At 37.0% G+C, this 72,089-nt stretch overlaps 4 protein-coding genes across 5 annotated transcripts; 1 reads left to right on the top strand and 3 right to left on the bottom strand.

Annotated features, from left to right (window-relative positions):
• Positions 1-1,498: 1,498 nt before the first annotated feature.
• On the bottom strand, positions 1,499-2,418 carry LOC142177568 (uncharacterized). The gene is made up of 3 exons (XM_075246717.1): positions 2,311-2,418; positions 2,123-2,232; positions 1,499-1,814 (listed from the first exon to the last, which is right to left on the bottom strand). The coding sequence occupies exons 1-3, from the start codon at positions 2,416-2,418 to the stop codon at positions 1,499-1,501; spliced, it is 534 nt and encodes a 177-aa protein (XP_075102818.1).
• A 7,722-nt stretch (positions 2,419-10,140) lies between these two features.
• Positions 10,141-11,861, bottom strand: LOC107821507 (methyl jasmonate esterase 1-like). The gene is made up of 3 exons (XM_016647942.2): positions 11,511-11,861; positions 11,004-11,135; positions 10,141-10,437 (listed from the first exon to the last, which is right to left on the bottom strand). Exons 1-3 carry the CDS (start codon positions 11,619-11,621, stop codon positions 10,243-10,245), a joined length of 438 nt encoding a protein of 145 aa, XP_016503428.1. The 5' UTR covers positions 11,622-11,861; the 3' UTR covers positions 10,141-10,242.
• An 828-nt stretch (positions 11,862-12,689) lies between these two features.
• On the top strand, positions 12,690-20,104 carry LOC107821508 (phosphatase IMPL1, chloroplastic-like). Of its 2 annotated transcripts, XR_012707981.1 has the most exons (11): positions 12,691-13,090; positions 14,412-14,479; positions 15,113-15,246; positions 16,896-16,984; positions 17,671-17,728; positions 17,815-17,867; positions 18,203-18,301; positions 18,408-18,521; positions 19,411-19,512; positions 19,794-19,956; positions 20,056-20,104. XR_012707981.1 is itself a non-coding variant. In XM_016647943.2 (10 exons), the coding sequence occupies exons 1-10, from the start codon at positions 12,827-12,829 to the stop codon at positions 19,890-19,892; spliced, it is 1,080 nt and encodes a 359-aa protein (XP_016503429.1). In that variant the 5' UTR covers positions 12,690-12,826; the 3' UTR covers positions 19,893-20,104. The 2 variants fall into 2 exon arrangements, 1 of the variants encoding a protein (XP_016503429.1); XM_016647943.2 differs by having other exon boundaries at positions 12,690-13,090; positions 19,794-20,104.
• Positions 20,105-21,696: 1,592 nt separating this feature from the next.
• Positions 21,697-24,297, bottom strand: LOC107821511 (lectin-like). Its single transcript, XM_016647944.2, has 3 exons — positions 23,919-24,297; positions 22,970-23,088; positions 21,697-22,280 (listed from the first exon to the last, which is right to left on the bottom strand). The coding sequence occupies exons 1-3, from the start codon at positions 24,213-24,215 to the stop codon at positions 21,908-21,910; spliced, it is 789 nt and encodes a 262-aa protein (XP_016503430.1). The 5' UTR covers positions 24,216-24,297; the 3' UTR covers positions 21,697-21,907.
• Positions 24,298-72,089: the final 47,792 nt, after the last annotated feature.

Below are 72,089 nucleotides of genomic sequence, written 5' to 3' on the forward strand. Positions count from 1 at the left end.
ACGTTGTTAAAGCTATAGATAAAATTTTGATAAGTAAATATATATTTAGTAAAAATTTAAAAAAAACTAAACATATGATATATTAAAATATTCTTATGGAACTTTTTTTAGTAACATATGATAGTTATTTTCTTAATCGTCTAACAATAGTTTTTTGGTGATTTACGCTTTCAAAGTTAACCAAGTTTAATAATGAAATACAAAAATCCATATAAAACCTAAATAATGATGTGTTCTATTTAATTTTAAAATTATCGATGTAAGACCATTTCAAATCTGAAAAGATATAAAAGTTTAATAGATCTCGACCTGTGAATATGGAAGCACAAAGAGATTGACGTATTTCAATAACACTTGATATAGTTCTATTAAATATTATATTCCATGAGAGAATCACAAATATTTCGAGATATTTTTTTCAAGAAAATTACATATAAAGTCTAAAAAGTGTATATAAAAATTATATATTTATATATCGTTTTAGTTCGATTTTTTTCTACTCAATACCAAACCAAATTTAATTGGATTTTTTAATTGGTCTGGTATGACTTTTCGATTTTGTGTGATTTTTCAATTCGATTTGAACCATCCTAATCTTGAGTTGATAAATTCACATCTTATATCATTGATTTCAAAAAATTAATTAATAACCTGATATGATTAGATTGGATTTACTAAATCTTATTAATTTCTTTCAACCTTATCAAGTTCTATTTAGAGAACTTTTGCTTTTTATTCTTTAAATTTTTGAACGAGATTCAGCCGTAACGAGAGCTAGGCGAACCCCTATATAATGTTGCGTATTTTAACAATGGAGGTTGAAATTGAAAGTGAATCTAAGAGATTATGAAGAAGAATAATCTCTGAACAAAACATTCCAATGCTTGTAGATAATTGAGACTAAGAAGAAGAGAGAAGTTTATTGATTCAACATAACAAGCCTTTTACAATCTATATGTATTTATAGCTCATCTTCTACTATTGAGCTTCACTAACAGATTCTGACGGACTAACCACCACTGACCTCTCTAACCGTATAACTGCTTTAGTGTGAAATGTCCATACTACCTATTCTAACTATTTAGCATATAACAACTACCCCTCCCCCCGGTTAAGAGTCCTTGTCCTCAAGGACAAAGTGAGGAAAATGATGTTTGAAAGTAGTAGCATCCATCCAAATGCTATCCTCAGAAGGGCAGTTGAACCATTTCACCAAATATTGTTGACATTGTCTGTTGTGCTTGGTAACCAATCTGGTTTCAAGTATCCTTTCAGGATCCAAAACAATATGACTATAAGAAGAAAGTGAAACTGGTAAATCAGATACCACTGGGTGGGAACCAACATATTTTTTAACTGAAAACATGGAATGTGGAATGTATTTTAGCATGAGGTGGGAGCTGGAGCTGGTATGCAACAGAGCCAATCTTCTTGAGCCCTTGAAAAGGACCAAAATATTTGGGCTGAGCTTGTGGTAGGAGTGACCTTTTAGGGACATTTATCTGTAAGGTTGCAGCCTTATAAAAACCACGTCTCCCACTGCAAATTCCCTGAATGATCTCTTCTTATTTGCCAAAGCCTTTATTCTAGATTGAGCTAGTGCAAGATGGTGCTTCAGTAGCCTGATTGTTGCTTCTCTAGCTTGTAAGCTTCTATCAACTTCACCCACCATGGAACTATATGGAATATAAGGCATGTGTAGGGGAGGTTTTTGACCATAGAGTACCTCAAAAGGAGTCAACTTAGTGGCAGAGTGATATGTTGTGTTATACCACCATTCTGCTAAAGGCAGCCAATGAGCCCAATATTTGGGCCTATATGTACACATACATCTAAGGTAACCCTCCAAACACTTGTTGACAGCTTCAGTTTGACCATATGACTATGGGTGATAGGCTGTGGAATGATGTAATTGGACCCCTTGGAAATCAAAAAGAGACTGCCAAAACTTGCTCAAGAACACAACATCCCTGTCACTCACTATAGTTTGGGGCATGCCATGAAGTTTGTAAATGTGATCTAGAAAAGCTTGGGCAACTGAGGGCAGTATAGGGATGTTCCAGGCTTATGAAGTGAGCATATTTGCTCAGCCTATTTATTACTACCATTATCACAGATTTACTGTGATTGTGGTAGTCCTTCAATGAAATCAATGCTAATATCCTGCCATACCTTATCTGGAATAGGCAAAGGCTGCATTAGTCCTAGGCTCTTTACACTCTCCGCCTTACACTTTTGTCATACTTCACAACTTTTGATATATTAAAAAATGTATGTTTTCATCTTTCTCTAGTAATACAACTAGCTTACCCTTTGCAGTGTAGCAATCATACCTAAGTGACCTCCTGTAGCCCTATCATGTAGGAATTGTAAAATCTGCTTCCTTAGATCTTTGTAAGGGCCAACAACTATCTTCATTTTCCTGTATAACACACAATCCTTTAGCATATATATGGGCTTAGCTAAAGGGTCCTGCTGGAGCTACTGAAGAAGCTGCTGTAGATGAGGATCAGTTGCATAAGAACCTTTGATCTGCTCTATAAGGTCTAAGGATACAGAAGAGAATGTCAACAGTTCTGCATCAAACTTGTCATCAACCTTGGGTATTCTAGATAGAGCATCAGCTACTAAGTTGTCTTGACCCTTTTTGTAGGTGATTGTATAGTCATATCCCATTAATTTAGCCAGCCATTTCTGCTGACTGGGAGTAGAGATTCTCTGCTCTATTAGGTATTTCAAGCTCTGATGGTCTGTCTTGATTGTAAAATGCCTACCAATAAGGTAAGGCCTCTTACTCATATATGCTAAGGGGTGGCCTCCCTGCATCAAAACAACTCTAATATTCACCCCACAAACATCAGTCTCAATAACAAATTCCAAGAAAAAATCAGGAAGTGCAAGAACAGGAGTTGTACTCATTGCTACTTTGAGTTGTTCCAAATCTGTATTTGCCTTATCATTCCATTCAAATATATCCTTCCTTAACAATGCAGTCAAGGGCCTTGCCAACACTCCATACCCTTTAATAAATATTCTATAGTACCCTGTCAATCCCAAGAATCCCCTTAATTCTTTCACTATTTTTGGTGCTGGCCATTCTACCATGACTTTAATCTTCCCTGGTTCAGCTGTTACCCCATCTTTTGTGATGATATGACCTAAGTATTCTACCTCAGATTGACCAAATTGGCATTTACTCATCTTAACAAATAAAGAGTTTTCCTTCAACACATCAAAAGCTTTCTGTAAATGTATCAAGTGGTCTGACCATGAGGAACTGTATACTAGTATATCATCAAAGAATACCAAAATAAACTTTCTTAAGTATGGTTGGAAGACTTTGTTTATTAAACTCTGAAATATGGACGGGGCATTGGTCAGTCCAAATGGCATGACCACAAATTCGTAGTGACCATGATGGGATCTAACTGCAGTCTTTTCTATATCTTTCTCATGCATCCTAATTTGATGGTAACCAGATCTTAGGTCCAATTTTGAAAAATATTTAGCCCCTACCAATTCATCTAGTAGCTCTTCAGTCACAAGTATAGGAAATTTATCTTTTACTGTATGATTATTTAGTTGTCTATAGTCTATGCATAGCCTCCAAGTACCATTTTTTAAACTATGACTATAGGGGAAGAATAGAGACTTACACTTGGTCGAACAACCCCTGCATCTAGCATTTCTTGAATCATTCTTTCAATCTCATCCTTTTGATTTGCTGGATATCTGTAAGGTCTCACATTCACTAGTGGTGTTCCTCCTTCAAAATGATCTTATGGTCATGATCTCTATGAGGAGGTAAGCTCTTAGGGGTTGCAAACAACCCTGAATACTGGTCCAACAATGTCTATAATTCCCCAGGTACTTCTTTCACTTGGTTAGAGCTGAAGCATTCTACTCCTCTATCAACTGGTTGTACATCTGCTACTAGCATCATGCTCAAGCTTCCAATCTTATTCAGTAGCTTCTCCATTTGATGATCTCCAATTACTTTGGATGTGCCTGGTCGACTGCCTCTCAATGAAACCTTTTTGCCTCCTATTTGAAATTCCATCTTCAGTTGTCTAAAATTCCACTTGATATCCCCTAGAGTAATGAGTCATTGAATGCCCAATACCACATCAGCACCTCCTAGTGGCATGACTAACATGTCAGCCTTGAATAACACCCCTTGCATCCTCCATGCTACTCCTTTACTCATGAAAGAGCTGTGCACCTTACTTTCATTGGCTATTGACACTGAGAAGGTAGGAATAGTGTCCAGTTTGCATCCGAGTTTCTTTGCAATGTCAATGTCCATGAAATTATATGTTGAACCAGAATCTATCAACACATGGACTATTTTTCCTCTTATCCCTCCTTTCACTCTGATAGTTCTGTAGTCTACAGTTCCTTCAAGAGCATGAATTGATATTTGAGGACTAAGGTTTGAATCCTCACAAGCTTCCTCTTCCACCACATACTCATCAACCCCCCCTTCATCACCACCTTCCCCTACCTCTATAATGAACAATTGCTTTTTGTTTCTTGCACACATGGCCATGTGTGTATTTTTTATCACACCAAAAGCATAGCCCCTTTGCCTTTTTCTCATCCATTTCTGCACTTGTAAGCCTCCTTGATGACTTCACTGCTGGTCGTCCATACGCATTAGGAGGTTTGCTTAACTCTGTCCCCTTCCCATTACCAGAGTATTGGTCCTGAGAGTAGCTTCTCGAACCTAGGTTCCAAGAAGTGTTAGGAGTTGGGAGTATAGGTTTAGAAGCTCTCATGGTCATATGATTCTGGTTTCTCTGTAGTTACAGAGAATGTTCAGCTAGTTTAGCCAAACTATAGGCCTTCATCAATGTTCTTGGGGCTAACATCCTCACCTAAACTTCAATTTCTGGTTTTAATCCTTTCAAGAAACAACTGATGGAATACTCCTCCGACAACTCTACTTGATTAAGCAGTCCATCAAATTGATCTAAAAATTCTTGAACCCCACCAGTTTTCTTTAATCCCAGTAATTTAGACAGGGAATCCTCATACAAATTATGCCCAAATCTCAAATACAAATATCTCATATAATCTCCCCAATTAGGTAACCCCTTTCCTACTCTAGATTTCATCATCAATTGATGTCACTTAAAGCCCATCCTTCTAAATTGATAGAAGCAAGCCTAACCTTCTGTTCTCCAGAGGTATTGTCATACTCAAAGAATTATTCACACCTATACACCCACCCTTTTAAATCCTCCCCATTAAATTTTGGGAATTTAATACGAGCATATCTATTACCTTCATTAAACCCGTTGCCTATTGTATGTAATCCACCACTATCGACTGGAGCTGGTGCGACTGGTGTTGTTGAGGTCGCCGGAGCTGAATCATATCGTCATGGCGTTCACCCAGTACCCGGACCTGCTCCCTAACTTCGTCTACATCTCGTCGTAATTCAGTGTTTCTGGTTGTTTCCGGCATGGTTTATGGCCAAGGTTCGCTAGCTCTGATACCAATGTTGCGTATTTTAACCATGGAGGTTGAAATTGGAAGTGAATCTAAGAGATTAGGAAGAAGAATAATCTCTGAACAATACACTTCAATGCTTGTAGATAATTGAGACTAAGAAGAAAAGAGAGAAGTTTATTGATTCAACATAACCAGCCTTTTACAATCTATATGTATTTATAGCTCATCTTCTACCGGTGAGCTTCACTAACAGATTCTAACAGACTAACCACCACTGACCTCCCTAACCGTTTATAACTGCTTTAGTGTGAAATATCCATACTACCCCTTCTAACTATTTAGCATATAACATATAATCATACATTTTACCATCCAAAAGCTCAATATGTTAAGGAAGATGACGTAATATCAATGTCAAAATGAATGAAGAGCTTGCATATATTAGTATTTAAAGATCTAAGATATTTAATTTTGGGATGCCACCTTACGGCGTTTAAATTTGAACGAGTGAAGTTGCATTTATGAATAATGTGATTTGCGCGCTTGACTGATTAATTGGCCACTACATGTTTTTAATAAGATATTGATACAATTTGTTATATATCCTCTATATATAGTCATCGCAATAGTTTGGGGTTGAGACATTATTGAATAACTGGTTGACATAGATTTAGAAATTTGTTTTGGTGTCTATATGTAATTTAGCTTCAGAAGCTGGCTATTTAGATGTTAATCGTTGATACGAGTAATGATGCTATGTAATGTTTTCATCGATCTTATTGTCTTTTTTTATCTTATAGGTTGATTATTAGATTTAGGGGTGTATATAGGTCGGGTTGGTTCTGATTTTGCAATTATCAAACCAAACTAATTGTGTCGAGTTATTAAATCTAAAGACCAAACCAATAAAACTCGGGTTTTTCAATCTCGGTTTTTCTTGGGTTTTTGGGTTATTCGGGGTTTTCGGATTTTTTTCCCGTAAAATTTTCTTAGAATAAAACATATAACTTGTGCTTAAAATATTTCTTTAACCCTAGTAAGATACAACTATATAAGGTATTTTTCAAGAAAATAATATTCCGTACAAAATATGAGATGTGTCATGGCGTTATCCTAAAATATTCAACAACAAAGACAATAAAAGTATGTAATATAAATATTACTAATTAAAAAGCCATAATAAAAATAGACATAATCTAAAAGTACTAAGTCATGCTAAAATAAGTAGACTAATTAGGGAGTATTAATTACATGACTAAACGCTAAAGAAAAAATAAAAATAGGTTATGCATTTTTATCTGAATTATTGTAAAACAAAATATTCAATACATTGCCGTTCGTAGTATTGAATTGAATGTTTTTTGTTAGCATTAATATTGATTTGATTTTGGTTTGGGCTTTTGTTAACATTATTTAAGTTACTAATATTAATGGCTATAAAACTTATTGGAACATTCAAAAGTTCTAAGTCCAACATTGAAATAATACCTTAAAAGATAAAATTATGAAAAAATTTAAGAAATATTTATAAATTACATCACAATAAGTATATTTATATATTTAAATTCTAAAATTCTATATATGTAATGTCGGGTTGGTTTGGTTTCAGTTTGATTTTCTTTAGTTAAAACCAAACCAAACCAATTATGGTCGGATTTTTTTTTCCAACACCAAACCATAGTTAGATTTTTTTTCTCAGTTTGACTCGAATTATCGGGTTGGTAAAATTTATTGGTTTACTTTGTACACCCCTAATTAGATTGTTGTAAAATATGGATTCCCAGCCAACTTTCTTCCCTCCTCCTCCTCCTTTCGCTAGCCTTCTCAGTGCCAAACTAATGAAATCTAATTCAAAATTCAGTCAACTCGCTAAAAAGAGCAAGTAACACATTACTCTTTTGTCCCCAATATAAAACTAAAAAAAAAAAAAAAAAAAACTAAACGAGGAAGAACGATAGTAAGAGTAGCTAGTAATTAGTGGATCAACATTTTTGACAAATTAAAGTACTTGATACAGACTGCAAGATAAAATAAAAAACTTGACATGTTTTCCATAGATTGTTAACACCACCCATAACATTCGACACAAAAAGAAAATAAAAAGGACAACAGAAGCAATACTAAAACAACAAAAGGACTCAAAACATAAACCCTAAACCAAAGCAAAATGTCAACAAAGATAAGACAACAACAACGAAACAGCAAAGCCTCCAACCATGACATGGGCCCTCAAAACCTAAAGCCTAAGCTCTAAGTCAAGCTCCTCAACCTTCTCTTCAACCTTCTTCTTCCCATTAGTCTTATCAACAGTAATAGTATTGGTACTCCCAGTGGATGAATGTGTTGATTCTTCACGCCTAGCAGCCACACCTTTAAAATAATTCAAACGATTCTGAAATAAAGCCAGTTGATTTTCAAGGCGGGCAATAGGGTCCGGGCCCTGAACAAGCAAAGGAGTCGCAGGTGCAGGTGCAGCAGCAAGAGGCACTTGCACCATCGGCTGTGATCGAATAATTGACCGTGGCCTGCCACGAGGGCGGGCGACAGGGGCCGGGGCTGGGGCCTGAACGAGCAAAGGAGTGGCGGGTGTAGGTGCAGCAGCAAGAGGTGCCTCCGCCATTGGCTGCGGTCGAATAATTGACCGTGGCCTGCCACGACAACGGGCGACAGGGGCCTGAGCAAGCAAAGGAGTGGCGGGCGCAGGTGCAGCAGCAAGAAGCAGGGCGGGGGCCGAGGCCTGAGCAAGCAAAGGAGTGGAGGGTGCAGGTGCAACAGCAAGCTGCAAGGCCGGGGCCGGGACCTGAGCAAGCAATGGAGTGGCAGGTGCAGGCGCAGCAGCAAGAGGTAGAGCTGGGGCCTGATCAAGCAAAGAAGTGGCAGGCGCAGGTACAGGTGCAGCAAGAGGCACCTGCACCGTCGGCTGCGGTTGAATAACTGGCCTACCACGATGGGGGACGACAGGGGTCGGGGCCGGCACGAGGGCCTGAGCAAGCAAAGGAGTGGCGACTGCAGGTGCAGGTGCAACAGCAAGAGGCTCCTGCACCATCGGCTGCGGTTCAAAGAACGTTCGCGGCTTGCCCCGACCACGGTTGCGTACGGTGATAGACTTGTTGTTACGAGCAATGAAACGGTTAAGGTCGGGGAGATAATGAGGTGGCAAGAGAAACTTGTGGTGGTGACTTTTTACCCAAGTCCCTTGAACCTTATGGAGGTGTTGGTGTCCCGCTAAGGCCTGGCTTGACGAGAAGAGTTTACGGCAATTATCGCAGCGGTAAACTACTATCGGCCCTTGGCTGGTTGTGTTGTAGTTATTGGTTTCATCAGCCATTATGCTTATCAGTGACTTTAATTTCTTGGGAGATAAAACAGAAGTGTTTTTTAGAACAAGAAATTTTTTCTTTGTTTTGATGATTTAGTGAGGAAGAACTGAAGAAATGCAAATGAAATATAAAGGGTAAGATGCATGATAAGATGGTAACAATATTTGCATATTCTGAAACATGGTAAGTAGTTAGATGTATTAATAAGGTTAAGGGAACAATATTGGAATTTTCTTTCAAAAACGACTCACATCTTACATGTTTTAGATTATGTAAACCTGTTAGGCAATGATTTTCTTCTTCTTTTGCTATTAGGCTCGTAAACTTAAGCAAAAAAGAATCTGAAAGAAAGAATAAAATTCAAAAACATGAAAATTTTAATATTGATATCAGATTTCTGTGAAAATTTTAATATTGATATCAGATTTCTTACTTTCTTCACATACTTTTCACGTTTGACCATTATTCTTATTCTTTTTCTGACGAGAAGGTGACGTGTATCATATCTGTAATAGGTCAGCTAGTAACGGTCCTCATTTTTTTTTCTTTCGTTAAAGAAAATAGCATTCAATTTCATTTTCTTATATTCAACCCTTAGAGTGTGAATTTAAATGGAACTATATATAGAACAACCAATGCTAGATAAGCACGGCATGCAGGATGCAATAGGAGTTATAACATTTAAAAGTTAAAATGGTTGATCTGGTTGTATGAGTGAATTCTTAAGATTGCACAATCTCAATTTTGGAGTTTGGATCAATTTATGTGTAATTATTCGTCTATAAATATGTTAGTATCTATTTAAAAAGGAGTGTTCACAGTTCAGTTAACTCAAATTTGATTTTTACCTGAAAAAGTCAAATCAACTATATATATCAATTAGTTAAAATAGAAACCAAAAGGAATTAAGTGAAAGTAACATAATGAACTGAGATGAAAGTAAGAAAGTTAAGTTTGTGAACGCACATTTTGGTTTACATGTAATATTGTTACGAACAATGAGAAATGACACAATTATTCTAGTTGAAAATTCATGAATTAAATATATGATATATATAACATACGTTCTTGCAATCTAATATATTCTAATTTAGGAATGAAACAACAATAGGAAAGATACACATGAACAATACTAGGCTCACATAGTAGAAAATGTAAATACAAAAAAAGAAAAAAAAAAGAAAAAAAAGAAGGTGAATAATACATACACTCATACGGTAGACAATGTAAAATCAAATAAAGTCGAAAGTCTTTGCGTAACAACTCAAAAGTATTTAAAATTGTCAAAGCTAATCAAATAAAGTCGAAAGTCTTTGCGTAGCAACTCAAAAAAGTATTTAAAATTGCCAAAGCTAAACTCCTATACAAATCTTGTTCATACAATTTCAATGGTATTTTTCAGCAATTTCCATCAAACGAGAGCAGAATTCTTGAGTTTTAGAGAACATGACCATATGATATGAACCTAGACATATTGGGGTGGATTTTTATCAATCATCCATCGTTGAACATCTGCCTTCATTGACAGATCTTGACTGCACATAATGTAGACTCTTGGAATCGAACCATACTTTTCTTTAGTGAGTTCTACTTCTTTTAACACTTCAGGATCATGGAACATTGGAGTGTGTCGCATCAACAACGAAGCAAGGATCATATCCTGTTCCAATAGAGAAGAATGCAACTGCTGATAATTAATTATTAAATGCATTCTTTTATAATATGATTTATTTACTTCTATTGACTCGTCCAACGTACTAGAGAGTAATGACATGATGATAATATTTGTTGAATTATATGGCCCTGTCATCTAAAATTTTATACGTTTATTTACATTTGATTATATTTTTAATAAACTTCCTCATGTGTTGTCCTAATTCTTTGAACGGACCAACCATGTGAACTGATGACAGGGTGACGATAAAATTAAATTAGTGACATCTTTAAATATGTCATGTTATAATTTGCAGTCATTTCTCATTTACAAGTTTAAATTGTTAGAAAGAATAAATTTATATTTGTTTAGTTAAATCTTTTTATGTGACAAGAATAGCGGCAACACAACACCAACAACAAGTATAATGATAATATTATTTTTATTCTAAAAGTATTTTTATTTTGACCTGCATAAAACATATTTATATGGCACATAGATTGTTTTTCTAAAAGTATTAGATGATAATTCGAAGAATTATGATAAACTATAAATGTGTAAAGTGCACTAACCTCAGCTCTCGAGTATTGGTACATCTTTGATGACAGAAAATTAGAGCCGAAGTATACAGCGGTTGGGGGCTTATCAGTACCATTATCATATTTGTATTTGTTGTCCTTGAGAAAATCTGACCCTTGATTTGACTGCAAATTGAGCAATAAAAGGAAAACATTTAGGAAAAATAAAATCAGAAGAAGATAATTTTTTTCCAAAATTTAATTCTCAATAAACGTTTACCATCTTGAACTTCTTTGTGTCTGGCTTAGTCTATGATTATATGTATTAAATTATACTACAGTTTAAACTCAACTTAAAACAATCTTGTTTCGATGGTTTCATCAAGCTAGGCATGAGTCAACGTGGGATTGTTGAAACATTTGTACTTAAGAACTAAAACAAAGTTTAACGCAACCGACATAGAAAGTCAAGCAGCAACTAGTTCAGAGCAACCTTATATATAAAACGATTTACTAAATTTATCGAGTAGAATAAAGTAAGAAAGTCGAGAATATATGTACTTGTTGAGTGATATGTGAGAAAGGGAAATCAGGGCCAGGCATATAAGCAGCAACAAAAACAGCAGCAGCAATTTTCTTTGGGAACATTTCCATGGCAAGTCGTCCACCCATGCCATGGCCGACTAGAACAGGCGATCGTCCGACGGAAGAAGCTCGACGACGTGCATCAACGGCTCAACATAGTCGGAGAGAGACTTGACTTGTTCCGATTCCTTATAGTATAGACGCCGGAGGCAGCCAAGTCAAGAGCAGTGGCCTTGTAACCTAAGGATATCAACGTTGTTATTACCTTGTACCAACACCATGCTCCGTGTCCTAAACCATGGACAAACACGAAATTTGTCTTCATTACACGCCTTTGACCTTTTTCCATATATGTGAATTTCTCTAATTAACAGTAAAGATCCAAATGGCTATCAAAGTTTGATCAAATTTTGCAATGCTTACTGTTTATTAAGAGGACTTCCGTTATTTGAAAACTTTAGCTCTCAGTTTTTGTCTAAGTTAATGACAAACTTTAATTTCCTTCTATTTAACATAATTAAGAAAAGAAAAACGAAGACAACTGAAAAAGATTAGGCTATAAATTAGTAGTAAATAGTAATTATTTCCGGAAAGTGTTGACTAGCTGATTATTAACTCTTTCTTTAATAGTTAGTGCCTGTGATGTAGTGTTATCTATATATGTTTAAACAATTAATTATTAAACCCAAATAATATAATTAGGGTAACGTGTCAAATTAAAGATGAATTTATTAGTCAAGAAGCGCTATATATATGGCTTTATATATAAAAAAAATTGTTGATGAAAGTAGCGAGAATATAACAAAAATTATCAGAACATAATACATTATTCTATAATTGTAAGGGAAAAAAAAACCAAAATGATTCTTAAATGTACAGGGGATGGACTATTGTGGTCAACGTTGAACACAAATACTCTAATTCTTAGTAAAAGGGTTGAACCTTTTTAAGCGAGTAATATCAAGGACTATTTGTTTTCAATATTATATATTAAGGACCAAAATAGTCATATCGATATACATTAAGGACCACTTGGAATTTTTTTCTCAAAAAAGATATTATGTGCCAATTTTCATAATAGAGGGGACCAAAGAAAAATATCATGCAACAAAGGGCCGTAGATAAAAGTTTTCATATTCTTGAAATTAAAAAAATTGATTTTTAGGAAAATCAGATGCCTTCGTACAAAAATCCAAGAAAACTCAAGCAGTAACGCTTCTGTGGAAGGCAGGAGCAGTCAGCACGAATTACTTGTGTGTGTGTGTGTGAAAAGTTCGCCCCGTTTTGTGAAAATGGGAAGATGTCTTCTTTCATCCACAGTTTCAACTTTTCTTCCTTGTAATCTCCCTAAACTGGCATTCCCCAAGAGTTTTAGCGCAAATTCAGCGTTTTCTCATCACGGGTTTTGTTCGACTGGAGCCAAAACCGGTGGAGCATTTTGCACAAAGGCTGCTTTATCGAATGTGTACTCAAAGATTGGAGCCGACTCAACTGGAAGTATCCCCTCTAATGAGCTACTCCAAGTAGTTGAAGCTGCTGCCAAGACTGGTGCTCAGGTTTCCCCCTTCTTAATTCATGGTTTTATTTCTATATCCTTGGCAAATTTCTGCTTAACGATTTGATTTTTGAGTTATTCTAGTTAAAAATGTGCTGTCTTTTTCTTGCTGGTGCATTTGATAATTTATTTAATTAGGAGACCCTTCGTTCTGTTGAGCTATTGGAGACGAGGAATTGGTTATTTTTTTTGTGTGTATGTGTGTGTGCGAGCGCGCCTGTGTTGTGTATGTAATGCTTAAATGATTCTTCTGGCCGTAGCTGTGGCGGAAGCAGTATTTTCACCAAGGGGATTCAAAAAATAAGAAAAATAATAAGCTAAGAGAATTCAACATCAAATATATATATATATATATATATATATATATATATATATATATATACACATAATTTTTCTGACCTTATATACATAGTATAATTTTTCGGCAAGGGGGTTCTCCGCCTAGCTCCGCCCCTGGGTGGTAGGAGGCAGTTACCGCGAATATCGAGATCTCAACAAGCTGAGTGCACTTTGGATGATATATTCATATTTTGGGATGGGGTTAAATGCACTGCTACTTGGGTGCCACTTTTGAATTCTTGCAGCTTAGTTACCTAGAGGATAAATAGGATGCTTAAGAACATGATATTAAGCTTTATTCTGAGGAGTTAGGATGCTGGAAAAAGATAAATACAACTCCTCTACATTGAAATGTGTGTCATATTTTCACCATTCACCACTCTTTGTATTATTATTGCCTTCACTAATTTGGTTGCCAAGAAAAGGGAAAGACCTGCTTGAGGGGTTGGAGATCTAGGATGAGGTAGATGACTGGTAAGTTAGTAACCAATCAGAAGGAAAAAAATATGTCCAGAAATACATACATATGTGTTATGTTTCCATATATTAGCAGTTATCAGAAGTTTTTACGTAATAACATGTCTTGTACTCGTTATGGTCTCCTTAGACTTCCTCTAGTTCTTTGCAGCTTTCCGGTTGATTATTGATCTTTCTCTCACCATTTTCTAAAGGGATCTCTGTTCCAATTTTCTTTTACCTTCTTTGTGCTCCCTTTTCTGCTTATCTTTTATTCTGGCCTCAGCAATCATATTGCTTGTTCTCTCTGAGGTATACCTCTGTCCTCTCTTCTTGTGCATTGAGATTATACTGCTGACTATGGTCATGCAATATTGATGTTTTACCTTTCTTTCTATGGAGACAAAACAAGGGATCCTGCAATTTCTTCTTTCACTACTTCTATCTCCCATCTGCATCTAGCCTTTAAACAATCTTTCTGGCTCCTACTCTATGACTTGTTTCTCATTATTTCAATTTCATTTTAGGTTGTAATGGATGCTGTGAATAAGCCTCGGAATGTTACCTATAAAGGGCTCACTGACCTTGTGACCGAGTAAGACCTTGTATTACTTTTGCTGGTGGTTATTTGTTTGTACCAGAACTGACATATTGCTTCTGTTTCTTTTTCTTCTACACTGATGTGTCAGGTTGATTTATAACGCTGTCAAAGGCTTATCTGAGAGATTTTCCATTCTTGTTGCAGTGTTGTTTCCTAGTTTTTGGTGACAACACTGAGCCTTGTATGATTCACAGTAATTAGTGAATCTACTTTTATCATTGTCACTATGTCTAGTTTTGTCACGAAGAATATTTTCTTTCCTTTTAATTTTTTTATGTTTCCATTGAAATAATTTAGTTCTTTATTAGACCGTCCTAAATATTCTCTGACTTTCCTTTCCAACATTATGTGATCGTGGTTAACTGCTCCTTTTCTTTCTTGCTGGAAATACAGTGACCCCTTCTCTTAAGACCATTGCTTGAATTAACACTAAAATATGATATTTCCCTGTTAGTGAGTGTTTACGGCCTCACTTTATTGGTTGACCTTATGCTTTAACAATTTGATGATCTTATGTGAGCTAACTTTTAGTTGCTTCTTAGGTTGTAATATTCATTTTATTTCTTTACACGGAAATTTTCATCATGCTGTCGCAGTGGTTAATGTGTTTGTTTAAACTTATTGCAGCACAGATAAAAGTAGTGAAGTTGCTATCCTTGAAGTAGTGAGGAAGAATTTTCCGGATCATCTAATTCTTGGGGAGGAAGGAGGAATTATTGGGGATTCATCATCGGATTATCTTTGGTGCATTGATCCTTTAGGTTTGTCCTCATCTCTAACTTCCACGGCAATGAAAGTAGCAATGCATATAGCCGAACTGTCTATTAGGGTTAGACAGCTTGTGTAGGTTCCCATAAGTAGATGTGGATTATCAAGGTTCCAAGTGGTTTAACTTGTAACTGCTAGGTTGTTTAATTTAGAAAAGGTCACATTTAACTAGTTCTCCCCTCCACATTTAACTAGTTCTAGTTTAACAAATACACAAGTTCATTAACCTAAATACCAGGCAACTATACAAGCAGATTTAAGCATGCAAAAGCACGTAATTTCTCAACCAATGTATGGATGAATATTGAGCATAATCCCACGAAGACTTATGATGAAGTTGAGTTGATATTTACTTCATATTGATTGAGAATTGGAAATGGGTGGAATTAGTAAACAATGGAATGAATAGGAAAGTACTGAATACTGATTAAGAAAAAAGGAAATAAAATAACTAGGTAGCTAAAAGAAAATCTTGTGGTAGCAAGCTTGTGTTTCTGACTTCACGTAATTGCTTCTTTTGGACCTTTATTATCCTCTTGATCTTACTTAGAATGTGAGTTGCTATGTCGGAGTTCATAATTATTCAGGGTACATTCCTATGTCAAGTGAAGCTAACCTTCTTAACTAACTCTGATGGTTATTAAGGTAAGGAGGATATTCTAATTTCTGTGCCTTTGAAGTATAACCCTATTCTGCAATCAAATCGTACCAAGTTCATCTATTTGATTAGTATAGATCACAAGCATTTCAATCCTCGGTCTAAATTAAGAATCTTTCCCAATCCCCTTAAAATATGAAAAAGACTAATTTGTCAATCAATTAGCATTAGATACAAGATTGAACAACAAACTCAATCATCAGTAATAAAGGCCAAGAAAGATATTATTCCAAGCTACATGATAAGATTCAACCTAACTTGGAAAGTAAATTTTTTTTGCTAAGAGTCTAGAACATCGTAAAGAATCTCTTAAACGTCCAATGTCAAAGTGGAATTGGAAGAAAGAAACTCTATTAGGTGCTCCAGTCCCTTCAAAAGCTCCTTGTCTTGTGCCTGATCTTGCCTCGAAAAACTGATTTTTGTTACCCTTTTATGGTCTTGGAAGTTCCCTTTTTTTTCATTTTATAATCTTGAATTCCTGTAAAAGTTGAGAACACCATAAACACCCAAAAACATGGTCTAGCACTTGAGGAGTTGGAATTATAATCTTAGACTTGCAAAGCTTCAATAAAGTGGTCATAACTTTGCCAAAGAATTCCAATGAGCCATTTGAAGCATAGGGCTGCAATTTTACGAGAATCATGGCTTAACTTGAGATCTAGATTAATCCAGATTACTTCTTGCAGTTTAGTCAAAATCTGGTACGTTCACTGCACAATTCACGGCGAGGGTTCTTTTCCTAAATATGCAAAAATATTTTATATCAAGTGAGATATCCACGATATGCTTCAAAAACTTACCACATTTTGCGAGAAAATTACTTAATATTATCATCGTACAATCATCTCATCACATACAAGTAGATATATTGCATGTGTGAGTTCAACAAAAGTTCACTCCACTGGAAACAATGGCACCACATATTATCTTAAAGACAACTCAACCAATAAGGAACAAATATTAATTGGCAACTTTATCTTGCAGATGGAACAACAAACTTTGCGCATGGCTATCCTAGCTTTGCGGTCTCTGTGGGTGTTCTTTTTAGAGGGAAGCCAGCTGCAGCTACTGTGGTATATGCTGGGATAGTTTCTGATGTGCCTTTTGGATTATTTACCATTGTTCAGTGGAAGAGCACTGTCTCTTATCCAGTGAGCTTGGTCTATGAAAATCTTACGATAGCTGATTCCGATCTAATGTGCAAGAAGAGAACCAAAAGCTTGAATGATGACTAGCAACTTAAATCATGTAGTGCTAAGAGATTGAATATGTCATATTCTTTTACTATCTTGGACGAATTGTGTAAAAAAGAATAAATGAGTATTCTTATATTCATAGCTGTAAGGGACCTGAACTGAGTGATAAAAAGGGGAAGGAATTTACAGTGAACTGTACAAATTCTAGAATAGTTGAAATAGAACGTGCTTTAATATTGCTGTAAGATTTTCTTTCTGAAGCTACCCATAATAGTGTAGGATTTGTGTTAGTTGCACTTAATATCACATAATTTAATCCAAGGCAACTCTACGTTTATAAATTTAGTGAAGAGTTGAATTAGCTGACCAACCAAGGTCATGTGGCTTTTATCTTATAGTAGCCAGCTATTATGCAGTATACAGAATCCCGGAGAGACATTGTGAGAATGAAATTGAGAACCATAAAGTGGAAAGACCATCAATGACACCAAATCTCTTGTTCTGATATGACATCTGAATTCCTCGCCCGGAACATAATACTGTTACTGTCTGCTTCTTTATAGGTTGAGTTTGTTGGTGGCCCTATGTGTTGGAATACTCGCATATTTTCTGCAGCTGCAGGTAAATAAGTTTATCTATAACAAGTCACTTATTCAATTGCGAATTCCAACGATCTACTACTGACATATGCAATTTTCTTCTTCTAGGCAAAGGAGCCTTTGCTAATGGTGAAAAGATTCATGTCAGTGGAACTGACAAGGTGAGAATTTTAATATGCAAATGTGTAAAACAGCTTACTTTCCATTTTCCACAGATCCATGATTTGAAATGAGAGTTTGATGATAACTTTCATAGCATCCGTTAAACACAGTTCTTGCTTGTTGAACTTACCTGCTATGTGTGACCTGTTATGCGTCTAGACCCTTTTACATGCACATGTATTTGTTACTATTTGACAGTTGTGCTAGTTTTGCACCTTCTTTTGACTTTGAAGTTTTAAATTGACTATAGTGTTACATTTATAAAGCTCACTAAATGAAAGGTACACTTACTGTCAATCTTCCTTTTTTTTGGGGGGGAGGGGGTGGTGTTTAGGTGGAACAATCTCTTCTGGTGACTGGATTTGGATATGAGCATGATGATCCATGGGCAACCAATATGGAATTGTTCAAGGACTTTACTGATGTTAGCCGGGTAGCAACTTTATCCCTTTATCTTTTTTCTGAAAATCTTGAAAATCACCCCCCCCCCCCCCCTCCCAAAAAAAAATTTAGTTATCTTCCTGCCATGTTCTGTATAGGGTGTTAGAAGGCTTGGTGCTGCTGCAGTGGACATGTGTCATGTTGCTTTGGGGATTGCTGAAGCATATTGGGAATATCGCTTAAAGCCATGGGACATGGCTGCAGGAGTTCTGGTATTCTTGATTTCATTATTATCGATATATTTCAGACACTCTTTCTACTTGTGTTTGGAGAAAAATTTAGATGGCTGAGTAGGCAGTTTTTGATGCTTAACAGGTCCAATCATTTAAGTGTATTTTCAATATAATATCTTGTGGTTCTCTCATTTCTATTTTTAATGAAAAAAAGGGTTAAAAGTGTTCTTTGCTACATGTTTTCCTTCTCTTTATAGATTTGTGAAAAAAGATTTAGTTGGTTAAAGAGAGAAGTATACTGTGCGCTTATCCCAAAAAAAAAGAAAAAAGAGAGCAGAACTTACCATTGTGTTATTTTTGTTTTTGAATAAGTAGAACTAACCAACAACAGCAATAACACGAACCCAGTGTAATTCCACAAGTGGGGTTTGGGGAGGGTAGTGTGTACGCAGACTTTACCCCTACCTTAGTGGAGGTAGAGAGGCTGTTTGCGGTAGACCCTCGGCTCAAGAAAGATGAAAAATAAGTAGAACTAACCATTTTACTATAAATAAATGCAGCGCAGACAATGTGCAGAAGGAGTGAAGGTCCTATGCCTTTGTTTGTTAGAATGAACCCTCTGTAGCAATTTATAACAAAACTTGTCTCATTTCTAATTTTCCGAATGATCTCATTGGATTCAAATTATTCAAGATCAGTGAGTTGGTTTGAATCGAAGAAGTGAATGGTGGTCATCTTTTAAACTTGAAGTATCACATGTTGGTAAAGTCTTAGTAATGAAATACCTCCCGGGTATCTATTCATGAAACTGAGTTTAGCTCAAATATTGTCCTTCTCAAGTTTCTCTAAGTGGTTTCTTCTTGTTTACGAACTGTTAACAAGCTTTATTCAAGTCATTATTTAACACTGTGGTGTATGTTTCATGCAGATAGTTGAAGAGGCTGGAGGGAAAGTTTCATGTATGGATGGTGGAAAGTTTTCAGTATTTGATAGATCTGTCTTGGTATCCAATGGTTTGCTCCATGCAAAGGTCAGTCGTCAGTGTCTATGCAGAAATGGAATTAACTTGCAAGCTGTTTTTCATCTGAATATGGTTGGAGTTGATTTAAATTGTCAGTTCTGCTTTTCTTTCCCTATAATGCATAGTACCTCCAATCCAGTAGGTCAACCTTTTTCTTTTTAAGTACTTTTTATACGTATGTAGAGGACGGAATTATTCTTAATCTCGTAAATTTTTGTTAAAAATTAGAACATGTAACTCTCTAAAGGAAATGTCAAGCTCCTTAATTTCATTTCTGTTAACACGCGCAGCTCCTTGAGAAAATTGGTCCAGCAACAGAGAATTTGAAGGGAAAAGGGATTGATTTCTCAGTGTGGTTCAAGCCAGAAAATTATCATACAGAAGTTTGATACGTCCAATTTTTTCTTTAGATGCCCTGCTTGAAAGATTCTCTAACACTCAGATTTTGATTAGGTCAGTATTTGCATCTGTATTTTCTATATTACATAACATTCTATGGAACTGGACAGATTTTCATTGGTATTAGGTAATCTAATATAACATGTCTTTTAGGTAAAAGGATATGGGCAATGGAAATAAACGATATTTTAAATTTTTATTGTATTTATTCTTGTTATAGCTGGTTAACTTTTGTAACAAAATAGTAAACAAGTTGTTTGCAGTAATTTGCTATCCGCCGAATTAGGCTATTGGAAATGTGTGCGTGCTAGTTATGATGTCCCAACGAACTCTATGCACTTTCTAATACTGGAATTTTGAAAAATTATCCCGACTTTATCAAACAATTGTAGGCTGAAGGATGGAATGAAAAATGCAGTAAAGTTGTATTGCCTTTGAATAAGCCTTAAACACATTGTAAAACTAAAATTCTTTTTGAACAAGCGTCATTTAGACAGAATAACTCAAGTAAACATTCTAGCTACCTCACAGAATCGTGCAAAACAATTTCATGAAGACATTTTGTTTCAAGTGCCCCAACTAGAAATGAAGCGTGTAATTACAATGGAAAGCTAAATTCTGATTCGCACGGCAGTGACTTGAAAGACAACTGAAGCTTAATTAGTCAAGCACCTTTGTTTCCGGATAACCGTGGTGTCCGGGATAGCTTGCACACACATCGACTAAGTCCTTAGTCGATGGGGTACCTGCTACCTCGCACCAACACAGGTACCAGGTAACTCTGTCCACTAAGGCTTGGACAGATGAGCAGAAATCACCTAGTGTTTTTGCTGCCGCTGGGATTTGAACCCAAGACCTCACGTTCTCCAACCGCTTTGTTGACCACTAGGTCACACCGTTGGGTGTTTAGTCAAACATTTGACCTGTTTCAGTAAAGGCGTTGGTTGTATTTTTGGAATCTATAGGGAGATGGCCAGCCCAATTGCATGTACAGTCGAGCTGGTCCTAGGCAAACTCCCTGTGACCCAAGACTTTGGTGAAGATGGTAGATACTTTAAATCGAATCTGAAGATGTTGCACTGACTAGTTTACTCGCTTCATCCAGCAATTTTCCTATTCCTTACAAGAAACTCTGCGCTGTGCTATGGGCTTGACCCTCAAACAAGTTCAAGTGCGGGTCAAATTGAGCTTTAAATGGCTATTTTTGACTTTTAAATTGAGTTTGTAGCAGGAAGCACAACTAGTCAATTAGGTCCCAACAGAAGGCTACAAGGAAACTAGGAAAACATGCTCAGTGTTTGCCAATAACTATTAGATCTTTGTTGTATTAGATTGATATGGATCTTTCTCTTGCTATATCATGTAAGGGTACTTCCCTAGTATCACTTGGTTAATCAAATTACATCTTTATCTATTAACAAATTGCTATGGTTCCATGCTTCTTTTGGCATAAAGATTTCCATGTTATAGTGGAACCGGCAAACATATCCATTAAATGTTTGCCTGTCACTGAGAAAGTGCAATACTACTCTTAAAATGTATTCCGAGATGGGATAACTTTAGTTAATCTGGGAAACACTCTGAACCACAAACTAATGTTTTAATTGAGAGATTTACTTTACTTAGGCTGGAGGTTTACAGACCCATAGGTTTTTATCCCTGCTAGGGAACAGAAGTTCTATTTTTGATTTATTTACTTTACCAGTATAACAGATTACCCTGTGCTAGATTTTTCCTAGATAGGTCAACTATGGTCTTTACACATCTATCACTTGATACTATTGAGTTCTAGGCTTAATGCCAAATGTTTGAGGCTTAGGATATAGCTGCTAAATGTAGTACATGCATCTTAATTTGAATATGCAAAAGAAAGAACACTATCTCATGCTTTTTGCTGCTAGCTTAGTGCTCATCATTTTAAACATCAGTGTGAAAAAGCTAAAAAGAAACTGCAACTGGGTGAGCTGCAGCTGCATGCCAAGTTTGTATTGTATGCCATAGAACCTCAGGCTTTTGGGCGAAGGACAGCACCTTTGATGACTAGCCCCCTCTTCCAAATCCCACCTTCATATTCATATAAAGAGAACTCTATCTCTCCATTCTTCTGATCTGCTGATGTCATGAACTCTCCTACTGGGATTTCTATCCATTTTCCTCGTGGTTTTTCCACCATATTCTCCTTATGTCCCTGCCTGCTACCATCTGGGAGAATGAGTCGAAGATTCACTGGATTTTCCCATCCATAAGCAGGATCCTTTAACATGACAATAAACACAACCTCATACATGAATCCTGGAGATAGCCTAACTGTATTGAATCTTCCATGGATTTCTAGCCAGCAAACATCTAGTAATTCTGCTGCTGGAAGAAGCACATCACTGCATAAACGATAGAAACAGCATTTCAGGCCTTTTTAGTTTGGTAGTTTTCAACTACAGAAACCATTAGGTATGTAGTACATGTTGGTTTAGAATAGCTTCTAATAGGGAACATGATCTTAGAGTTAAAAAGTATTAGTTAGTTTTAACTGATGAATGCTGATTATCATTTGGTGGCCCGACAGCTAACACATGTTTACTGATTTTTAGTCTGTTTTAGCGCATCACTTTCATTGTTCTGTTTTATATGACACTCTTTCCTTTTTAGTCTATTCCAAAAAGGATGACTTATTTTTATATTTGGTAACTTTTTAACTTTAAACTTCTAGTTTTACCCTTAATGACATGCTCTTATAGCCATAGAATATCGTGTCAGGTTTAGAACCACAAGTTGTAAAGATACTTTTGGTATGTACCAAAGGTCTTTCTTAAACCTTATGCCCAGTCATAAACCACCATATAAAATAATACGGAAGGATTATTACACCCCTTGGAGTGTGGCTCTTCCCCCGACCCTGCGTGAACGCTTGATGCTTTGTACACCTGGTTGCCCTAAGGATTATTATTCTTCTATGCCAGCCTTACGTGTTGGAAAGGATGCTTCTGACCAGTTAAAGCTTTGGATCTGCACTGTAGTTCAACTTTAATGAGCCTGGTTTTCTTTGTCAAATGAAACATTTTCATATTACCTCGAGTCCTGTACCAAGGGCCAGTGCCAGAAACGGTTGTTTTCTGCCCAAGTGATTAAGAGGTCTCTTGCATACAGCATGAAACAGTTTCCCTTTGACTTCTTATCAACCCAGTATTTCTGCATGAAGTGGAGATGTTCTGCTAAGTTAGCCATAACAGTAGATATTATTGCTACAGGGCAAAACAATAATTTCAAGTGTTTAGGCTCAATTGGCTAGTTGAACTTGAACATGAGAATTGGTCCATTAAATCAAGAGAGTACACGCTTCTCTTGGGGTCAATTTGAAGGATAGACTTCTAAACTCAGCAAAATTTACGTAAAGAGCACAACAAAGTATCTATATACTCATTCTTAAAAAATAAAGTATCTTTATATTTCCACATAGCATTTAGGGACACTTGAACCTGTATATCTACATCAAAATAACGCTTGTAACACAACCTTCTCAAGGAAGAACACTATCAAGATATGTATGACTCTGAACGAATTTGGGTGCCCTATTTGGTTTGAACATGACTGTTAGAGTAAAAGTTGGAGTTTTTGCTAATCTTTAAATGAAAGGGGGTTTAGAAATTGAGATAAACTTAGTGAAGTAGGCCCCGGCCTAGCTCAAGTGGCAAAGGGTGGTGGATTTGTGTATTAAGTCACAGGTTCAAGCTCCCACACCATGCAAAGCAAAACCTGGTATTTAAGTGGAGAAGGGTAGAGGGGCGGACCCATTATCCACCGAGTTTCGAAGGCTGCGGTTGGTCCAAAGGATCAGCCCCAGACGGATTTCTCGGTCGTCAAAAAACAAAATAGGTTAAACAAAAATCTTTTTGCAAATAGGATAATAAAAAAGTCTTGATATGTGAAGAATTTCCTTTTCAGAAGGGGGGCCACCTTTTCAAAAAGAGCCTTTCGTTTAGACTATAGCACTTAAGCTAATGGAGACAAATTTTCCTTACCTTGTGCTTTTGGTTCAAGAATACTCCAGCATATAGCTGGTCATACAGTTTGTCCATGGAGGATCTGTCAATAGAAGAATCTGCCTCTTTTAGGATTTCTTCGTAATTATGTGGAAATCCAACTACTCTGGTGGTTTCCATTGTCTTGTTAGTCTCAATACTCTTGCCGCTCTGTGGCATAATCTTTCTTGGTTCTTCATTGACTACGGCGGCATCATTATGGTGGCTTTGAGGTGAAGTGTTTCTTAGTTCTTGATTTTGTTGTAAATCCTGATCTTGTGACCACCCTGACCCCATTTTCTCTAAAGATGAACTCTTTGCCGATGTTGGTTTATGTACTCTGCCAGGTCTAATCCGTAGTCACTCTCATGAGCAGGGAAGCTTTTATTCTGAAACTTTTCCCAGTTGGGCATCTTTTGATTTTTTTCTTTTTCAAGTGGAGTCGGAATCTATCTTTAAGAATCTATCCCTTCTTATCCACTTCGCACTGTCTATAAACAGATTTGTAGTTATTCCTCTACGATGAACTTAGGTTATGACAATGTAGTTTTTTCCCTTTTGGTTATAAACTCAGTAATGTTACCGGATGTGGAAGATGTCTAAATTTGGAAAAGGGTATAACTCCTGGATGTGGAAGCATCGTCCGATCCGAAAAATAGCTTGCACCTTGTACCTTTAAAACATTCCAAACTCCTGCAATACCTTATTTTGTGGCTTCTGCCTTTTCTGCTTCTGATTATACTTTGATCATTTAACCCCTCTGCATCAATTTGCACAGAGTTTAAATTTCTATTTAGTGGAAGCGTAAAAGAATTTTTATATTATTAGGTCACCTAGAAGATAACTATGTAATAACTACAGTTGCCCATAATAAGTGGAATTAGTATGGTGAGAAATAAGGCGGACAACATGTTAAACATTTATACTTAAGTTAGATAGTATTCCTATTATATATTTATACGGTTTTATAATGTGTTTTTGACCAATATTGTCCCTTATCTTTGAGAGGAGGTCTATTTTGGTCCCTCCTCAAATATAACCCTGAGCATATTTAGTCCCTTAAGTATGCTAAAGTGGAGCACCTTTAGTCTGACACAATGTGTTCAAAAACTAATGGTGTTACCTAACTCTGATTCATGAAATAAATCTTCTGCTCTGAAGCAAAACATTTCCTCTCCTTTTATTGGATAACGCAAATTATCACTTTAATTCCTCATTTTTAGACAATGTCTTCTAAAATTTTGACCTTGAAAATATCCCCTTCTGTGCTAGTTTTCAATGAGAGAATGACATTGTATAATCACAGTAAAAATAATAGCCGAAAATAAATATAAAACTAGTTAATTTACTCGCGCTTCGCGCGGTCGTTAAAGGGAAATCAAAATATGAATAAATAATACATTTTAGAATTTCTGTTATAAAAAATTTATCTTTACTAATCAAGGAAGCAACAATAATTGTTAATTTCAAAGTCATCCTTAATATTTACTAAAATAGTAACTCTTATTCTTGTGCTTTTTTTTTTATACCAAAAATATTAAATATATGAATTAACAAAGTAAGTATCATGTTTAAAGAAAAAAAGTAAGTCTCATCAAGTCTATTCTATATCTCAACATCATTCAATGAATGATAAAGGAAATAGTAAGATCAACTTTATCTTTTACATATTCTCCAATATATTTAAATTAAATCTATATATATATATATATATTAAAGCAAGAAAGTTACCATATATAATTGACATTATGGTTAAGCCAAGTGGCAAGCTAATTAATGTCAATAGTATATGGTAACGTTATTCTATATTTGACTATTTTAGTTAAATACAAAGATTATATATATATATAGAATTTGAATTAAAAGATAATTTTGAATTTATAGATAAAGTTCTAAAATTTGAATTTGAATTAAAAATAATTTTTTTTTATCATGTTATCATACTTAATGATCATATGCAACCATGTTAGGAACTTTTTTTATTTATAATTATTTAAATACTACTTCGCCTCTAGCAAAAAAAAAACTACTTTATATAACTGTAAAACTCTTTCACATTTAAAATTCTATAAGTATAGTTCTTTGAAACACTGTAGCTATATTTGAATAAAACGAAATTCTTTTAAAATAAATATAATATATATGGTACACGTCTATGTTTATCTAAATAACAAAAAAGAGTTTACAAAACCAAATAAAAGTTTACTTACATATATAGTAAAGTAAACATACATGCTAGAGAAAGAAACATCACAAAATCAGTCAATATTAAAATAAAAGTTGTTTTTTTTTTTTTTCTTGAAGAATATTTGTTTGAAGAGTCAATTTGTATAAATGGATATCAAACAAATAACAAAATTTTGGTTATACAATTGCTCTCATTAATTTTAATTTAGCACATTAAGGAATTGAAGGATATAAGGTGAAACCCCTTCATTTAGATATTTTTGAACATTAGTAGAGTTTTAAAATTATTATAATAGAACTTATATAATGGATAAACTGAAAAAATTGAAATCTTACGGAATATTTATATAAAATCCGGCCATATTCATTATTTACTTTTTATAGCTAATATAAATAGATGATATACCGACAACACACGATTATACACATATTATATATGGATTATATATAAATTACACATCATTTAATTTTTTGATTTAAGTGGTTGAGTGACCACCTATTTGGGCTGATTAGATAAAACCAAAACAAAAATATGAAATAATTTCAACCAAAGACTAAAAATATAATTAATGTCCATATTAGACAACTTTTATTAAAACTCATCCTTTTATAGTGAAATAAATTAATTTTTTGTAATAAAAGAAATAATGACATAAGAAATAAGATAAAAGAAAATAAATAATGAAAAAAATGTTAGAAAGATCTAAAAACGAGAAATAAAAGATGACAACAAATTTCTTCTTATGTTTCATCTTTGTTGAGTATAAAAATTTGAAAGTTAATCTCATCGATTTCAAATATTTTTTTTTTCCAACTCAGATACATAGATTATAAGATAAGAATATCTTCAAATATTTTTTTAATTTACATTATGTATTGTTTTTAAAAATTTACTATTACTAACAAAATAATATGATATTCGAATTTAAATTGAAATGCAATTTGAGTAGTTTGCAGTGAGGTTGAGCCAAGTATGGTGTCGAAAAATAAACTACTTGACAATTTTAAGACAATATATGTAATATTTTATAATAATAATCAACTAATTTAACATTTAATGATCCAAAGAACAAAATTTTTGTAAATATAGGATATTAAAAATTCAAATTCTGGGGCTAGAGATATCGATAAACTTAAAATGGAGTCATACTGAAATAAATCCGGCCAAAGATTTATTTAAATTTATAGATAGCCGATTAAAGTGGATTTTAAATTAAGGATAATATAAAGATAAGCATTATTATAATATATATAAAGTTTTAGAAATTGAAATTTCAAAATAGAAATATTTTTTGAAAGATAAAATCATACCAAATAAGAGTTCAAGTCATAGTATTAGAGTCACGTCATAATCAAATAATCATTTATATCGTATCAGCCTTTGTGCTTTGCCATGAATATGAGTTATTATTTCACTTTGTAGCTATTTTTAGGTTCCAATGACACCTATGAGAATAGTGCAAAAATAAAATTATCACTACGAGAATTAAGAAAATGTTAGTATTTTTTCATGTAGTATTTCTTAATTAATATCTGACGATTATTTATAATTATTAGAAGATTTAAATGTTAAGGTTATTTACATATAATTCAAATAACTCAGATATTTAACATGGTTAGTGTCAAATATCGAAATGGAGTAAAAAAATTCATTAGCTAATTTTTTTTATATATTTTTATATAGCCAACTAAAATGAGTTTTGAATTATGAATAATATTTTCAATTACATTATTATAAAAATAACTATTATTGAAAAATAATGTTTTAGAAACTGAAATTTTAAGAAAGAAATATTTTTTAAGAGATATCAACACACCAAATAAGAGTTCAAGTAGTAGTAAAAGAGTTAAGTCTTATCCAAAGACTCATTCATTGTCTCAACATTTGATTATTTTGCCATAAATATGAGTTATTATTTTGCTTCCAGACTATTTTTAGGATCCAATGACACCTGCAAGAATGATATCAAAAAAGAAAAATAGAAGAAATGGTTAATTTTTTTCAGGTAGTTAGTATCCAATGATTATCTATATTTACTGAAAAAGTGTAAATTTTAAGATTATTTACATACAATCCAAATAACTTAACTATTTGACATGATTAGTGTCCGCGCATCCACGCGAGTACATATACTAGTTCTCCAATATAACAATATCAATTGTTCCTTTTTTTAAAAAAATTATTTTATATCCAAAGTCACTTAGCTAATAATTAATTAGGCTTCGTGCTAGTATAAATATATGAAAAGAAGAATTTCCCTCTGATACAAAAGCAATAAGTCAAATTGTACCTGACGCAATAAAGAAGCTTTCATATTTGAATTTGTTTACCCATATGTGTAACAGAGTTCAATGAAGCATGAGTCAAGTAGCTAGTCTTGGTCAATTTAGAATATTTAAAGAAACATATTAAGATTCGAATTAATTCTCCCCGGATATCAAGTTTTAAAATTACAAAAATAATTGTTACATCCACTTCATGTTTTATTAAAAAGAGTTTTTTGCGTTTTAATTTGAAAATAATGCTATAACCTAAAGAACATTACCCTAAAAACTGCATATATGATATGATAGATAAGATTTCAGGAAAAAGAACAACTACAGTGCATAATTGATTGTTAGCCAAATCTCATAAACTAATATCTGCAAAACTAATAAATCAAAATCCGAGAGTGTGTGGAGCGGGGGCATAAGCCATGAATCTTTAGTCTTTTAGTATTTTATAAATTTATAAAATAAGACATAAATAAATAAAAAATCTGAAAAATATGTTCAGAATTTTTTAATCGATAAATTAAGAAAATAGAATAAGAATATATATATATATACACACACTATATTAGTACACATACTATATTAATACACATACTGATATGAGTGTAAACGTATTAACATATTACAACATATACACTTCTAGTATATTTAGAATAGAGTTAATATAGACTCGGTCAAGAAACTATAAAAAAAATATAAGACTTACTCTCGGAGAATTATTTAAAAAATGATTGATAGAACCAATTAAAAACTGAAAAGTTAAACAATATAAACATACCTTAATAAAATAGAAAGATGAAGAATAAGAATTAACAAAACCATACACATGGTATCATGAGTAAGCACCATGGTATGGTGATATAGGGCAGTGAAATATGGTCTTCTTGCTTTTCCAATAAATCCCTTTCGAGAAGAAAATATATATTATAAAAAACTTTCTCACTAAATATAAGAGAGATTTCATCTTCTTCCCCAAAAATTTGTTTATTTATTAAGAAGTCAGAATTCATATCAAGCAAATGAAGAGCCATGTGAAATTGTAGATGAACTCTTACTTTGTTAGGCGAGATAATTCTTCTCTGTTGAGTATGTTCTTTGTGCTTCACTTGATGAAGAGAAAACACTGGAAAAATGGAATAAATAGAAAGATTATTGTAGCTTTTAATTACTGTCATTATTTTCATAATTGAAACTGCCGTATCCTTTATTTTTTACAATTGCAATGGTTGAATCCTTTCTTTTTAATGCTGAACCGTTACATTCTTCAATCTTAATTCTTAATTAAGAGGTGTAAGTTATGGGATGTGGATTTTTTTTTTTAAAATAAGATATATAAAGGAAAAAGAGAAAGAATAAGTAAAAAAAAGGAGAATAAAGATAAATAGAACTCCTACACTATGAAGTATATCACATCACCTTTTTCATTCCCAACTTTATATAATATATATATATATATTTCGGTTGATTTTTCCAAAAAAAAGTTAAAATTTGAATAAAATAGAGCTGCCAGGATCACTTCTAGGCATATTATTGAAGCAAACGAATAACCGGGTTGTATTATCACTTTTAGCCCATGCCAGAAACTATTTATATCTGGTATCCGAAAAAGTATATAAAATTTATATTATTTTTGTATATTAACATACAACATGTATATATACACAAAAAAAAATATAAATTTTATACCTTTTTTTGGTTATTATTTTGACAACGGCTATACAATGTCATTTTCTCATTGAAAATTGGCACATAAGAGGATATTTTCAAGGTCAAAATTTTAGAAAATATTATCTAAAAATGAGGAATTAAAGTGATAATTTACGTTTTCCAATAAAAGGAGAGGAAACGTTTTGCTTCAAAGCAGAAGATTTGCTTCATGAATCAGAGTTGAGTAACACCATTTGGTTTTGAACATATTGTGTCAGTGAGACTACAGGTGCTCCACTTTAGCATACTTAAGCCCATCCCACTAGTGATATTGTCCGCTCTAGGCCTAGGCCCTCACGGGTTTAAAACACGTCACTAGGGTCTAAGGCTTGTTAGCTTATATACCCAGCATCCCTTTTGTGTTTTGCCGATGTGGAACTCTGTCTAAAGTTTGGGGTGTTACAAAAATAAACCTATCCTTAAAGATAAGGGACAATATTGGCCAAAAACTCGTTTTATAATACTGTTACTAGGTACAACAACAATCATGTGGTTACTTTCAGATGGCCGTTTCTTATTTATTTGGAAATCATGTAATGTGGAAGATATTGCAGCTAGAATTGTGAAGTTTACCTTGCCATGCTCATCAATTTGCAGAAGAGTTGATCATATTTAGTTAAAATAAAAAATCTTACTTTATAGCATTGATTCTAGGACAAAGACCTGAGAGATAAGATTCATGTTTATTGATCTAAAACTAAAAGTGCTATTTAAGTGTTGAGTTACCACTTTGTATGGCGTATACTTTGAGAATCAGATGCTTGTTGAACAAGTCTTAGCATACGGCAAGCTGCTGCTGAGGAATATGGCATCTTTGGGACCACATTTTATTTCCTTATTGTCCACATCCCATCCTTATCTAATTTATTCTCCATTTGCTATTCAGACTACCAGGTCCTTCTGTTTAAAGAACTCGTTGAAACCGTAGGACGCAGCTAATAATGAAAAATTCAACATGCAATAATACAGTTCAACAACAACAAACCCAGTGTAATCCCACATATGGAGTCTGGGGAGGGTAGTTTGTATGCAGACTTAGCCGTACCTTGAGAAGCTAGAGAGATTGTTTCCGATAAACCCTCGGTTAAAGGAAAGGTAGCGACAAGCAGTAACAACATCAAGATAAACATGCACTATTATAGTTAATTTTCAAAAAACTGATGTATATATGATGAACATATGTGATAAGTAGTACCAAAATCAACAATCCATGAAGTTCGACCGTCATCTAAATTCACAAATATAATTTCCCAAGATGTACCAATATCATCAGAACTAGCAAATCTGTTTGCTAAGCTTGTAATTTTCGACTGATTTGATTATACTTCAGTGAATTACTATTGAAATTCTATCTTTCTCATATGATAGGATATCCGAAGTAGTCGATCCTCAAAGCAATGGAGTGGTAAACAAAAATGAATGATACGTACTAACAAGTAACGATCAAGAAATAGTTCTCTTCAATCTCACAATTGAATTGAAGTACTAAATGTTGTTTCCTTTTTAATTTTATTTGTTGGGAAATGGTACGATGTAAGTGAAAGTTGTTTTTATAGAAAAAAACTCATTTTTTACGATTTAAGCGTACTTGTATTTCGGACTTATACTGAATGACGTCGTTTTTGAGATAAACTTATGAACTTTAGGACTGAAATTTTTCTTGATTTATTACGTGTTGGAAGGCACAATATGTAGTCCTATGGTGTTTCTTTTCACAATAAAAAATTACGATGTTTTTTCAAATGTTTAAATTGGTGGAACATTGTCGTAGTTGATTTATGTCTCACGATATCTTGGTTCCTTGTAATGTTTATGCTAATGTTGGTACATTTAAATACTTTATTATGTCAGATGCTCAAACACATTTTTCTAAATGCAGATGATCCTGAGAAGACTTCCATCCCCATGTACTTTACCAAAGAAAAACAAAAATATAAATGACATTACATTTCACTAATCATTATTATACTACCATAACGTATACATCAGAATATATAATTAAGTTACCCCCAATCCCCAAACAAACTTAAGCCTAAGGGTAATTGGGGAATTAATCCCATCCATTTTTTTTACTTTTTTAATCTTCACCACGTGCAACCTCATATAAAGTTTTTGGCGTAAGGTGCTGTTCTTCCAAATCTCCCCCAGGCTTGAAGCCAACATACGCTTTTTAGTTCTGCAACTCAAATTGTTATATCACTACAAAAAGTAGTAAAATTCAAATCAATTAGCTGCAGGTCTTATGAATGCTAGCTAATCGTAATGGTCAATCCTAAAAGAAAACAATGCACTTCATTTGTTTCAATTTATGTGGTATAGCTAATCTTAATGGTCAATCCTACAACCAAAAGTGCACTACCTTTGAAAACTATAAGGACTATTAATGTACTAGCATATAATTTAATGGACGATTTTGAGTCTAAACCCAAACCTAAGGGCCTACTTTGAACTCAACTCACATTAATGAGAGGCATTTAGAAATTGCGATTTATAGGATGCATTCTACAATTGCTATTTATAAGTCGCATTTAGCAATTGAGATTTATAAGTCGATTGCGATTTATAAGTCGCATCCTCTGGATATGATTTAAGTCGGATTTAGTAAATGCAATTTATAAGTCATATTCGGTGCTATAAGTTGAGTTATCAACCGCGTTTTATTTATCAAATGTGTTATAAAATAATAAAAGAAGAAAAGAATATTGCAGAGAAAAGTAGAGAGAGAGAGGATTCTTATTGATTTGGGATGAATTATAATGGAATAGAACCCTCTATTTATAGGGAAAAAGTGACTTAGCCACCAAGTAATAATCACTAAAATCTCTCTAAATATAGACATTCACCATAAATAAAATTCTATTTATAACAATCCCCCTTAAATGTCTATTCAACAGATAATGTGCCTCGTTAAAACCTTAACTAAATAAAATCCAATGGAAAAACAATTCTAGAGAAGGAAAAAGAGTACACATATCAAACAATACGCCTTTTGGTTGCCTCATTAAAAACCTTGCAAGGAAAACCCAATGGGACAAAACCTTGTAAGGGAAAAAGAGTACAACACGTATTAACTCCCCCTAATGAGAGCATCAATTCACATCCTTGAGCATTCGCATCCCAATCTTGTATACTAGCTTCTTGAAGGTTGACATCGGTAGAGATGTGGTGAATAAATCAACCATATTAACTCCAATGAATATGTTGCACCTTGAAAATTCTTGCTATCACATTATCATGCTTATAGTTATAGCAAGATATAAATATGCACAAATTGCATTTAGGATGTAGTACTTCATGACCAAGAATTCTATATGCTTTAAGCAATATCCTTCAGGGATCATATAAGCCATATAAATAGACTTTAGATGCATATCAAGTTTTTATGTCATTCCAGACATATAAGATACATGAAAACTGATTGCACATATCATTGACTTTATAGTTTCAAGTATTTGAACAACATAGACAAAATTATATGTCTTTCATATGAAACCAATTCTATTCGAATTGTGTCTCTTCCATTTGACCAATATTTTTGTGTCTGTAGGCAACAGATTTAAGATCCTCACTTATACTTAGCGCTATCATAGATGTCATCGACGAATATTTTAAATCGATTCCAACATTTTTTTCATAAAAACATAAACATAGAGATCTCTTCCTTCATATTTTCAGGTACCTAAACCTCTCATGAAATTTTATGAAGTATTATGTCATGTGATCTTCTAGATCACTTGCCTCCTTTATTATGATCATTTGCTCATCTTCTTTATCAAGAAGTTTATTCGAAACCGATTTGTCTATACGCTTTAAGCATACCATAGACTTATTCTAATAGGAGCATTTGCAGTGAGAATATAGTTACTTTCTTTGGCTCAGAAAATGCGTATGGCATGCTTTGCAATATATTGCAGATGAATTATGTTTTTATGAACTTCAAGTTCATATTATCGTATTCGAGGATCTAGATGTACAAATGATAATTCATTCCACATAATTTTTTCTCAACTGTTTATCATGTCTCCCTCTCATGCTAGTAAAACTAACTTGCTTTCTGAACTTTGAAAACCCACCTTTGTGTGTTATGGTGTTAATCAAAATATACACTGCACATCAATAATAATAAGATGAAATTGTTTGGTTCCTGACCCCGAACCACTTGTGACAGGAGAATGTAATATACTTTCGTATACAACGTATATCAAACTGATATATAAAACTTTGTTCTCATAAGAAATAATTTAGCTATTAAGTGGAGGCACTCAATAAATCATTTTGCTAAACCACTTGTGATATAAACCAACTTATCAAGATGAATTATTTTGAGTAAAAAATCTGGAAATTATGTTCTAAATTAAATTATTGAGCAATTTACCTTGCAAACACCATGTTGCGGGTTAATAATAATCACATATGTAACCATCTCATAGATGCATCTTATGTGGTATACATGGCAGGTGAATGGGCCCATATTCACGTTTGATATTTTCAGCATTCATGAGATTCAATCCCAATTTTAGTTGGTCTATTAATTAATAAGAACCAACAATGTAAGAGAATTCGTAAAGAACTTTCTAGTTCTTTAATATTTACCCATGTGAATTCTCTTTTATTTTTGCACATCATGCTTAAATTAACATGGCTAAACCAATTATGCCAACTGAATAAATTATCAATATTGATTAATTTCAGGTTTATACCATGACGTGTGCAATTATGAATAAACTCCAAGTTTTTTATGATATGAGTTTTTATATCAATAAATATCCACTTTATTGTGGTATTCTTTTGTTTGTGTAGTACAAACTAGAAAATAAAGGGGGTAGCTTTTCAAATACATATTATCCCGCTGCAAGTTGTAGTAATAGAAGATATTAAATCTTTCCTTTATTTATAGTCTCAATATAACCAATCGCTTTCGCGAATACTTTAGAAACTCAATAAGTTTCTTTGAGACTTACTACAACAGAATAAATTGACATGATAATCAATTGTATTCCTTCAAAATAATAATAATTGGCTCTTACAGAGCTCTCAATTAATTTTGTACTACCACATATTCATCGACATCCATATGGTGAATATCTCTTTCAAAGAGAAAGTTATACCATTATGGTCAAGATCAAAATTATTTGCAAGATCTGTCTCTTGCATTACTGTTGTCTTTTAATAATCACATTGCCATAATATTTTGGCGTACAATAGGTATGTGACCAATGACCATTCATGTCGTAATAATGATATTATTTTCTTATTTTCCCTCAAACCTCATTCTAGAGGTGAGTGTGGTATATTCACTACCACTAGCACGTTCATATTCTTCCAAGAATGAATATGTATTCATAAATCACATGTTGTCACATTCACATAATGAATGAACCATAATCATCTATATGTACTTTACAAAATCTCATCTCAAATCGATGATAAATATTACTTTCACAAAGTGAAGGATTATTTTGAGAATCCTTATTATTCTCATTACCACAATAATAACGATTGTAATTTCGTCTATTGTCACGTCCACATCCATTGATACATTCATAGTAATAATTTTATCTTCTTTCAGACTTATCATATATTGCTATCACATTCTCTTAAGAGAATAAGAATGAAGCAAATTCAATGGGACGAATTTCCACTTATTGTGCTTACGATCATACATTACTTTGATCATGGTAAGACATAGAAATTTTACCACTTTGAGTGGTTATAATTTCTTACTAACTCCATTAGAGATACAATCAAAATTTATCGTCTTTGCTTGTATTTAAAATAAAATTATAGAATGTCAAGAATCTGAAAGAGAAAAGTAAAATACTTACCTTAAATCCAAAATTTAATCATGAAGGAAGTACATGGAACAATTGACAATCATTATGCTCAATTCCAAAGCTTCTACTCAATTAGTTAGAGTCTCGTGCTGATAACATGTTATAAAATAATAAAAGAAGAAAAGAATATTGTAGAGAAAAGTAGAGAGAGAGAGAGGATTCTAACTGATTTGGGATGAATTACAATGGAATAGAACCCTCTATTTATAGGGAAAAAGTGACTATCACTAAAATCTCTCTAAATATAGACATTCATCATAAATAAAATTCTATTTATAACAAAATGCAACTTATAAGAGACTTGTACATGTTCTATTTAATTAAAGATTAAACGTAGTTAGTCAAATACTATGGAAACTTAAGCTTGAATAAAACAATTAACTCGTACGTCAAAATTTCTATTTTCCTATAAAATATATAACGTTTGTAGTAGGCTAACTTGTCGCCCTTTTTTTTAGTTTTAAAAAATAACGTTAGCAACACACTAGAAATATGAATAACATCTATTTTACAAGATCCATTATATAGGAATAGGGGGGTACAAAGGAAACCGACAAACCATACCTGTCCCCAGCAGACAGAACGAAATAATAAACCTTATGCTCAAAAATGCAAAAGGCCAGTGTCGTTCCCAGCAGTTTTCGAAAGAAAGGCACCGGAGGAAACACAAGCTGACAAAAGCGAGGCAACCAGAGCAAGGGGAAGACATATAAGATTTTGTAATTCCTAGCTTAGTCTAGCTTCTTATTTTCTTTTGGCACAGTGTAATAAGGAGATCGGGAGGCAGTAGCAACAACAATAACAGCAAAAAGCAGTTCCATGGCAGTCCCAGCTATCAAAACTTCCCGAACTACATTAACCTGATTCCCTTCTAGCCAGGGATATGTAGGAAACCTTTGAAGCAAAGGTTCGGTTAAATCTTTTTCAAAAAATGCTTCACACGGAGTATTCCAACGAGCAAAAATCGCTCGTATCCGCTCACTTTATCTTTGTACAAAAACTCTTCGTGTTTTCGGAAAAAGAGGGGCAGCTATGAGCACGTGATTTTTGCCTCACAAGAATTACTCCAAAAGAAATCATAAATAATTTTTCTTTGTATACGATTTTGAATTTTTCGTGGCATTTTATCTGTACATGTTTATTTTATTCTAATTAAAGAAAAATACAGAAAAATAGTAATATAGGTACATGTGCATTTAGGAATTAATGTTGCATTTTCATAATTAATTAATCATTGGTTTATATAAAAGGATAAAATAAAATAAAAATATATTTAGGAATTAAATAAACCATAGTTGGTTTTAAAAGAAGAAAATATGCATTTAAAGTGTGCCATCGTGTGATTTTATTTTTAAAATATTTTTACTTGTGTGATAATTGTTGATAAGAGTTAATATTTTGTAGTTTGATTTTGGTTTTACATTTTTTATTTTTATTTTTAGAATTTTTGTTAAAGTGTTAATTAAAAGAAGAAAATGAAAAGAATTAAAAACACAGGGCCAATCAGATCTGGGCCAAAAAACTTTAAACCAAAAATCAGGCCCAAAACTTTCTCTATATCCGGCCAAATCCAGTCCACCTGCAGCCAATCCAAATGACGCCGTATTGAAACTTTCCATCTGGACCGTCGATCAAGACGATCTAACGGTCCAGTTCAATTCTCTTGTTAAACCAAACGACGCCGTATGGCTTTATTTGATCAGGACCGTTCATCGTTGTTGATCCAATGGCTCCCAAGCTTTCCCTCCTGACCCGACCCATCCCCATCTGAGACCGACCCAATCCCCACTAAACCAAAATGGCACCGTTCCCTTAAGTGAAGAGATCCTGGCCATCAATCTCACCTGATCCAACGGCCAGGATCCATCCACCCCTCCCTATATAAGCTTAATCTTCTACCCTAGCCCCCCCAAACCAAACACCCCCCCTTCCCTGTTCATCGTCTCCTTTAGAGACCAAGCATAACCCCACCGTCAACCACCGTGCACTGCCCACCGGAAATCGCCTCACGACGGTTCTGGTGGTCCAAACGACCCCATCTTTACACCATAGCTTCCCCTCGACCTCCCCTTTCCAAATCTGTAGCCTATATCCTTCGAATCAGGCCCCAACATCTCGAATCTTCGATCAAAATTTGGTCTGAAAACCCAACTTTCTCCGATGGCTTCCAAATCAACACCATAGCTTCTCTTGACCACCCTCACCATGGATCTAACAATCGTTTGTTTCGAATCTTCCTAAAACTCCTCGAATCTTCTTTTGAAGGTCCGAGCCGAACATGAACTTGCCAGATTTGTTTCAGATTCATACTAGGTGACCCCCAAGTTTCCTTCACCCCTAAACCACTCTTGATTCCCTTCAAATCTGCCCAGAAATGATCAAACCCTAAATCCGAGAAAAAATGAAACCCTAAAATTCCAAATCATGGAATTTGTCTGATTAAATGAAGGTTTGGGGGTCTAATGGACCTTAATCGAAGTATTCTCAAATTAGAATACTTCGATTCAGGTCCGTTCGACCTCAATAAGGTTCAAACCGATTCAAGATTAGGACATATTTTGGGTTTGAAGATTCAGAGGTATTTTCCCTATTTTTCTTTTGTACTCTATGTATGTATTATTGCCTGTTGTAGTAATCTGTATAATCTTCCTATTTATTTTTACTTAATTCTGTCTCATATCCACTAGACCCGTTTATTCGATCAAATTCTAGCATTATTTCTGTTTGTTGTAATTGCTATGAGTTACAATGTGTGTAATCGATTTAATTAAGCTCGTCGATTAGTTATTATAAGTCCATGTTCCTGTTATTGTTGATTGAAACAGCCTGTTTGTTTATTTTGTATTGACTGTTATCATTTGTTTTAGGTAGTCAGTTAAATTAGTTCTCGTCAATTAATGCACTCTTGATTGTTAAAACAGAAAGTTTGTCAAACGTTGTTGTGTATATTTGATCCGTGGCCATTTGGTTTCAGGACATTGTCATCCTAATGACAATGAACTTGCATTCCTGATGTTTGCATTCATGTGCATATTGATTAATTATTTCAGTTTCAGTTTTAAGGATTTTGTTAAGTTCTATGTTGTGATTAAGTCTAGATTGATTTAATTCCAAGTTCATTTGTTCCAATTAATTTCTAACCTTAATCCTTCAGTAATAAGTTTGGTTACAGTTGAAAGTCAGTTTTAATTTTCAAATCTTTGTTAAAGATGAAAACAGATTTCAGATTTAAAAGGCTGTAATGCAGTAGTGTTTGTGTTAAAAGGGCAGTAATATTAAGGGTTTTCAGGGGCAATTTGGGATTGAAACAGTTAAGTTCTTATTTTAGTATTAGTGCTTTGTTAATGGGGTTATTAATTAATACATTAGTGGGGGACAACAGGAAATGGGGAGTTTGATTAATTGAAAATGTAGACTTAGTGCCATTTGAGTGGAGAAATCTGTTTTTGAAAAGAAAAAAAGGGTCGGGCACTAATCTGGAAAAAGGAGGGAGGGCAGATTTATATAAAAGGGGGTTGCTCACTGATTTTAAAAGGGGGGGGGGGGGTTTAAGAAAAGCAGACTGAAAGAGAGAAAAACTAGACTAAAAAAGAAAGAAGAAATCTGGAAAATACTGGAAAAGGAGAGGAAACAAATTCAGAAAAAAAATCAGAACTTTTAGATTAAGAGTTAGAGTGTTGATTTGAACTTTTGCACTAAGAGTTGTCAGGCTGCTGTTCTTAAGTATTTGAAAATCACAAACTATTGTTTCCTTGCATCTGTCTGTGTTTCATTTTGGTACTGCTGGGTTTTCAGTTTCGTTTGAGCTAGTTTTACTGGTTGTTGTTGTACTGCTTGGTGCTGATTGTCGCTGTTGTTAGCTACTGGTCTACTGATCTTCACTTTCTTCTTCTGTTTTCTACTATCAGGTACACTTTCGAATCATTGTGATGCGGCTGTTGTAGTAAAAAGAAATACTCAAGTAGTCAAGTAGTTAATTTGTATTTGCATGTTTAATAGTCAAATGATAGGCAGATGTATAATCTATCTTTGTAATTCAAATTAATAACATGGACGATGGAATTTATATTTGGTTAGAACTATTTTATTTTGATTATAAACTGTAATTTGTAAACTATTAATAGTTTTCCAGTGTATGTTAGTTAGAATTCTATTTTCATTTCGAATTAAGTATATTGAGTTATTAGAATTAAACAAGTTTAGGTAATCCTAATTGGAGCCGGCATCAGTCTGAAATAACAAGTTAATCGTGAACCTGCTGATAAACCTAGTTAAGGCATAAATTTGGACTAATTGTGTGAACTAGGTATTAATGTTTGGTTCAGGCAGCTCGTTTGTTTAAAAAGGGGATTTGTTTGGTTTGAAGGGGTAATTATTTGAATAGGTTGGTTTAGTTCTGCCAGTTTTAGGCAGAAATAAAAAGGCCATTAATTTTATAGAATCCGTAGGCTTGACATATTTGAAACGCGATTCAATATAGAAAGGATAAGAACCTTAATCCAATAGGTTATCCAAGTTAACGAGTTAGCTTCAACAAACTTTTGTAAGCATCAGTAATTAAGGTGGGTTTAGTTTCAAATAGTTGAAAAGCATTTAGTCCCAATGAATCAATTCGTCTAACAATGCGAGTTTAATCTAGGTATAGGTTAATTAGTTTCTTTTGAATATGTTATTCGTAGATGTCGTATTTTATTTATAATTTCAATTTTAGTAGGGCCCAGAGTTCATCTCGTGCCCCGTTAGGTCATGGTTCTTCTATGCCGAGTGCATCAGCTGGTCACTCCGGTGCGAAGGGTTCCCTTCAGTCCCCTTCTCTAGCACCTGGGAGTTGTTTTGAGTATGGAGAGTTTGGACATGTGTGGAGGCAGTGTCCTCGTCGTATTGCTAGTTCATCTTAGCAGAGGGGTCAACCCTCGACTTCTGCTCCAGTTACCTCACCACCCGCCCAGCCAGCTAGGGGTGGAGGTCAGCCAGCTAGGGGTGGAGGTCGATCAGGGGGTGGTCAGGCCCGTTTCTATGCACTTCCAGGCAGGCCAGATGCTATTGCTTTAGATACTGTCATTACAGGTATTGTTTCAGTCTACCACAGAGATGCCTCTGTATTATTTGATCTTGGTTCCACCTTTTCTTATGTGTCATCATACTTTGTTCGTTATTTGGGTACGCCCCGTGAGTTTCTTGCCTTACCTGTTCATGTAACTACCCCGGTGGGCGATACTGTTGTTGTACACCGTATGTACCGATCATGTGTGGTGACTATTGGGGGTCTGGAGACCTGAGTAGATCTATTGCTATTGAGCATGATGGATTTTGATGTCATTTTGGGCATGGATTGGTTGTCTCCGTGTCGTACTATTCTGGACTGTCATGCTAAGACAGTCACTTTGGCTATGCCGGGTGTACCGCGGATCGAGTGGCGTGGTGTGAATGATTATGTTCCTAGTAGAGTGATATCTTTCTTGAAGGCCTAACGTATGGTTGGGAAGGGTTGTCTTTTATATTTAGCATTTTTGAGGGATGTTGGAGCTGAGACTCCTAGTATCGATTCTGTCCCAGTTGTGAGGGATTTTCCCGATGTGTTTCCTGCAGACCTGCCGGACATACCACCGGATAGGGATATTGATTTTGGTATTGACCTAGTGCTGGGCACTCAGCGCATTTCTATTCCGCCATATCGTATGGCACCAGCAAAGTTGAAGGAATTGAAAGAACAACTTCAGGAACTCCTAGATAAGGGGTTCATTCGGCCTAGTGTATCACCTTGGGGTGCACCGGTTTTGTTTGTGAAGAAGAAGGATGGCACGATGAGATTGTGCATTAATTATAGGCAATTGACAAAGTAACAATTAAGAACAAGTATCATTTCCTCGCATCGATGATTTATTTGATCAGTTTCAGGGAGCGAGGGTGTTCTCCAAGATTGATCTCCGTTCTGGCTATCACCAGTTGAAGATCAGGGATTCAGATATTCTTAAGATTGCTTTCAGGACTAGATATGGTCACTATGAGTTTCTTGTCATGTCTTTCAGGCTGACCAATTCCCCAACAGCGTTCATGTATTTGATGAATAGTGTATTTCGACCTTATCTGGATTCGTTCGTTATTGTATTCATTGATGATATTCTGGTGTACTCGCGTAGTCAGGAGGAGCACGCGGAATATTTGAGAGTTGTATTGCAGAGATTGAGGGAGGAGAAGCTTTATGCAAAATTCTCCAAGTGTGAGTTTTGTCTTAGTTCAGTGGCTTTCTTGGGGAACGTGGTGTCCAGCGAGGGTATTTAGGTTGATCCAAAGACAATAGAGGCGGTTTAGAGTTGGCCTAGACCGTCCTCAGCCACAAAGATTCGTAGCTTTCTTGGGTTGGCAGGCTATTATCGCCGGGTTGTTCAGGGATTCTCATCTATTGCATTGCCCTTGACCAAGTTGACTCAGAAGGGTGTTTTATTTGTATAGTTGGACGAGTGTGAGGATAGCTTTCAGAAGCTCAAGACAACTTTGACCACAACTCTAGTATTAGTTTTGCCATCAGATTCAGGTTCATATATTGTGTATTGTGATGCTTCGAGAGTTGGGATTGGTTGTGTATTGATGTAGGAGGGTAGAGTTATTGCTTATGCTTCTCGTCAGTTGAAGCCCCATGAGAATAACTACCATGTTCATGATTTGGAGTTTGCCGCCATAGTTCATGCATTAAAGATTTGGAGGCATTACTTGTATGGCATATCTTGTGAGGTATTCACTAATCATCGTAGTCTTCAACATTTGTTCAAGCAGAAAGATCTTAATTTGAGGTAGCGGAGATGGTTAGAGTTGCTTAAGGATTATGATATCACTATATTGTACCATCCGGGAAAGGCCAATGCGGTGGCCAATGCGTTGAGCCGAAAGGCAGTGAGCATGGGGAGTTTGGCATATATTCCAGTTGGGGAGAGACCCCTTGTAGTTGATGTTCAGGCCTTGGCCAATCAGTTTGTGAGGTTGGATATTTCGGAGCCCAGTCAGGTGTTGGCATGTGTGGTTTCTCGGTCTTCCTTATATGATCGCGTCAGAGAGCGCTAGTATGATGATCCGCATTTGCTTGTCCTTAAGGACAGAGTTCAGCATGATGATGCCAGAGATGTGACCATCGGTGACGATGGTGTGTTGAAGATGCAGGGTCGGATTTGTGTGCCCAATGTGGATGGGCTTAGAGAGTTGATTCTGTAGGAGGCCCATAGCTCGCGGTATTCTATCCATCCGGGTGCTGCAAAGATGTACCAGGATTTGACGCAGCACTATTGGTGGAGAAGAATGAAGAAAGATATTGTGGGATTTGTAGCTCGGTGTCTCAACTGTCAGCAGGTAAAATATGAGCATTAGAGACCGGGTGGCTTGCTTCAGCAGATGGTTATTCCCGAGTGGAAGTGGGAGAGAATCACTATGGACTTTGTGGTTGGACTTCCTCGGACTTTGAAGAAGTTTGATGCTATTTGGGTAATTGTGGATCGGCTGACCAAGTCCGCGCACTTCATCCTTGTGTGTACTACCTATTCTTCAGAGCAGTTGGCATGGATTTGTATCCAGGAGATTGTTCGGTTGCTTGGTGTTCCGGTTTCCATCATCTCAGATAGAAGTACTCAATTTACTTCCCAGTTTTGGAAATCTGTTCAGCGAGAGTTGGGTACTCAGGTGGAGTTGAGCACAACTTTTCATCCTCAGACGGACGGACAGTCCGAGTGTACGATTTAGATATTAGAGGACATGTTGCGTGCTTGTGTTATTGACTTTGGAGGTTCATGGGATAAGTTTCTACCGCTTGTAGAGTTTGCTTACAACAACAGCTACCAGTCGAGTATTCAGATGGCTCCGTTTGAGGCTTTGTACGGGAGGCGATGTAGATCTCTAGTTGGTTGGTTCGAGCCCGGCGAGGCTAGACTATTGGGGACAGATTTGGTTCAGGATGCCTTAGAGAAGGTAAAGGTGATTCAGGAGAGGCTTCGTACAGCTCAGTCGCGTCAGAAGAATTATGCGGACCGGAAGGTTCGAGATGTGTCCTACATGGTCGGTGAGAAGGTCCTGCTGAAGGTTTCGCCCATGAAGGGTGTTATGAGGTTTGGGAAGAAAGGGAAGTTGAGTTCGTGGTTCATTGGGCTTTTTGAGGTGCTTCGGAGGATTGGGGAGGTGGTTATGAGCTTGCTTTGCCACCCAGCCTATCGAGTGTGCATTCAGTATTTCATGTTTCAATACTCCGGAAGTATATTGGGGATCCGTATCATGTTTTGGACTTCAGCACGGTTTAGTTGGATGATGATTTGACCTATGATGTGGAGCCAGTAGCTATTTTGGGTCGTCAGGTTCGGAAGTTGAGGTCAAAGAATATGACTTAAGTGAAAGTGCAGTGGAGAGGCCGGCCCGTGGAGGAGGCTACTTGGGAGGCCGAGCGGGAGATGCGGAGCATATACCCTCACCTGTTTGAGGCTTCAGGTATGTTTCTTGACTCGTTCGAGGACAACGTTTGTTTAAGTTGGGGGAGGATGTGATGACACGGTCAGTCATCTCATGATTTACCGCTCCGTTTCCCCTATTTCTGCTTCCTTATGCTTCGTTATTCGTATTTTATGTGGTCGAGTTGATTGGTTTCCGTTTGGTGTGGTTTTGGTATGATATGAGACATTTAGTCTCTTTTAAGAAGGCTTAAGTTGGAAAAGTCAATTGGATGTTGACTTATGAGTTAGAGGGCTCGGATGTGAGTTCCGATGGTTCGGTTAACTTCGGGAGGTGATTTGTGACTTCAAAGTGCGATCGGAATGAGTTTTGGAGTTGTAGAGGAGATTTAGGCTTGAATTGGCGAAATTGATATTTTGGCAATTTCGAGTTGATAGGCGAGATTTTGATATATGAGTCGGAATGGAATTCCGAGAGTTGCAGTAGCTTCGTTGTGTCATTTGGGATGTGTGTGCAAAATTTTGGGTCATTCAGACGAGATTTGATAGACCTTTTGAGAAAAAGCATAATTTAAGAGTTCTTGGAGTTTTTAGGCTTGAATCCTATAATAAATATGGTGATTTAATGTTGTTGTAAGCGTTCCGAAGTGTTGAACAAGTTTGAATGATGTCATGGGATGTGTTGGTACAATTAGTTTGAAGTTTCGGGGGTCCCGGGTAGGTTCCGGGATGTTTTAGGCCGAAAATCATAGCTGTAGCAGGCCTTGGAAACCACCCGCGCGGTCCGCACAAAAAGAAATGCGGCCGTGGTATGTGCTGTGCGGACCGCACAAAAAGAAGTGCGTCCGCGGTAGGTGTCATGCGGACCGCACAAAATGGTGTGCGGGCCGCGGTGGGAAACGATTCGCTGGTCCTACTTCGGAAGCTCATATCTTTTGATCTACAAGGAACTAAAAGATGATTCAAAAATGAAAGTTATAGCCCGTCATGTCTAGTTTTCGGAAAGGTAAAGAAACTGAAATTTGGACATCTGTAGAAAATGTTATGGTCAAAATACTAAAGCCTGTCACTACAGAGGAAGGCCTGTGCGGCCGCGATTGTTTTTGCACGGACCGCACTAGCTTGTGCGGACCGCGGTCGATTTGGTGCAGCCTGCGGAGGCTGAAATCTAAGGGGTACTTTATATATACAAGGTTTTGGGTTTTATTTAATACTTTGACTGAGAGAGCTCGGATTTTGGCGATTTTTCGAAGGCTTTTCAAGAAATTCATCGGGGTAAGTGATTTTAACTCAGATTTGGCTATAATACATGAATGGATCACTGAATTCATCATTTAATTCGTGATTTGGGATAGAATTTGGGGAAAAAAATTGTGAAACCTTTCAAAAATATAAAATGATGATTTGAAGGACCAAATGGTATCGGAATTGGATAATTTTGGTATGGTTAGACTCGTGAGGGTATGAGAATTCCAAAAATGTAAATTTTACCCGATTTCGAGACGTGGGTCCGGGGCTCGAGTTTTGCTAATTTCGGGATTTTTGATATTTTTCGAAATCGGGTGGAGGCCTTAACTGCTTTGAGGGGCAAAGGCCGTGGAGGCCGATTTGAGGGGCAAAGGCATCACGAGCTAGAGATTTAGCCGGTTCGAGGTGAGTAATGATTGTAAATGATGTCATGAGGGTTTGAAACCTCGGATTGCACATCGTAGTGCTATATTGAGGCAAGATACGCGCTGGATGATGAGCGTGGGGTCTTTTACTACTGGGGATTGTGACTTGGTCTGTCCCGATTGATGATTTTACCGCGTATTTGATTGAAATTCATTTGTTACCATCGTGATTTGGGCTGATTGCCATATTTGGGCTTCGTGCCAACTATTTGAATCCTTCGGGGATTTTTATCACTGTTTCCTCACTGCTTGACTTTTTATTTGAACTCAGTCCTGTTGATATCTATTGTTTTACATACTCAGTCACTTTTACTCAGATTTGAAACTTAAATGATATTTCTACATCATGTTTTGGGCTGAGAACTACTGTTTTACTAATGCCCAAAGGGCTTGTGATGATTTTTGGACTGAGTGAGGCCGAGGGCCATATGTGAGGATATGCTGAGTGATATGAGGCCAAGGGCCTGAGATACTTTATATGCCATGAGGTGGCTTGAGTGATGTGAGGCAAAGTGCCGAGTGATGTGAGTCCGAGTGCCGAGTGATGATGCCACAAGGTGGCTTGATATAGCGCTTGGGCCGTAAGGGGCCCCTTCGGAGTCTGCACACCCACAGTGAGCGCGGGTACCCATTATGATCTGAGAGTGAGCCCGAGGGCTGATACTGTTCTGAGTGATTGATACTGAGCCCAAGGGGCTGATACTATATTGAGAGTGAGCCCGAGGGGCTGATACTTTTCTGAGCGATTGATACTGTGCCCGAGAGGTAGATTTTTTACTTGTTATTTACCTGTTAAATTACCTGTTTTACTTGTTTTAAAAAGGAATATCATTTGATTTCTTCACTGATTTACTACTTTAAGTGATTTTAGTGTTTGATATGGAATTGATTTGTGCTTTTACGTGTTTTCATACTTTCAGCCATTATTTATAATTATTACTCACTGAGTCGGAGTACTCACATTACTCCCTGCACCATGTGTGCAGATTTAGGCATCGCAGAGTCCGCTCCTGAGTGTTGATTCTCCCAGTTCAGGCAGTAATTCAGAGACTACGAGGTAGATGTTGGCGTTCGCAGCCCCGTGCCTCCCTTATCTTATTATTTTCATGGTTTTAGAACTATTGTATCGGAATTAGTGTTCAGTAGACTTGTATCCGAATTTCTTAGTTGCTCATGACTTGTGACACCCCGGTTTGGGCTGTGTCGGGATGGTTTCCACTATTGTTATCGTTAAATTTTTGCAATATATGGATATTATATTATGTTTATTACTGTTTATGATAATTAACTACTTAAAAAGGTGTTCTGTTTTGGTCTGGCTGGTCTTGTCTTCACGAGAGGCACCATCACGACCGGGTTCGGGAATTGGGTTGTGACAGTAAGGCACCGGGAGCCTGTCGTGACCCTTCAGTTTGGGTCGTGACAAAAGTGGTATCAGAGTAGTTCTATCATAGGGAGTCTACAAGCCGTGTCTAGTAGAGTCTTATATATGGGTGTGTTGTGCACCACACTTATAAGCAGGAGGCTACAAGACATTTAAGACTGTCACTCTTTCTTCTTACTCTAGATAGTGTGGTAGAGCTCACTTGTAAGAATTCAGACTCCTAAATTCTATTTTATTCGTAATAAGACGATACCTACATCTATAAAAATGGTTGGTAAGAGATATAGCTGTGGAAGAGTTGAGTTAGAGGACCTCGATGTTTGTATCATGCTTATGATGAGTAAATGTGAGGTCTCCCGCATGTCATATGTGTACTGAAAGGTGTAAGCTTCTTGATAAGAAACTTTAAGATAAGAATATATCCCCCCATATGGTGAAAAGCAATGAGAAATTTAGAAGCTAGATACAAGCTTCAACAAGTAAAAGAAGCAAGGTGAAGAAGGGTACGAGGCACCCAGTTAATGAAGATCATCAGTATTTATAATTCAAATAGAGGAATATAAACCTTTTGAGTTACCTTCAATAATAGCGGAGGTATGTACAATTAACCACACCCATCTCATTTTATGCCCTATGGGGGCTAACAGAAGTAGTATAAGAGAATGACGAATATCAGGATCCGGTTGGGGTTAGAGTGACCTAAAATGATGGATGAATTATTTTTGTTAGTTGATATTTCCGAAGGATATTGCAAATGTGCTAATAGGTTTCCTTATGAGACACCCAGATAGTGCACTCTAAAATAGTACAACTAGATATGAGTACTACAAAGATGGGCACTGGAAGCCTTGAAGGGATAAATATTACCTTAGTGTGATTTCCGTCCCTAGTAGAGAAAGAATGTTAGGCAACCCGAAGAGCCAGTTGATGGAGAAAGGGGAGTTAAAGGCAAAAGAATATCTTATTCGAGTTTTCAGAATAAAGTGACAGACATAAATGTTAGCAAGAAATAAGAAGAGAGTTAGTGAAGCATTATAAATAAGATGTGATACATGGATGACAATGGTAAAAAAAATTATAGTATTACAAAGTCTATAGCCAAGGGAAGGAAAAGATGAGAGGTGACAAACCTTGAGACAACAAAAGACTATAGGCCATAAAGTCATATTTTCATTTCGAGAAATAAGTTCATGACTCTAACGTGATTACCAAAAGCAGAAGTTGGACCCAGAGTAATAGAAATCAGTATGGACTGATGGACAAGATAAACTAAACATGAATTAGGGACTGAGTGACTTGATAATAGTTGGCATCATGAGAAATTCAGAGATTGCATTCCGGCAATAATAGAATGAATGACAGAAGAATATTCATGAGAAATTCAGAGAAAGGTCATTCAGGAAGACGCTCCCTAAAGCAAGCAATATGAGCAAAGTTAAGCTTAAGGAACTATGTGCGCCAGTTACACTAAGTGTCACCCTCGTGAGTAAGGAATTTTGTTATCCTTTGTACAGAAGGATGACTTCAAGGTGAGTAAGGGTCATCGATGATGTGAAAAGACTCCAAAGATGAAGAGGTAAAACATCTATAGTTAGATCGTTGTAGCACTAAATCTTAGTACTCCCCTAAAGGGGAGGGGGATATGCAGTGATGTGACATTAAGTCAAAATTAAGTGGATCTAGTAACTATGGAATGGTAAAGGAAGAACACGATAAAAATGAGAAAGGGATGAGATTAAACTTATTCAACTCCTACGTATTGTCACACCTCCTTTTACACACCCCCGGAAGGGTATAAGGGAGTTTTTACAATTAAAGGACAATCGAAACGGGATTTATTTATTTAAAGATTCAGAGTCGCCACATGGGATGATTTATGGTGTCCCAAGTCACCGGTTCCAATCCCGAATCGAGGAAAAGATTGATTCTATTTAATAGTCCGCAAACTAGAAATATGGGTAAGGAATTTTGTTAACCCGAGAGAAGGTGTTAAGCACTCCCGAGTTCCGTGGTTCTAGCACGGTCGCTCAACTATTATATTCGGCTTAATTATCTGATTTTAGTACATGTTCAAACCTATGTGCATTTTCAACTTTAACCGCTTTTATTCATTTTTAGGAAGATTGCAACGTTATTAAAATACGTCTTGAACCACGTCACATAAATGCACCCGTGGTCTTTGACATATTTTAACATTGTTGAGATTTAGATTTGGGTCACATAAATGCGCACCCGAGTTTAAGGAAGTTAATTATTAAAATAACGCGCCTAAAGCAACTACGCATTTGCAACTTTGCGAGGGCCATGAAAATTGAACTAAATGGCACACCTCGATTTCTAAGGATTAAAATATTAATTAAGCGAGGGCCGCGCATTTTAAGAGTTTTGTTTGGCATGACATACCTCAAATCCAATTTTAAAAGGAATTCAAATTATATTTGGAAGGCCATAAACTATTTATGTTATATAATTTGGCTCGCCTCAATTATTAAAGGGCTTGGCTAACTGATTAAAAGTCATAGGAAATTATCGAGTCAAATTCAAGAAACCGGATTAAACCAAATTGTAACGATGAGGAATTGGGCCAGTTAAGCAAAACGCATAATGCAAGGTTTACCGTTTTCTAACCCCGACTACATTTTAAGATTCTGGGCCCAGATTGAGCCCAAATTCTTAATGTGAGATGAATGTCCAAAAACACACCTCCAGGCAAACTAAGCAGGCCATAACTTGCATCAAATGGGCCAGCATCGGGTCCCAAACTCAAACTTAGCTTCCAAGCCCAGATCGGTTAGCCAACAAATGATTTAGATTAGAAGCGAAGTGAGATTAAACTAACAATTATTCCTGAACCTTAACCAATTAACACAAATTGCCCAATTAAAATTCTATTGCCAATTTTTAGCATGTGTTAGCCAAATCTGCTTATGGAAGAGAACATCTAATGATCCGAACTAATGAGCTACTGGCTCGAGAAGCAAGCCCATGTATCAATAACATGTCATTTTCTTTGCAAGAGACCTCACCATCCAAAACTCAACGAGCTCAGAACAAAAAAAAACAAAGCTAAAGGTCATAGACTCAATATCGAATCTATGCTAATGCAAACAACCATAATTAGCAAGTGAAACATGTATTGACAAATTTCACCACCATCCAATAGCTAGTATACCTAGGAAATTTTGAACATTATTAACAACACATATCCAAAGGCGACTCATAAGGAAACATAAAACTGTTCATGACATGGGACCCCATTCGATTAGCTATTTCAGAATGTTATTTAAGCACAACACATATGCCATATCCTCTTAAATGAATCATACAACAAGATAGCTCTAGTGCAGTCTCTTGCACTTAGATTCCATAATGAAATGTAAGATACAATTGATGGCTCATTTAACACATACTATGTAAGGTCTAAAATATTCTGAATCACCTACACTTCAACAGAACCATATTCAATCCTAAAGTAAACATATAGCATGTAGGAAGAACATGAATCAGAAGAAATTCATAAAGGAAATGAAATTAAGCTATGGACCCTTAGACTATTATTAAAACTTAAGGATTCTGTTTCCATTTCAATCGTCAGTTTGAGTATCACATTGTATGAGTCTCAAGAACATGTACCTGGAATTTGAAAGGGAAAAAGAGGTGAGGTAACAGTAAGCAGCAATAGAACCAAAACTTCAGCAGCAGGAAATAACCAGTAAAACCAATTTCAAACCAGAAACAGGATCTGCAGCGATCTAAAAACACAATTCAATCGAACAATCACCCAGCTAACTTCAAACCAAACTTTTACAAACCCAAGTTCAAACCATTTCCACCCCAGATGAATCAGAAATTGTTTCAGAAATTGAAAACTTCAAAAATCACAGAAAAAGTTCAATGAAACAGTGATTTTATTGAAATTTTCAGCCGTTTTTTTTCTGGATTTGTTATCTCCGAATCCCTGACTTGAGTGTCAAGTTAGGATGCCTTCATAGGAAATCTATTAGGGTAATTTAACAAAAATCAAGTTTGCACTTGGCCCCTTCTGAAATTTTCATTTTAGCCTAGGTGCCCTTAGTTTAATTTTCAGAATTCAAAATAGCCCCCACCCCAGCTTCCTAGAAGCTTCCTTATTTAGTTACACAAAGATTCCCTAAACCAGAATTCCTAAATTACCCTTTAGGACCCCTGTTATTACCCCTGGGCCAGGCAGAATATGGGTCAAATCGACCCAATTCAGGGTGTTAATGGGTCTGTTAAAAAAACCAATTCGACTCTCTTTTGGGCTCTTTGATTTCCCAATTCAAATCAAGACTGAAAACTCAGAAAACTCTTGCATAATCAATTACAGAGTCTTAAGACTTGAAAAGTTTAGGCCCAGACAGAAACAAAAATCTAACACCTCTAAACTTAGCACCAAAATACAAATAATAACTAAACACATCCCAAAACTAACATGCAAATGGACGGTGTAAAAAAATGAAAGAAAGATGGGAAGTAAACTCAGAAAACTAATAGAAAAAGTAGGAGAAGATCAGAAAAGAACAAAGAAACATAAATTAAATAGCAAAAAGGTAAAGAATAGAAAGAAAAACAACCTAAACAAACCCGGACCAGTAAAGAATGGCGACGAGTCTTCAAATCTTGCAAATTTCCGGCCAAACCTGATACTAATAAGAACACACGAACAACATCAAATTAGACCCGAAATTTCAACAGAATCTCGATTTGCAATTTTTAGGGTTTATCTTCAAATCCAGACTCGACGAGTCTGGGGAGGATTCGAGGGAAACTAATCAGGGATTAGGAACGAGGGCAACATGGTGGTCTTGTGCTGTAATTTTGGCGGTGAACAGATGTGGCGCCGCCATTAATGGTGGTGGGAATTAGGGCGACGGGCTAGGGTTCTAAAGAGGGGTCTCCGAAGGGATGTGGTAATGGGAGAGACGAAAAATGAGGGGGTGGGGGGGCTGGTTCAAACATTTATATATCAAGACAGAGTCAGTTCTGGACCGTTCGATCAACGGTCCATATAAAAAAAACGAAACGAAACAACGTCGTTTAGTATTAAGGTGGGGAGGACCGGATTGGGGCGGGTCTGGGCAAAAAATGGGACGGGTTTCGGGAAAAATATTTGGGCCTATGGAATTTTAAACAAAAATGGCCCAAAACCATGCTTCTTATTCAATTCTTTTTCTTTCTCCTCAAATTAGTTTTTTCTAATTTCTTTAAATTCAAATTAAAATTCAACATAAACCTAAATTAATTCAAATAAACCTAAATTAATTCCTACTCAAATATCTTAGAAAATTAATTACCACAATTAATTAAATACCCAATTAAAGAAAAACTATCAAAATGCGAAACTAAAAATTTAAAAATGCAAAAATAAGTTATTTTTTGTGATTTTTCTATTTTTATAAAACACTAAATTACTAATTATTTCAAGAATGTTAAATTAGATCCTAAATGCAAATGTAGTGTATTTTTTCTATTTTCATAAATTAAATAAAATAAACATGCATGGAAAAATGCAAACAATTAGCAAAAATCCTACGAAAAATCTACAAAAATTGCAAATAACGGGATTTTTTTTCTTGAATCTATGGGAGTAATTAATATAGGGCAAAAATCACGTGCTCACAGCTGCCCCTCTTTGCCCGGAAACACAAAGAGTTTTCGTGCAAAGATAAAGTGAGCGGATACGAGCGATTTTTGCTCGTTTGAATACTCCGTGGGAAGCATTTTTGAAATATTTGATCGCACCCTGCTTCCGAGGTTGCCTACATATCCTTGGGTAAAAAGGAATCAGGTCAGTGTAGTTCAGGAATATTTGGTAACTGGGACTACCATGAAGTCGTGATTTCACTGTTGCTATTGTTGCTGCTACTGCTTAGTGCATCCCCTTATTACACCATGATAAAATAAAAAGAAGCTAGACTATACTATGATCTATGCATTACGAAATCCTATCTATATCTTCAAACTTGCTCTTGTGGTTCTTGTTGCCTTGTTGACTTGTATTCTCCCGGCGGAATCCCTTTGTCGCCATCTTGAATTGTAATCTAAGATGTTTTCCATTTCTCCAGGTGGATGCCTGACTGCCAACTACACTTTGAGATTTTTTTTCTTTTCTCCAGGTGGATGCTTGACTGCTGAACTAAAATGTATTCCCTGCTCTCTAGGCGGGCTCCTGATTGCTAAACTTGAAATGTATTCCCTGCTCTCCAGGCGGGCTCCTGATTTCAACAAAATAGACAGAAGCAAAGAAAATTTTCTGGCCCCGTTTGGGTATCTGGGCACACATGTAAGTGTAAAACGGATCACATTACCAAATATCAATAAGGACTTGAAAGCTAAAACTTGAATTGTACTCCCTTGTTCTCCAAGCAGGCTCCTGATTGCTGACTTGAAATGTATTCCCTGCTCTTCAGGCGGGTTCCTGATTGCTGACTTGAAATGTATTCTCTGCTCTCCAGGCGGGCTCCTGACTGCTAAACATGAATGTATTCCCTTCTCTCCAGGCGAGCTCTTAACTGCTGACTTGAAATGTATTCCCTGCTCTCCAGGCGGGCTCCTGACTGCTAAACTTGAATGTATTCCCTGCTCTCCAAGCGGGCTCTTGACTTCTAACTTGAAATGTATTCCCTGCTCTCCAGGCGGGCTCCTGACTGCTAACTTGAATGTATTCCCTGCTCTCCAGGCGGGCTCCTAACTTCAGCAAAATAGACAAAACAAAGAAAATTTTTCTGCCCCAGTTTGGTGGCTGGGCACAAATGTGAGTGTAAAACTACATCATGTTATCAAGTATTACTAAGAATTTGAAAGCTAGGTCCCATTATCCAGGAGGGTCCTGAAAACCCCTAGCTAAATGATGGCTTTTAAAAATCTAAATTATATCTTCTAAAGGTGTGACTCCTGCTAAATCTTTGTTATCTAAGAAGGTCTTAAAACTACATCTCATTATCCAGGGGGGTCCTAAAGTCGAACATCAAGTCTTATCTTAAGAGTGACAACTTTTACGGCTGAGTTATACTACCCTACAGCAAAACTTACGCTAAATGTTCTTATCTAATTGAAATCTTAAAAGTAAGTCACATTATTCAGGAGGGTCCTGGAAACTCCTAATTGAATCCTATCTCGAACATGCAAACTTCTAAGCTAACTTATATTCCTTTGGGATACATTTATGCTAGATTATGCTATTTCTGAACTTTAAACTAGGTCCCATTTTCCAGGAGGGTCCTGAGAATAAAAAATCAAACCTGTATAGTGACTGCTTTCTCCACGGAGGGTTTCTCCGAAAAAATCGAAATTTCCTGACCCTGTTTTAATCAAAGAAATTTTTTATCAATTTAAAAATATGATGGTTAGTTGATGGCATTCTTGCTGAAGGTCTCTTCCCTGCATTGTTTTGTTTTGACTGGCTTCCCCGAACTGGCCTTGAACCGCTTGACTTTCCGAATGACTTTCAAACCCCCATGATTTTGGATGAACCGCGTGTTCTATACCCAAATTGTTGTTTTACATATCTGCCCACATTATCCGAGTCTTTAAATCTCCCATGAAATTACCGAATCATTCCACCGATGAAACTTTCGGTGACTCCTTATATCCCACTTCACATCATGCTGTCTTTGGTATGTCCTGGCCACACTGTGCTTTGCACATTTGTACGTTGGTAGTAAGCTTTGAAATTCTTTCTTAATTGCTCCAACAAAACTGACATTGGGAACAACTTAGAGAAATAAACCCAAAGAAATAAAATGCAATGACTTTCAGAGTTAAGGATAAGAAAATCCAAAAATGGAAGACTATCTGAAGAGGAAAAAGAAAAGAGACTTATCTGAATGGAGCAGCTGGCACCAATGATCATGACATGAATTTCGAATTAATCGGCCCAATCTGTCCAACCAATCAACTTTCAGTTTCCAACCAATCAAATTTCTTCACCCAAATCCTGACCTTGTTCATCCTGCGGTGCCTTGAAAGGTTTTTACCAGCAGACCTCTCTCATTTGTTCATTTGTCAACTCACTCTCGCCTTAAGGTGCCCGTGAGAGTTTTCACCAATAAGACTCTCTCATTTTTTATTTCTCTCTACTCTCGTCGCCTTACGGTGGCCATGAAGGTTTTCACCAATAAGACTCTCTCATTTTTATTTCTCTCAACTCTCATCGCCTTACGGTTCCTGTGAGGGTTTTCACCAATAAGACTCTCTCATTTTTTATTTCTTTTTCCTGTTTGGACCAGAGTGTTGCCCCTGCTATGAATCACCTCTACCTGCTCGACTTGGCATTTCTCAAAAACTGATCAGAAGGTTTTTCTTTGGACCGTAATGTGGGCTTTTGGAGGGGGTTAGAAAAGGGTATAAAAGGCTCAAAACAACTCAAATGGGTTAAAAATTACAACTTTCGGAATTAGATTTCTTGCAACGACTGTAACTTCTGCCCCAGTTTCTTTGCTTGGGGACTTTTGGATTTTATTTTGATGGGACCGAACCGTGAGGCTGCCTACGTATCCTTAAAAGGAATCAGGTCGAACGTAGTTCATGTCATAGAAATTACTTTGTTGTTGTGGCTTTCTCTTTTCTCTTTCTTTTCTTTCTCTTTTGCCTTCTTTTCTCTTTTTGTTGTTTTTTTTCTTTTTTTTTATTTTCTCTCTTTTTTCATTCTTTTCTTTCTCTTTTCATTCTTTTCTTTCTCTTTTCTTTTCCTTCCTTTACTTATCTTTTAAGCTTGTGTTTCCGATATTTGCTATTTATTTCGAAATAGGGGTATGAAAGAAAATAAATAAGGCTCAACGGGGGTGACAAGGGATAAAGTGTTTAGATATCAGAACAAAATGCCTTTGTCATTCCAATCTTCAAAAATATGCCAAGTACAAACAAATATATTTTAACCAAAGAAAATCATACATAGTATCTCTTGACCGCATCGGCATTGATAGCCATTTCTACACACTTGCCTTCTATATCTGTTAAATACAAAGCACCATTTGACAACACTCTAATTACGATGAATGACCCCTGCCAGTTCGGGGCGAACTTGCCTTTGGCTTCAGCCTGATGAGGAAGAATGTGTTTCAATACTAACTGACCCACTTCAAACTTCCGTGGATGCACCTTCTTATTATATGCTCTTGCCATTCTTTGTTGATATAACTGGCCATGACACACTGCTGCCAGTCTCTTCTCATCGATCAAACTTAATTGCTCCAGACGGTTTTTGACCCACTCATCATCATCGATCTCAGCCTCCGCGACAATTCGAAGGGATGGAATTTCCACTTCTGCGGTATCACTGCTTCGGTGCCATACACCAACAAATAAGGAGTCTCCCCTATTGAAGTACAGACAATAGTGCGATAACCCAGCAATGCAAACAGCAGCTTTTCATGCCACTGCCTAGAACCCTCCACCATTTTTTGAAGTATCTTTTTTATGTTTTTGTTGGCTGCCTCGACTACTCCATTCGCCTTAGGGCGGTACGGGGTAGAATTATAATGAGTAATCTTGAACTACTGACATACCTCTTTCATCAGATGACTATTGAGATTAGCCCCATTGTCTGTAATGATCACCTTTGGTATCCCAAACCGGCAAATGATATTTGAGTGCACAAAATCGACCACCGCCCTCTTGGTTACAGACTTGAATGTTTTAGCCTCAACCCACTTGGTGAAATAGTCAGTGGCTACCAGAATGAACCTGTGCCCATTTGATGCTGATGGCTCAATTGGCCCAATGACATCCATGCCCCACGCAACAAAAGGCCACGGTACAGACATCGTGTGTAATTCAGATGGTGGAAAATGAATCAAATCTCCATGCACTTGGCACTGATGACATTTACCCACGAAACTGATACAATCTCGCTCCATAGTGAGCCAATAATAACCTGCCCGGAGAATCTTCTTTACCAGCACATACCCACTCATGTGCGGTCCACAGACTCCAGAATGTATTTCGGTCATAATAGTTGTGGCCTACCTAGCATCTATGCATCTCAGCAATCCAAGATCTGGAGTCTTTTTGTACAAAACCCCTACGTTGAAGAAAAAGCCGCTTGCTAATCGCCTAATTGTTCTCTTTTGATCGCCTGTGGCTTGTACTAGATACACCCCCATCCTAATATATTCCTTGATATCATGAAACCAAGGCTCACCGTCAAGTTCTTCTTCCACCACATTACAATAAGCATGCTGGTCATGGATCTGAATATGCAACGGGTCAACATAAGCCTTATCCGGATGATGTAACATTAACGCCAGAGTAGCCAAGGCATCATCGACCTCATTATGAATCCTCGGAATATGTCTGAACTCTATTGATTGGAATCGCTGACAAAGATCATGTAAACATTGTCGATACATTATAAGTTTTAAATCCCGTGTTTCCCACTCTCCCTGAATCTGGTGCACCAGAAGGTCTGAGTCACCCAAGACCAAGACTTCCTGGACACCCATATCCACAGCCATCCTCAAACCCAAAATTCATGCCTCGTTTCAGCCATGTTGTTAGTACACTAGAACCGAAGCTGAGCCATAACAGGGTAATAATGCCCTGTTTCAGAAACGAGTACTGCTCCTATCCCAACGACTTTCATGTTAGCAGCCCCATCAAAGAAAAGTTTCCATCATGGCCTTTCAACCTGTTCCAACTCATCAATGTGCATTACCTCTTCATCAGGGAAATACGTCTTCAAAGGTTCGTATTCTTCATCCACAGGATTCTCAGCCAAATGGTCGGCCAATGCTTGTGCTTTTATCGTAGTCCGAGTCACGTAGACAATGTCAAATTCTGTGAGCAAGATCTTCCACTTTGCGAGCCTTCCCGTGGGCATAGGCTTCTGGAGGATATACTTCAACGGGTCCAAGCGAGAGATGAGGTAAGTTGTATAAGATGACAAATAATGTTTCAATTTCTGGGCTACCCAAGTTAGGGCGCAACATGTCCTCTCAAGATGAGTGTACTTAACCTCGTAAGATGTGAACTTCTTGCTAAGATAATAGATGGTCTGCTCCTTTCTGCCAATGATGTCATGCTGTCCCAACACACATCCAAATGAATTGTCCAAGACCATCAAATAAAGAATCAAAGGTCTCTCTGGTTCTGGAGGGACCAACACAGGTGGGTTTGACAAGTACCCCTTTATCTTATCAAATGCTTCCTGACATTCATCTGTCCACTTGACTGCAACATCTTTCTTTAACAGTTTGAAAATAGGCTCACAAGTTGTCGTGAGCTGAGCAATAAACCAGCTGATGTAATTCAATATCCCCAACAGACTCATCACCTCAGTCCTTTTTTTTGGGGGTGACAACTCCGGGATAGCTTTGATCTTTGACGGGTCTAATTCAATACCTCGGCGGCTGACTATGAATCCCAACAACTTTCCAGATGGAACACCGAACGCGCATTTTGCAGGATTATGCTTGAGATTGTACCTGCGAAGCCTTTGGAAGAACTTTCTTAGATCTTTGATATGGTCAGCCTTCTTTCTAGACTTTATAATCACATCATCCACATAAACCTCGATCTCCCTGTGTATCATGTCGTGGAATATGGTCGTCATTGCCCTCATGTAGGTTGCCCTAGCAATTTTCAAACCAAATGGCATGACCCGATAGCAGTACGTTCCCCATGGCATGATGAATACTGTCTTTTCTGCGTCCTCCTCATCTATTAAGATCTGGTGGTAACTCGCATAACAATCCATAAAAGAATCAATCTCATGTTTGGCACAATTATTGATCAATATATGGATGTTCAACAATGGGAGGTTATCCTTGGGACTTGCCTTGTTGAGATCCCGATAATCAACACACACTCTGGTCTTACCATCCTTTTTCGGCACATGCACAACATTGGCTAACCAGGTGGGATACCGGGTGACCCGAATGACTTTGGCCTTAAACTGTTTGGTGACCTCTTCCTTAATCTTCACACTCATATAAGTTTTAAATTTCCTCAGCTTCTGCTTGACAGGGGGAAATGCCGGGTCAGTGGGCAATTTGTGAACCACCAAGCCAGTGCTTAGACCTGGCATGTCGTCATAGGACCATGCAAAAACATCTTTATACTCGAATAGTGCTTTAATTATCTCTTCTCTAAGTTGTGGTTCAAGATGGACGCTTACTTTAGTTTCCCGGACATTATCTTGGTCCCCTAAATTGATTGCTTCTATATCACTCAGGTTAGGCTTGGAGTTTTCTTCAAAATGGCTTAATTCTTTACTAATCTCTTCAAAGGTTTCATCCTCGTCATATTCCGATTCAACATCACATTCTATTTCTTGAATTACTATTTCAAAATTAGATTGGCTTTTAATACTGGGTCGGAGATTCCTCATACATGTCATATCATTTAAGCCAGCATAAAAAGAACTGTACAAGGAAGAAAAGAAAAACAAAATAAGACTATCAGTAAGGAAAAAAATGGAAAATTGCATTTCATTGAAATTAAAGACAATAAGGTTTATACATCCAAACGGACGGAACATAGAATCCGAATTACAACCCTGGAATAAATCCAGATAAACTGAAAGAAAATCATAGCAAACTACCAAAACTCCTTCCTGGTGGGGAGAGGCGTAGCTTCCCAATTGTTAATCTTTGCACTGGGCCCAACAAATTGCACATCCGCCTTGCTAGAACCCTCTCCAGCTTCCACCGCGTTCACTTCGTCGAATATCCTCTCAAACTTTTCAATCAAATCTCCGTCCATATCAATCACCGAACTGGGAACCATTGTCACTGGGTGCTTTTTGGTACCAGGCCTGACAAATGATCTGGAAAGACGCGAGACTGGCTTCGGAAGGGCCCATGCTCTCTGTTTCATTTTTCTGGCTCTTCTCACATTTGCGACTGTGGGCTTGAACCCCAGACCAAATGTATCTAAGTTTTTAGGAAGAGAAATCGGCTGTACGATACCTTGCAGAGATGCACCCAAACCCTTGCCCGGTACAAACCATTTTTCAACATTTCAACGGCTACCATGACTGATGCAGTAGCTACCCTCGGAGTTGGAATGGACCTCCCTTCTGGAATTTTCTCTACCGATACTGTGTCAAAAGCCTGATAAACCCATGGCCCCTTGTCATCTTCAAACTCTATGAACGGAACAATGGCATCACTGGGAACACACAAATTATTTTCACCGTGCACAATAATTTCCTATCTATCCCATTCAAACTTGACCATTTGATGCAGAGTAGACGAAACCGCTTTGGCAGCATAAATCCAGGGGCGCCCCAGCAAAAGATTATAAGAGACTACCACATCCAACACTTGAAATTCCATAGTGAACTCAATGGGCCCTATGGTTAACTCTAGTATTATATCACCCACTAAATCTTTGCCTCCGCCGTCGAACCCCCGAACACAAATGATGTTCTTGTGAATTATATCATCATCCACTTTCAGCTTGTTCAACGTGGAGAGAGGACAAATGTTCGCACTAGACCCATTGTCAACTAGAACTCGGGTGACCACAGAATCTTTGCATTTCACCATTAAATACAGGGTCCTATTATGCTCAGTGCCCTCCACGAGCAACTCATCGTCGGAGAAGGTAACCCTGTTCACCTCAAATATCTTGTTAGCTATCTTTTCCAAGTGGTTTACTGAGATTTTGTCAGGAACGCGGGCCTCATTCAAGATCTTCATCAAAGCCCGACGGTGCTCGTCTGAATGGATCAATAATGACATTAGCGAGATCTGAGTCGGTGTCTTCCTTAACTGCTATACAATGGAATAGTCCTGCACTTTCATCTTTCTCAGAAATTCCTCTGCTTCTTCCTCGGTCACAGCTTTCTTCACCAACACTGGGTTATCTTTGGAGGTCTTAGCTTTTCTCAACTCTTCGGGGGCAAAGCATCTCCCCGATCGAGTCAAACCATGGGTCTCACACACTTCTTCTTTAACCTCTTTCCCCTTGTAAGTCACTGTCACTCGTTCATAATTCCATGGGATTGCCTTGCTGTTGACTGTCGGTAATTGAGTTACCGGTTTGATAATGACATGATCTGTGCGGGTACCCTTCACAATTACCTTATGCTTGTTTGTCACTCCTGGCATAACCACTTTCGCTCTTTCATGTTTTCCTACAATGTCACTTGAGGACCCCTTCTTGACCCCCACAGATGGTTCATTATTTGCCCCGTTCAACTTGGTCATAGACTTCTCACTTGTTGATTTTTCAAAAGGCTTGGCTTCACTAGCCCGAATCATCATGACAGTTTGCGAAGGCTTCTTAGGCTCCCCCCCCCTTATGCAGAATCTCAATCATATTTGTCTCATGATGGGCCGGTAATGGGTTCTGGTTGATATTGGGTGCCTCCGGGGCTTGGACCTCAATCCGATTAGTATCAATGAGCTTTTGAATTTTCCAGCATTTCTCTGTGTCATGACCCGGGGCCCCTGAACAATACTCAGAACTCATCGAGCGGTTAAGATTTCTGGAAGAGGGATTTGGCAGTTTAGCCTCGATCGGATTTAACATACCCAACTGTCTCAATCTATGGAATAGACTAGTATATGATTCTCACAATGGAGTGAAAGTCTTCTGCTTCTGCAACCTCTCATTCTTAAAGGCTTGATTTGGCTGAAAACCTGTTCCAAGGGGATTTCTATAGGCTCTTGGTGGTGGATAGGTATTTTGTAGAACTGGGTATGGATTTTGTGGAGCTGGCGCACGCCATTGTGCCTGAGTAGGAGGTTGGGTATAGGTTTGTGCATGATGGACGAAAAATGGGGATCTGGCGGTGGGTAGTAGTGTTGTGGTGGGCTATATGGAGTGTGGGGGTAAGTTTGATGATAGGGTCGAGGCTGGTTGTAGTAATGTGAAGGGCCCCTAGATTCGACCCAAGCTCCCGACTCAATTGTCACAATATCCTCTTTCTTCTTCTTCCCAAGCATACCCCCAGTACCGTTTTGGATGGCGTGGGTGATTGCTTTAATTGCTGAGTAGCTCATGATTTTATTAGACTTGAGTCCCTCTTCTACCATGCCTCCCATTTTTACAACCTCATTAAAGGACTTTCTCGCTGCTGACACCAAATGACCAAAATAAGTGGGCTCCAAGGCCTGCAAGAAATAATCAACCATATCGCTTTCTTTCATCGGAGGGTCAACCCTCGCTGCTTGCTCCCTCCAACGGAATCCATATTCCCTAAAACTCTCATCGGGCTTCTTCTCGATCTTCGTTAATAACAGACGGTTTGGGATAATTTCAAGATTGTACTGAAAATGGCAGGTGAAGGCTTGGGCCAAGTCGTCCCATGTGTACCACCTACTGTGATCTTGTCTGGTATACCATTCCAATGCCGATCCGCTCAGACTTTGGCTGAAATATGCCATCAGTAATTCATCTCTTCTGCCTGCTCCCCTCATCTTGCTGCAAAATCCTCTTAAGTGTGCTACCAGGTCACCATGCCCATCGCACAAATCAAACTTAGACATCTTGAACTTTGCTGGTAACTGAACATCTGGGAACAGACATAAATCCTATAGGTCACACTTACTTAACCTCCCAACCCCCTCATATCTCTGAACGATTGTTCCAAGCTTTTGACCTTTCTGATCATCTCCTCATGTTCGGGATTTTTGGGTGGCTTCTCGGTCTCTACCGGGAGATCAAGATGAGGGGTGTAAGAATATGGTTCCGGAACCTTGAAGGCGGGTTCAGGGGGATAATACTGGTTGTCGTGAGTTTGGAATAGAGGTTCACTGGAAGATCGGTGTAATGCAGCAGGTGGAGGTGCCACAAAAATAGGTGTGATTGGTGGAGGAGGGTGCGGGACTTGTCTAGGTGGAGGAGCTTGTGATGTATGGGAAGTGGTGCCGTGGCATTGTTGGTAGAGGGGAAAGGCCGGAGATGAGTTCACAGTGGGAGGTTCCTGAGGTTGAGCCAATGGTGGGATATAAGCAGGGTTGGCAGGATAAACCGGTGGTGGATGCCCCTTTGCCCAGGCTTGGTACATTTCATCCATTTGTTGTTTTAACGTATACATCTCTTCCTTCATCGCATTAACATCCAATTCTTCCACCTCTTTTGACGGGTCGATAATACTTGCCTCCAATTCTTGGTTGGCCATGTTTCGCTTGTCTTTTGATCGGGTGTTGTATGAGTGAGTTGCCAGAATGTCAATCAACTAACCACCTTCCTAGACTCAATATATCAACAACAAACTTGTTTGTGATTAGGGCTTTAACAAATTGGTAACCGCACATTTTGGGGAATGAATGCACCTAAGCAGTTAACCGTTTCTATTATGCATTTGATCGGCTGCTTGCATCATCCCGGATTTTTCTTCCTTCTTTTTTCTTTTCTTTTTTCATTCTGACCTTTGCTTTTCTTTGTTTTTATCCTCTCATTTCCCTCTTGTTTTGCCATTGTTTCTTTCTCTTATTTTCTCTCTTTTCTTTTCTTTTTTTCTCTTGTTTTTCCTCTTTTTTTTCTTTTCTTCTTCTTTTTTTCTTTTTCCTTTGGTTATGGTCGAATCCTATGGAGATTGCCTACGTATCATGACCCCGTATGAATCAGACCGAGCATAGTTCTGGGAGATAAGTGTGAAAGTAAATAATAAAATATTTTTGGGATTTTCGATTTTTCATAAAAGCAAATGCTTTGATTATAAAGACTCAAAACTAACAGACTCCAAGAGAAACTAACAGACGTTGATGAAAAGACGAAATATAGACTCCAGAAATAAACTATCATACTCCAACAAAAGAAAATACAGACTCGAAAACAATTGACAGACTCCAGTAGAAAGAAAATACGGACTCAACAAAACTGATAGACTCTAACGAAAAAGGAAATACAGACTCAAAAAAAATCATGAATACATCAATGCTCCTGGTGCCCGCGAGACATCATTCGGTCTCGCTGCGGGCCTATATGCAAGATCCCTTTGAAGTCGGTCCAAGTCACTCATTGTCTATTTAACAAATGTCATCACTGCCGCGAAGAAGGTTGTGCGAGTCATATCCTCACAGACTTGGCACTTCACAACAATGTAATCAGCGATGTTTCTAATTCTCTCTCTTATGACACCTTTTTCTTGTAACAAACGCCCGATCTGCTGGGCCCTGGCTTCCAAAGTTTTCTCAGCCGCATGATTCTGCTCCTGAAGTTGTTGCAAATCTATTTCTAATTGTGCCGATGCTGTATAACAATGTTCCCTTTCAACCTTGAAGTCTTTCGCCTGTTTGATCATTTTGTTTTCCATGGCGATGACCCTTTTCTTTAATCCCACGACTTCATTGTCGTACTTTTCTTTCAACTGCTTAACCAGGCATGCTCGTTCAACTGCATTTTTAGCCAATTGCTTTCGAACCCTGGCTAGTTCACTTTCTGCTTTGTTCAAATCAAAACTATAGTCACTCACTTTCTGCCTCAGGTTATTTATGAGTTTTTCATCTTTGGCACTTCGGGCGCGGTTTTCTGCCTCTATTTTCATTTTCTGAATTTGGGCTCGAAGGGCCTCATTTTCTTTGGCTAGCTTTTTCTTTTCACCTTCGTATGCCGCTGCTTGCAAGCTATTCTTGAATTGAAGTTCTTTGACTTGTTTTTCCAACCTTCCTATTGTGGCCCTGTACTCATTCTCCTTAGCCAACCAAGCCCATTATCTTGTGACGCCTCGACGAATTCCTAAAGATGGGGTCTTTTGGCCAGCCTCCCAAACTCAATTTCTCTTTTATACCAAGCAAGGTACCCTGGTGAAACCTCACCTTTGGATCGATCATGTACACAGGTATTGGCTGTTAAGTATTGACATTCGCTCCAAATTTGGCGGACTGCTGCTTCATGAAACTGACCGTTAAGTCCGATCTCGACTACTTGGGCACTAAGATCTTTATCTCTCGGAACTATCTGGCATCTCCCCAGCTGCCTCAAAACCCGATATGGGGTATAAGGCTGGATACTCCTGAGTCTCATCAAGAGGAAATGAGGCCCGTGGCTGGTATGTATATGACCTCATCCACAGGCAGCCATCCAAATGTCCACTCTATTTGGTTTGCAGTGATGGAACGGAGGTGCGCTACCCACTCTGTGACCCTCTCTAGCAAGCTGATCCTGTCAACCCTCGTGTAAAATTCTTCTATGCATGTTTTCTCTGTCGACCCATAACTCATAAATTGAGGACGATGGCATAAGTGTTAGATCATCCACATCTGCAACAACACGTTGCACCTTTCAAAAAAGTCTCCTCCGGCTTTGCAGGCTATGAGAGCACGGAGGATTTCAGCTACTATCATGGGTGCGAAGGTATTGTTGGCCTGAGTGAGCAAAGTGCTGACAACCTCGGCTACTCGTATGTCAATATTCCCATCTTTTCTAGAAAACACCAAAAGTCCCAAAAAGACCACCATAAATGCAAGACACCTATGTTCTTCCCACTTAAGGCGATTTCCTTTGCTGCAGATTTTGTTTTTCGGCTTGTTGAACCCCCCCTATATGACCATATCTGTTGTATATAAACTGCAAAGTACAAAAACCAGCTGCCAAGTCTGGATTGTGGACCCCCCTACTTATTTTCAAAGAGTCTAGAAACCTGTGTACGGGTACGGCCCATGGAGCAATCAGGTACTGGTGCCTCAGAGGAACTTTGGGACCCCCAATATATTCGGCTATTTCTTCCAATGTTAGGGTAAGTTCAAAATCTGAGAAGTGAAATACGTTGTGGGCCGGGTCCCAGAATGTAACCAACGCCTTTATGATGTCTCCCCTAGGATTAATCTTCAGCAACCCAGTGAGGCCTCCCAGGTATAGATTGACCGTGTCTTGTCCCGATTTACCCAAATCATCCCACCACATATGCAATTCCAAAGGGATCATGTTCAAGACTGTTATCGGCAAATTCTGACTCGTGCTCATTCTTCACATTTATTAGGGTGGTTAAGCAAAAAATCACGATTCAATTGACTCAAAAACAAAGCTGACGCTTTTCATATTTTTTATTTAAAAAGTAAAAACCCAGCTTTGCAAATACGGCCTTTCAGCACTTCCAGGGAAAGATTTTAAGGCCGTGCTCGCTATCCGGCTAAAAATTTAAAAAGGACCGAAGGCGACTGTTCTTGCAAAACAGCCTTCCGGCGTCCTTTTGGGGACATTCAGCTATTTTGACAAGAATGGCATCACCCAACTTAGTTATTATTTAAATAAAATAATATTTTTGTTCTTTTTGGGCTAATTTGCAAAAGGAAAGTTGGATCCGATGGGGGTTGCCTACGTATCTCACATCTGGTGAGAATCAAACTGGCGTAGTTGGGGCAATTTTTTTTATTTCTCTTTCTTTTTTTTTTCAAAATTTCGGCAGAGTTCTGGTATGTTTTGGGACATTGGTTTTCCAAAACAGGCACTTATCCCTCTCAACCACCTCATTAACCTTTCTAAACTTCCTTATAAGCCGGTCAACATGCAAATTCGAAGCAAATGAATACACAAATAGCAAGTAAGATGCATCATAATGGTCTTTGCGTTTCGGGTGCACCTGTCCTAGACAGACCCAACCCCTGTATTGAGTCTCCAAAGTCAAATGCACATGATGCAAACAAACGTGCCTACTAGGGATCCGGCATGAGGCTGAGTTATTCTAGGTTCAAAAACCTGGGTATATGTTCTAGACTGTATACTCGAGCGGACAACTCGAGCCGAGGAGGGGGCTATGTACCGGGAACCAAAAGGCTATCCAGCATAGTAACTTGTCCGAGCTTCTTTGTTATCTCAAGGTATGACACTAACAGAATAGGGAGTCTCAACCAGCGAGCACATCCCCGAAGATGAGAAGAGAAGGGTTTCGTAGTAGTTTATATACAGTTCCAGATAATATCAAAGCGGTAAAAGCAACACTTTGCACATTTATGCCCAACATGTAAAAAAAATTAGGTAAAACAAGCCAATTATAACAATTTATCTAAGCTCAAATTCTGAACCCTGAACTAGAGATTCTGAGTTCGTTCCCCAGTAGAGTCGCCAGAGCTGTCACACCTCCTTTTACACACCCCCGGAAGGGTATAAGAGAGTTTTTCCAATTAAAGGACAATCGAAACGGGATTTATTTATTTAAAGATTCAGAGTCGCCACTTGGGATGATTTATGGTGTCCCAAGTAACCGGTTCTAATCCCGAATCGAGGAAAAGATTGACTCTATTTAACAGTCCGCAAACCAGAAATTCGGGTAAGGAATTCTGTTAACTTGGGAGAAGGTGTTAATCACTCCCAAGTTTCGTGGTTCTAGCACGGTCGCTCAACTGTTATATTCAGCTTAATTATCTGATTTTAGTACATGTTCAAACCTATGTGCATTTTCAACTTTAACCACTTTTATTCATTTTTAGGAAGATTGCAACGTTATTAAAACAAGTCTTGAACCACGTCACATAAATGCACCCGTGGTCTTTGACATATTTTAACATTGTTGAGATTTGGATTTGGGTCACATAAATGCGCACCCGAGTTTAAGGAAGTTAATTATTAAAATAACGCGTCTAAAGCAACTACGCATTTGCAACTTTGCGAGGGCCATGAAAATTGAACTAAATGGAACGCTTCGATTTCTAAGGATTAAAATATTAATTAAGCGAGGGCCGCGCATTTTAAGAGTTATGTTTGGCATGGCACACCTCAAATCCAATTTTAAAAGGGAATTCAAATTACATTTGGAGGGCCATAAACTATTTATGTTATATAATATGGCTCGCCTCAATTATTAAAGGGCTTGGCTAACTGATTAAAAGGCATAGGAAATTATCGAGTCAAATTCTCGAAATCGAATTAAACCAAATTGTAACGATGAGGAATTGGGCCAGTTAAGCAAAACGCATAATGCAAGGTTTACCATTTTCTAACCCTGACTACATTTTAAGATTCTGGGCCCAGATTGAGCCCAAATTCTTAATGTGAGATGAATGTCCAAAAACACACCTCCAGGCAAACTAAGGAGGCCATAACTTGAGTCAAATGGGTCAGCATCGGGTCCCAAACTCAAACTCAGCTTCCAAGCCCAGATCGGTTAGCCAACAAATGATTTAGATTAGAAGCGAAGCAAGATTAAACTAACAATTATTCCTGAACCTTAACCAATTAACATAAATTGTCCAATTAAAATTCTATTGCAAATTTTTAGCATGTGTTAGCCAATTCTGCTTATGGAAGAGAACATCTAATGATCCGAACTAATGAGCTATTGGCTCGAGAAGCAAGCCCATGTATCAATAACATGTCATTTTCTTTGCAAGAGACCTCACCATCCAAAGCTCAACGAGCTCAGAACCAAAAAAACAAAAACAAAGCTAAAGGTCATAGACTCAATATCGAATCTATGCTAATGCAAACAACCATAATTAACAAGTGAAACATGTATTGACAAATTTCACTTCCATCCAATTGCTAATATACCCAGGAAACTTTGAACATTATTAACAACACATATCCAGAGGCGACTCATAAGGAAAAATAAAACTGTTCATGACATGGGACCCCATTTGATTAGCTATTTCAGAATGTTATTTAAGCAAAACACATATGTCATATCCTCTTAAATGAATCATACAACAAGATAGCTCTAATGCAATCTCTTGCACTTAGATTCCATAATGAAATGTAAGATACAATTGATGGATCATTTAACACATACTATGTAAGGTCTAAAATATTCTGAATCACCTACACTTCAACAGAACCATATTCAATCCTAAAGTAAACATATAGCATGTAGGAAGAACATGAATCAGAAGAAATTCATAAAGGAAATGAAATTAAGCTATGGACCCGTAGACTACTATTAAAACTTAAGGATTCTGTTTCCATTTCAATCGTCAGTTTGAGTATCACATTGTATGAGTCTCAAGAATATGTACCTAGAATTTGAAAGGGAAAAAGAGGTGAGGTAACAGTAAGCAGCAACAGAACCAGAACTTCAGCAGCATGAAATAACCAGTAACCAATTTCAAACCAGAAACAGGATGTGCAACAGTCTAAAAACACAGTTCAATCGAACAATCACCCAGCAAACTTCAAACCAAACTTTTAAAAACCCAAATTCAATCCATTTCCACCCCAGATGAATCAAAAATTGTTTCAGAAATTGAAAACTTCAAAAATCATAGAAGAAGTTCAATGAAACAGTGATTTTATTGAAATTTTCAGCCGTTTTTTTTCTGGATTTGTTATCTCTGAATCCCTGACTTGAGTGTCAAGTTAGGATGCCTTTATAGACAATCTAGTAGGGTAATTTAACGAAAATCAAGTTTGCACTTGGCCTCTTCTGAAATTTTCATTTTAGCCTAGGTGCCCTTAGTTTAATTTTCAGAATTCAAAATAGCTCCCCACCCCAGCTTCCTAGAAGCTTCCCTATTCAGTTACACAAAGATTTCCTAAACCAGAATTCCTAAATTACCCTTTAGGGCCCCTGTTATTACCCCTGGGCCAGGCAGAATATGGGTCAAATCGACCCAATTTAGGGTGTTAACGAGTCTGTTAAAAAAACCAATTTGACTCTCTTTTGGGCTCTTTGATTCCCAATTCAAATCAAGACTGAAAACTCAGAAAACTCTTGCATAATCAATTACAGAGTCTTAAGACTTGAAAAGTTTAGGCCCAGACAGAAACAAAAATCTAACACCTCTAAACTTAGCACCAGAATACAAATAATAACTAAACACATCCCAAAACTAACATGCAAATGGACGGTGTAAAAAAATGAAAGAAAGATGGGAAGTAAACTCAGAAAACTAATAGAAAAAGTAGGAGAAGATGAGAAAAGAACAAAGAAACAAAAATTAAATAGCAAAAAGGTAAAGAATAGAAAGAAAAACAACCTAAACAAACCCGAACCAGTAAAGAATGGCGACGAGTCTTCAAATCTTGCAAATTTCCGGCCAAACCTGATACTAATCGTGTGTTCTTATAAAGAACACATGAACAACATCAAATTAGCCCCGAAATTTCAACAGAATCTCGATTTGCAATTTTTAGGATTCATCTTCAAATTTAGATTCGACGAGTCTGGGGAGAATTTGAGGGAAACCAATCAGGGATTTGGAACGACGGGGACGTGGTGTTCTTGTGGTGTAATTTTGGCGGTGAACGGGGTTGGCGCCACCATTAATGGTGGTAGGAATTAGGGCGGCGGGCTAGGGTTCTAAAGAGGGGTCTCTGAAGGGTTGGGGTAATGGGAGAGATGAAAAATAAGGGTGGGGGGGTGGTTCAGACATTTATATATCAAGACAAAGTCAGTTCTGGACCGTTCGATCAATTGAGATCAACGGTCCAGATAAAAAAAACAAAACGAAACGACGTCGTTTAGTGTTAAGTTGGGGCGGACCGGATTGGGGCGGGTCTGGGCCAAAAATGGGACAGGTTTCAGGGCAAAATATTTGGGCCTATGAAATTTTAAACAAAAATGGACCAAAATCAGGCTTCTTATTCAATTCTTTTTCTTTCTCCTCAAATTAGTTTTTTCTAATTTCTTTTAAATTAAAATTAAAATTCAACATAAACCTAAATTAATTCCTACTCAAATATCTTAGTAAATTAATTAACACAATTAATTAAATACCCAATTAAAAAAAACTACCAAAATGCGAAACTAAAAATTTAAAAATGCAAAAATAAGTTATTTTTTGTGATTTTTCTATTTTTATAAAACACTAAATTACTAATTATTTCAAGAATGCAAAATCATATCCTAAATGAAAATGTAATGTATTTTTTATATTTTCATGAATTAAATAAAATAAACATGCATGGACAAATGCAAACAATTAGCAAAAATCATATGAAAATCTACAAAAATTGCAAATAACGGGAAAAATTTATTTTCTTGAATCTATGGGAGTAATTAATATAGGGCAAAAATCACGTGCTCACACGTATATGCTACGATTCCAGAACATTATACAAACACGAAGTCAATGAGAGAAAGTAAGGGTTCCTGCCCGAGATGTTATTGATAGATAAGGAGCTAGTGAGGAACGTAAGTTAAGACAAAAGAAATGACCCAAGAAAGAATAGGCGAAATGTTGATATGAGAATGAGCCAACGAGTAGTTAGTAGTTAATTCAGGAAGGGCCTAGTTATGGCTAGACTAGAGGATACGGACAAATCAACAGATCATGCAAGATAAACATAGTAAAACCCAATATAGTGAATTCAGCCTTGCAGTTATGACATCGTGATCCTTGAGAAATATTCAGATAGGAGTTGGGTAGTTAAAAGGTGTAGTATAAGTGTTACAGAAATAAAAGAGAGTGCCATTGGGAAGAAAATCAAAATATCAGTTCAGAAACAACCCTACAAGCACAAGAGTGTGGAGGTAAGTAACTACAAATAATTATAGGCGAGGAAGGACATCAAAAATTCCGTCGAATATACGATGTAATAAGCTCGCAAATTTACAAGAGTTAGATGGTCCTCCCTATGTACTACAATGAAAGACTAGCTGAGGAAATAAAGAAGAAGTCTTCAACCTAAGCTCAGTAACCTAAAGAGGAAATGGTCTTATAACAACAGTCTCACAACAACGTTGTATGCACTCCATAAAAAAATGGTACCTATCGTGGCTAATGAGCGGGAAATAAAACCAAAAGTAATATTCGAGACCATATGAATTGCACAAAATTTTGGCATGCTTGGGAACTAAGATAAGCTAAGTATGCACGCAAAAAGAGGACAAAAAGACCAGA

The sequence above is a fragment of the Nicotiana tabacum genome, chromosome 3, assembly GCF_000715075.1.
Source record: "Nicotiana tabacum cultivar K326 chromosome 3, ASM71507v2, whole genome shotgun sequence".
Lineage (NCBI taxonomy): Eukaryota > Viridiplantae > Streptophyta > Magnoliopsida > Solanales > Solanaceae > Nicotiana > Nicotiana tabacum.

Excerpts from the sequence above, each read along its gene's own strand:
- LOC107821507 (XM_016647942.2), bottom strand. The coding sequence starts at position 11,621 with ATGGGTGGACGACTTGCCATGGAAATGTTCCCAAAGAAAATTGCTGCT. Across the intron at positions 11,136-11,510 it reads TCTCACATATCACTCAACAA|TCAAATCAAGGGTCAGATTT; the intron begins GTACATATATTC and ends CTCAATTTGCAG. Across the intron at positions 10,438-11,003 it reads ACCAATACTCGAGAGCTGAG|GATATGATCCTTGCTTCGTT; the intron begins GTTAGTGCACTT and ends CTATTGGAACAG.
- LOC107821508 (XM_016647943.2), top strand. The coding sequence starts at position 12,827 with ATGGGAAGATGTCTTCTTTCATCCACAGTTTCAACTTTTCTTCCTTGT. Across the intron at positions 14,480-15,112 it reads CTCACTGACCTTGTGACCGA|CACAGATAAAAGTAGTGAAG; the intron begins GTAAGACCTTGT and ends AACTTATTGCAG. Across the intron at positions 18,302-18,407 it reads ACTTTACTGATGTTAGCCGG|GGTGTTAGAAGGCTTGGTGC; the intron begins GTAGCAACTTTA and ends TGTTCTGTATAG.
- LOC142177568 (XM_075246717.1), bottom strand. The coding sequence starts at position 2,418 with ATGAAGATAGTTGTTGGCCCTTACAAAGATCTAAGGAAGCAGATTTTA. Across the intron at positions 2,233-2,310 it reads TGATTGCTACACTGCAAAGG|TGTAAGGCGGAGAGTGTAAA; the intron begins GTAAGCTAGTTG and ends GTATGACAAAAG. Across the intron at positions 1,815-2,122 it reads GAAGGACTACCACAATCACA|GCCCAAATATTGGGCTCATT; the intron begins GTAAATCTGTGA and ends GTGTACATATAG.
- LOC107821511 (XM_016647944.2), bottom strand. The coding sequence starts at position 24,215 with ATGGGGTCAGGGTGGTCACAAGATCAGGATTTACAACAAAATCAAGAA. Across the intron at positions 23,089-23,918 it reads TCTTGAACCAAAAGCACAAG|AAATACTGGGTTGATAAGAA; the intron begins GTAAGGAAAATT and ends CACTTCATGCAG. Across the intron at positions 22,281-22,969 it reads CCCTTGGTACAGGACTCGAG|TGATGTGCTTCTTCCAGCAG; the intron begins GTAATATGAAAA and ends TCGTTTATGCAG.